Genomic DNA, 72,089 nt, shown 5'->3' on the forward strand with positions numbered 1-72,089 from the left:
GTGAACAACCAACTTGTTTCAATTCGTGAAGTCGCACGATTAACGCTTCCGAGTGGTTTGCAACAAAGTTGTTGTAGAGGGATGAGCATAACAACTAGCTTGTTGAAATTTATGACGCTCACGTGGGGAGATCTAACGGCGTGGGAGGTGGTCGATCTTTCCCGAACTGCAACCGACGAACGCGTAGCACGGCCTTTGTTTCTGCAACACCGCACTTGTTGCAGAAGAGAGGTGGGGAACGTGGGTGGTACATTGGACGGCCACCAGCGCGTCCATCCAACGACCAGCCAGGCGGCGGTTGTTTTTAACTAATCCACCGGCTGACGCGTAGATCTAGTGGTCAGCCGGCTGATCTCTTCTCTAACATCCGCTATGTTCTACGCTTGACACGTGTCTTGATGGGCCAACGCACCGCTTCTCTCCTTCATCCCTATCTCCACCGAAATGGCCGCATATATTTATCTCTTCTATCCATCCGTTGAAGCCAACCTTCATCTGCAACCTCTTTCTGAATTTCATCTCACCATACAGAGCGCTCCGTACTCCAGTTCTTGCAACTGGGCACCTGTTTCGGAAAGGCAGACCACAACAGCCATACATTCTCACGTTGACCCTCCCATCCCCTACCTCTATCTCCCCATGTCCTGCCTCTTTCCAAGGATCTCATCCCCACCTCTTCTCAAACAAGGACGTTACTGCAACCCCACCGCATCGACGGCGGCCATTGGCGTCCTTCCTCCTTCATAAAAATGCGGGGCTGCTGAGACCACGGGGTGCTCTCTCCGTTGCAGCGGTTCGCGTTCTCGCAAGTTTTCGCAACAATAGTCTTGTTGTAGGAATACATAGAAGAGGTTGGAGATGTTGAGTCCTATTGCAATGGAGGTTTTGCAACAAGGGTTTTGTTACAGAAAAACAAAGAATAAGAAGTTTTTCATCAAGGGCCTTGTTGGAGAAAAATAGAGAAGAAAAAGTTTTGCAACAGGGGTCTTTGTTGCAGAAAATTAAAAAAGAGAAGATTTTGCAACAGAGGTCTTGTTGCAGCAAATTAGAGAAGAAGAATTTTTGTAACATGACTCTATTTGTAGAAAGCTAGAGAAGAAGAGATTTTGCAACAAGAGCATTGTTGCAGGAAATTAAAGAAGCAGAAAGGACGACTCGCCTCGTACAATCGGACGGCTTGTGAGGCGGCGGATCTTTTAAAAATATTCGTCGGCGGATGCGTAGCACCTCCAGCTACGCGTCGGCCAGCGGATCTTTTTAAAAAGATCCGCCGGCTTGGCGGTCGTTAGATCTGGCACCATCCAGTGGCCCAGCCCCGTCCTCATCTTTGCAACAAAGGTAGTGTTGCAGAAGCCTTTGCAATAGAGTTCGTGTTGCGGAAATATTTGCAACAGAGATTGTGTTGCAGATCTTTGCAACAGAGCTCGTGTTGCAGAAACATTTGCAACAAAGATTGTGTTACAGATTTTTTTCGTAGTCTCATGGACTTCTGCAACATAGGCCATGTTTCAAAAACATCCCGCCACATCGGTTACCTTGTCTTGCAGCTCCGTCGTTCTTGTTGAAGCACGAGGGATTTTTTGAAGCAACTATGTTTTTGCAACACTGACTATGTTTCCGCAATACCGGTTATGTTGCAATAATCATAGTGAATGGATCGCCTGATGTATCTAAGGATTTACCAATGAAGCACGCAGGCCATGGCGGCGACACACATGGCGCTTGCCCCGCCCAACGCCTCCATTGCAACAACACAGGGCGTCCCCTGAAGCCTAGATGACCCTCGTATCCCCTTCAGCAGCGCCAATCGTGGTACGCCATGAGTGGCAGCGAAGAACTTGTCAATTGGGGGAAGATGTCAGTGAACGAGAAAGGTAGGAGACAGAATGAAGAGATAAAGTTGGAGGTGAGCGGCTCTCAGGCAGTGCGTGGTCCACACCAGGACGCGTGGCACCCGGTCGTGAAATCAGCCGCCTGAATCCAAGCGTTTTCTTATAGACACACCACTAAATATATGTAACGCCAACGATGCGGCTATATCTCCCACGTGTCGAGGCATGACTTAGAGGCATAACCGCATTGTGGTTTTGTCGCAAGAAGGGTCATCTTCACACAATACCATGTAATGAACAAGAAAGGGATAATAGAGTTGGCTTACAATCGCCACTTCACACAATGAACATAGAATTCATACATCATTCAGAGTACACACAAGTCCGGCTATGGACAAATCCAAATGAAAAGAGGACAACCCAAATGCTAGATCCCCGATTGTTGAGGATATAGACCTTAAGGTCACCCGCCAGGAGGGGCCGGGTTACTTTAATGGTCATTACCAGAAGCCCGGAGCCAAGCTTGAAGACGGTGGGCCAGAGATGGGCTTAAGACCCGGATATGGCTTAAGGCCCGTAGTTACAAACGTTATTATGGTAGAACTTGTAGTGCAAGGCAAGTATGATTGAGAGTCCGAGCCGGACACTCTTATGAGCCGGCCGGGACTCTAAGGGCTGCTGGGCGTCAGCCTCCCTATATAAAGGGACGACCCGGCAGCAGTTTAGGGACAAGAACAATCTCATCGAGAGCCGGGCATAGCAGTTTAGCTCCCCGGTGATCGTAACCCTAATCAATACCACCTCAACTGGACGTAGGCTTTACCTTCACCGTTAGGGGCCGAACCAGTATAAACCCTCGTGTTCCTTGTCCCACATTAACCCCTTCAAGCTTCCTGGTTGCGATGGCTCCACGACTAAGTTCTAGCTCGAGGACATCTGCCGTGACAATTCCATGACAGTTGGCGCCCACCGTGGGGCCAGCGCACGGTGGATTTGAGTTCTTGAAGGGCAGCTTCGAAGGGCTCAAGGGATACGCTGTGGGCCGGATGACCAAGAGTCGTCGCGGCAAGCTCTACATCGACGATGCAAACTGGGGCCCCGACGCCAGCTCAATTGAGTACCGGTACCAGGTCCCCTTCGGCGGAATTCATGTTTTCATTGGCAAGATTGGTGAACCGGGCCCTGAGCCGAGTCTCTGCACCGATCTCGTCGAGACGGCTCAGCTTGCGCGACCCGCCCGGGCCCGGCCTGCCTTAAGGCATACTTTTGTGGGGTGTATCCATGGAGGACTCTCTGATCGATCTGGATCTGGTGATGAGACGGCCGCCGGCTCTGACGGCGAGTCGGCCACCGATAAGTCAAACTCGTTGTACCAACTTCAGGATGGCAGGCTCATGGGTTGTTCCGATGGTGACAGTATTCCGGACCTATTTGAGCCGCCAAGTCAGGTTGGAGTTTTTATGGCTGGTGCGCAGCCTGTTCAGAACCCCGCTGCTGGAGCGGGAAACCCGGTGCCGTCTCCGGCTCAGGTGCTAATGGATCTCACAGACAAGATGACGGCCCTGTTAACCGCCACGGTTGACCCGGCGGATCAAGCTCGGCATGACGCGGAGGTGGCACAGTTAAAATTGGACCTAGTGAAGGCTAAAGAGGATCTTGCAGCGGAAGGGATCAGGCTGGCTGCGGAGAGGGCGGCTCTCGATGCCCAAACTCAGCTGATCCAGGCGCAGTCCTTCCAACTCACGATGGATCAAAACGCAGCCAATGAGGTCCTGAGAAGGAGGCATCAAAAGGCCCAATCTCGACTCCCTCTGGTCTACGATCCACGCAACCTCTTCAACATGCCAGGCGCAGGGTCTAGTAACCCGCCAGGGGTCATAGCGCCCGGGTCTGGACCCCTTATTCAGCCATGAGTGATGGGGCCTCCCCAGGTGCCCCCTGCCCCGCCTCAGCATGTGCCAATACCTCCGGGTCGTTATAATAACCCGCTGGAGAACATGGTCGCTGCGGCAGCACGGCTGGCGGCTCTACCGGTTGGCGGCGATTCCCCGACGGCTATTGAAACTCGCCGGGTCAGGGAACTCCTTCCGACAGCACTGGCGCAGCAAGAGGCGTACTCCTACAGCCGGGACAGGATCCACTCGACCCCTCGTCCAGGCCAGAGCCCGAGTTACAGCCGGCACATGGTCTCAGCAACCGGCTCAAGTAACGTCCGACGCCATGACCCGCCCCCTGGCCATGGCCCGGCTCATAATGGAGCTTTTTATGCAGCAGACCAAGCACGGCAAGAGGCGGAGCAAGTGCCTCAATTGACGGCTTACCAGACCCCCCCGGCTTATCCGACGACTTCCATTGATGTGGGTATCCCTACCAGGACCGGGGGTGCCCTTGTTTAGTGCCAACTATCCGTAATGAACGTCTACCTAAGGATTTCAAGGGCCCTAGGAAGGTGCCTAACTACACAGCTGACTTACAACCCGCAGCCTGGATCGAGAGTTATGAGATGGCTATGGAGCTGCTGGAGGTCAGTGAGGCGGCCATGGCCAAGTATTTTACCATGATGTTAGATGGGACTGCCCGCACTTGGTTGAAAGGGCTACCACCAAATTCCATTGGGTCTTGGGCTGAGCTGAAAGCCCGGTTCATCCAAAATTTCAAAGATACCTGTAGGCAGTCTATGTCAATTGTGGATTTGACTAACTGTAAGCAGCAGGAGGGTGAGTCTACGACACATTGGGTTCGCCGGGTTAAGGAGATCATACACTCGTCAGACAAGATGGATGCCGGCTCAGCGGTTTTAATGCTGGAGCAGAATTGTCGTTTTGTGCCCCTGAAGATGAAACTCGGGCGGCTTAAGCGCGACTGCAGTGATATGGGTACACTAATGGCAGCTCTTGTCAAGTACGCCGATTCTGATGGTACCAAGGATCCCCCTTCAGATGATGAAAGGACAGGGAAGGGAAAGAAGAACGGCAATGGCAAGGGTCCTCAGTTTAACCCGGGGAACCAAGTAGGAGGCAAGCGCAAGGCAAATGGCAGCCTAGAGTTTGTGGCCAACGCCAGCGCACAAGGCAATAACCAGCGACGCAAGGGGAGGCCCCCTCCCCGAGGCGGCGGGTCAAGACCTTCACTGGAGCAGCTGTTGAATGAGCCTTGTCCGAGGCACGGCTCTAGAGAGAAGCCAGCGACTCATCTATGGAAGGATTGTGCGATCATGAAGGCCTTTAAGAACTACAATGGCCCGGGCGGCGGCTCAGGCGCCGGCGGCTCAGGCGCCAGCGGCTTTCATGGCCCGGGTGGCGGCTCAAACTCCGGTCCTCAGAACGGTCAAGGGGGCTTTAATCAACAGGCTGGCCAGGGTCATCAACAGCAGCAGGGGGTTATCAGACCAATCCAAAGCAGCTTAGCGGTGGACAGTATCATGTGTTTACCACTAGTTTGTGCAAGCGAGATCAGAAGCTTCACAAGAGGGCTCTGAATGCTGTTGAGCCGGCAGTTCCACGCTACTTGCGGTGGTCTGAACAGCCTATAGTATGGAGCAGGGAGGATCACCCTCCCCGGGTGGATAACCCGGGCCACTTGGCATTAGTGGTGGCCCCTCAAGTGGGAGGATATAAGTTCACAAAGGTGCTCATGGATGGAGGCAGCAGCATCAACATCCTCTATTATGAGACTTCCCGCCGTATGGGGTTGGTTGATAAGAACCTCAGCCAGTCAAACACTATCTTTCATGGTGTAGTACCTGGTAAGTCGGCTTATCCAGTAGGCAAGATCGAATTGGAAGTAGCCTTTGGAGATGAGAACAACTACAGGGTGGAGAAATTGACCTTTGAGGTGGTCAAGATAAGAAGTCCATACCATGCTATATTTGGACGGCCGGCTTACGCCAAGTTCATGGCACGGCCGTGTTATGTGTATTTACAGCTCAAGATGCCGGGTCACAATGGGACCATTACGGTTCACGGCAGCCGGAAAGTGGCTCTGGAGTGTGAGGAAGGCGATGCGGCTTATGCAGAATCTGTGTGTGCTACAGAGGAGTTGAAGTTTTACAAGGACAATGTGGACCCGACAGATATGACCTCTCTGAAAAAGCCAACTACAGAACAAGAGCCGACAATGAAATTTAAATCAGCTGATGAGACTAAGCTTGTTTATTTTGTTCCAGGTGACTCATCTCAGCAGTTTAGCATCAGTGCAAATCTGGATCCAAAATAGGAAAGCGCGCTCATCGAGTTCATCCATGAGAATAGGGACATCTTCGCATGGAAACCTTCTGACATGCTAGGTGTACCTAGAGAACTCGTTGAGCATACTCTCAATGTTGATCCTAAATTTAAGCCGGTCAGACAGTTTCTTCGGCGGTTTATTGAAGAGAGGCGGAAAGCTATTGGTGAAGAGGTGGCCCGGCTCTTGGCGGCCAGGTTTATCGTTGAAGTCTTTCACCCAGAGTGGTTGGCTAACCCGGTGCTCGTACTCAAGAAGAACGGCACCTGGCGGATGTGTGTGGACTACACGGACTTGAACAAGGCGTGTCCGGCTGATCCTTTTGCCCTCCCCCGTATTGATCAAATCATTGATGCTACGGCAGGTTGTGCACGTTTAAGTTTCTTGGATGCTTATTCCGGTTATCATCAGATTAAGATGGCAGTTAAGGACCAGGAGAAGACGGCGTTCATCACTCCCTTTGGAGCCTTCTGCTATGTATCCATGCCCTTTGGACTCAAGTGTGCACAGGCGACTTACCAGCGTTGTGTACAGAACTGTCTTCATAAACAGATTGGGCGTAATGTTCACGCTTACGTGGACGATATTGTGGTTAAGTCCATAAAAGAGGAAACCTTGATAGATGATTTAAGGGAAACCATTGATAATCTCCGGGTCTATCAGATGATGCTTAACCCGGCCAAGTGTGTCTTCGGTGTTCCTGCAGGCAAACTCTTGGGCTTCTTGGTTTCTGACAGAGGCATTGAGGCTAACCCGGAGAAGATCAAGGCCATCACCTCCCTGGCTAAGCCGGCGTGTATAAATGACGTTCAGCGCTTGGCGGGTCGCATTGCTGCTTTAAGCCGGTTTATAAGCCGTTTGGGTGAGAAGGCCATGCCCTTATATCAGTTGATAAAGAAAACTGATAACTTTGTCTGGAATGATGCAGCTAATACTGCCTTTGAGGATTTGAAGAAGCAGCTGGCAGAGCCCCCAGTCCTTGCTGCTCCGGTTGATAAGGAGCCCTTGCTACTGTATGTGGTGGCAAACGCACGAGCCGTCAGTGTGGCCATTGTGGTAGAGCGCAAGGAGGAGGGTAAGGAACATCCGGTTCAGCGGCCGGTTTATTATGTCAGCGAGGTGCTCACTGAGTCCAAGCAGCGGTACCCGCATTGGCAGAAGCTTGTGTATGGTGTGTTCATGGCAAGCCGGAAACTTAAGCATTATTTTCAGGGTCATCCCATCACTGTGGTCAGCTCTGCCCCCCTTGGTGACATCATCCAAAACAGAGAGGCCACAGGGAGAATTGCTAAGTGGGCTATAGAACTTGGACCTCATGGTCTCAAATATGTGCCACGCACTGCTGTTAAATCTCAGGCCTTGGTGGATTTCATCAATGATTGGACAGAGTCACAAGTGCCTGAGCAAAAGCCGGATAAGACATATTGGACTATTCACTTTGATGGGTCCAGGCAGTTGGAGGGCTCGGGGGCTGGCGTTGTATTGGTTTCCCCTAAAGGTGACAAGTTCCATTATGTGCTACAATTGATGTTTCCTTGCACTAACAATGCGGCTGAGTACGAGGCCTTGCTCCACGGTCTTCGGATGGCTAAGGAAATGAGCTTGAGCCGGGTAAGATGCTTCGGTGACTCAGACTTGGTGGCTCAACAAGTATCAGGCAAGTGGGACTCTAAGGACCCTCTAATGGCGGCTTATCGCCGCGAAGTTGATGCCATTGCTGGGCACTTTCAGGGCTACCAAGTAGAGCACATTGATCGCAGGAAGAACGAGGCGGCGGATGCCCTAAGCCGGCTAGGTTCTCAGCGAAAGCCGGTGCCGCCTAACACTTTCCTGGATGTCCTGTATAGCCCTTCGGTTAAGTTGCTTACGGAGGAAGATTTGGCTGTCCCTGACCCGGAGGCACGACTGGTGGCGGCTCTCCATATCATACCAGACTGGACAATGCCATATCTGGCTTACATGACCCGCGGCGAGTTGCCTGAGGATGAAACTTTGGCCAGGCAAGTAACCCGGCGGGCTAAGTCCATGATTGTTATCGATGGAGAGTTGCATCATTGTAGTGTTTCAGGAGCATTTCAACGATGTATCTCCCCTGAGGAAGGTCAGGAGATCTTGCGGGAGATCCATGAAGGGGATTGTGGCCATCACGCCGGCTCAAAATCCCTTGTGGCCAAGGCTTTTCGTCATGGTTTTTATTGGTTGACGGCTCATGCTGATGCAGAGGACTTAGTCAGCAAATGTGATGGTTGCCAGAGGTTTTCACGACGGGTTTATGTACCGGCTCAGGAGCTGAGGATGATCCCGATCACTTGGCCCTTTGCGGTCTGGGGGCTTGATATGGTTGGGCCTTTCAAAAGGTCCAAGGATAAGAAGACCCACCTCTTGGTGGCAGTTGATAAGTTCACAAAGTGGGTGGAAGCTGAGCCAGTTAGCAAGTGCGATGCAGCCACGGCGGTTCAATTTATGAAAAAGTGATTTTCCGCTTTGGCTTTCCACACAGCATTATAACTGACAATGGCACCAATCTCTCCAAAGGCGCCATGGAAGAGTTTTGTCAACGAGAGCATATCCGACTTGATGTTTCCTCAGTGGCTCATCCTCAGTCCAATGGTCAAGCTGAGAGAGCTAATCAGGAGATTCTGAAGGGCATCAAGCCCCGGCTTTTGGTCCCTTTGCAACGGACGCCGGGTTGTTGGGTGGAGGAGTTGCCCTCCGTCTTATGGAGCATCAACACTACTCCTAACAGGTCTACAGGCTTCACGCCTTTCTTCATGGTTTATGGAGCAGAAGCAGTCCTCCCCAGCGACATCCGTCACGACTCACCTCGCGTAGCGGCTTATGTTGAGACGGATAATGAACAGGCGCGCCAAGATGCTCTCAACTTGTTGGACGAACAGCGTGATGTGGCAGCAGCCCGGTCAGCGATTTACCAACAAGACCTGCGCCGTTATCATACCCGCCGGGTCAAATCTCGGGTCTTCCAGGAAGGCGACCTTGTGCTCCGGCTGATCCAGGATCAAACAGATGCACACAAGCTATCCCCACCTTGGGAAGGGCCCTTTGTGGTCAGCAAGAACTTCCACAACGGGTCATATTATCTCATTGACATTCGGGAGCACAAAGATTCACGTAAGTCGGAGGAGGAGACCCGTCGGCCGTGGAACATAGCTCAGCTTCGGCCTTACTACACCTGAGCCACCGGCTCTCGTGGTGTACATGTTTCTCTCAGCCATGTATATATTATGCTAAGCAATAAAGCAGGACCTCTGTCCTTTTTTCTCCTTCAAATATGCACGTGTTGTTTTTATTACAAGATTACATGATGACTTAAAGGAGGATCCGGCTTATGATCGTATTCGAATCTAGCTATAAACAGTAAGGTCACTTGGGGGCTTCCTGTTCAAACATGGGTCGTATTCGAACCAAAGAGAACATAGCTGTCGATACCCATTTGATTGGCAAAAGTGCCGAGCTCATTGGGAGGTTGCCTTTGGTCATATTTGAATCATAGTTTAACCCCTCTGAGAACCGACGTGGATCGTATTCGAATCAGCGTCGTTGAACAATTATTGAAATCACTTGGGGGCTTCCTATTCAAACATGGGTCGTATTCGAACCAAAGAGAACATAGCTGTCGGTACCCTCTTGATTGGCATCGCCACACCCACTAGGGGCTATGTGATCGTATCTGAATCTTAGCTTAACCCCTTTGGGCCGGGTCTCTGGTCGTATTCGAACCGGAAGCCCCTAAGTTCCTATGCTCTATCACAAGTTTACTCTGATTATGTCAAGGTGTGTACGGCCGGGTCTCGCTTTGCCGGCTTAACTTTGGTTTACAGTGTTAGTTGAACACCATGGGTGTCATTAAGACAGGTAACTCGGAGTTAAGATACCAACCTTGTTACCCGGGTTATCTGAACCGGAAGTATGCTTACAGGCCGCTAAGGGTGTTATTACGATTGTGTTAAGGATATAATTGAGGACCAGTCTTTTTTGATTCATTTTCCGGGTTATCTATCCAAAACACCTGATTCTCAGGGCGGTAAGCCGCCTCGAGACTTGTGACTTGCCTTTCTATGCAGGATACTTAAAGGCACCTCTTTAAGGTTGAGAAAAACAAGGGGATGATTATGACCCGGAGAAACATCAAAGAGACAACTTCAAAAGACCTTGGCATTCAAAACGTGCACGATGGCACGGCAGAGATAGACTGTTGCACCTACTTTATTACAAAACTCATCAAATCTAACAAGGGTGGAGCATTGTTTGGTAAACCGACAGCCGAGTTACGATGCCCGCTGAGTGGAAGTCTCCGGCTCGTTCCTGTCCTCTCCTCCGGCTGATCCCAAGACCTGGAAGGTTGATGACTTCCAGTCGATGCCGCTGAGAGCCACGAACTGGGCTTCCTTGTCAATTAACCCGGCCGGGTCAATCTCCGGGGCGAAGGTGTGCTGACGAGCCGGCGGGATCAGGTTGAGGGCTTCATAGCGAGGGGTTGGAATCCTCTGATTCTCCGCGTCATAACCCGGCTGGTACTTGGTCAGATCTGTATCATTCCCGATGAGGGTGGCCACCGGGCGTACAGCCTTCACGCACGCCGCGAAGTACTTCTGATCGAAAGCTGAGCCGTCTTCCTTCAGGCTTGGATAGCCAAGGGCGATGTCCGCCGGATCTAACTCCAGCAGGAATGCCTTGGCCCGGCTCAGCGCGGCGATCGCTCCGGCTCTCGCAGAAGCCCGTCGCAGTTCTTGGATCCGCTGAGGCAGAACGGCGAGCCGGCGCAGGACTTCTGCCAGGTGAGTCGGCACCTCGTTGGATAGGGCCACCACAGCTAAGGCACGCTGTGACCCGGTGTAGAGCTGCTCCACCAGGGTATACACGGCCTTTAGCTTGGTGACCACGCTCTGGTCGAGGTTGGCACTTCTGGGACCTGTTTAACAGAATCAGGTAAGTCGGCGACAAGGATGAATCATGAGATATAAGTATTCTAACATTGATGAGAGCCGGTGAGGCGACTTACCGAAGATGGCGGCCACCATTTGGGAAACCTGGCGCTTTAGGCCGGAGAGCTCGGCGGTCTTCTCAGAGACAGCCTTCTCCGCCTGTTCTGCCCGGGTTACCAGTGCAGCCTTCTCTTCGGCCCAGGCTTTTCGCTCAGCATCAAATTCTGTCTTCAGCTTCTCTTGAGCGGCGATGCTGGTTATAAACTTGGCGTTTGCTTTCCGGGTCTCCATCTCCTGCGTCTTCAGCCGGCTCTTGAGATCCGCAAGGTCCGCCTCTAGCTTCTTGCCAACAGCCTGCATAAATTTCCGGGTTATTAACAGTCATTATATAAGTCCCAAGCGTTTTCCAAGCAAAGACACTTGGCACTTGGGGGCTAATGCATATTGAACGTATCTATTTACATACTGCCGGCTCAATGGAGTAAGCCGGAACCTAAGTCTACAACATATTTAATCATGAGTCGTCGACTTGGGGGCTAGCATGGCAAAGGTAACTATGCAGTAAGTAAAAAGATAGCAGAAGGATACCTCAGATTTTTGCTGGATCTGGTTTACCATGGCGACCTCGGCGTCCCGGCTCTTGTGTACTTGGCTGATGTAGCCAGAGACGAGCTCTCCAATGCTCAGGTTGGCGTAGTTGGAGAGGTCCAGACTCGCCCGGTGGGGCTGCAGCAACTCCCCCTTGGCGGAGCACTTGGCCAACACGGTCGGTCTCCCCGGCTCGACAAACTCCGTCCGGGTGATTACCACGTCCGGGTCGTCTGCTGGTGGCGCTGAGCCAGAGGCCTCCGGGTTAACCGAAGCTTCGGTCGTTGCCTTGGTAGTTGGGGCAGTGGCTTCAGGTGCCGTGTCCATTGGAGTGGTGGCTTCGGGGGCGGAGGCAGCTGGCGGTTCTTGAGCCGTCACCTCCGGTTCAGGCAAATCCGGCACTCCGGCTGATCTGGTCTTCTTTGCTCTTTTGGTGAGCTTTGCCTGAGCACTGAAAGGACAGAAGTGTTAAGCACACAAAGAGTAAGTACAGACAAATATAATGTAAGATGGTTGTCATTACCCGGGCGCGGTCTTGAAAGTCGGAAGACTCGACTGCATTGATTCGCCCGAAGAAGGGGAGGTCTCCTGATAATTGGAGTCAGAAGAATTGAGTGGCTGACGGATAACACCCGCCAACGGATGAAAAGGGTATAAGTGAGAAAAAACCTCAGTTCGACGCTTCCTTGTGGCGTCGGGTAACCCGGCGGAGAGGTCGGTGTCCTTGTTGGTCCGGGTGTGACGCCGGCTTTCGTGAACCTGTCACTTCAAAATAAATTGAGGGTCTTGGTAAGCTAAAGGATGTGAAAAGCTTACTTTCCGGGTTACCCTTCGGACTTTCAGCTGTGGCAAGGGCTCCGAGTCGGAGGAAAGTGACATTGCCTCTTCAACCACCGGGTTACTGGCGCCGGTGTCATCCTGTCAGTAAGCAAGTGTTGATAAGGCGGACAGCAACAGACAACAGACACAGCAAGAATTTAAAAGTTTAGGGGTTACCTCTGACTCGGAGCTGTCGCTTAATTGCCATCAGCTCCGAAGCGGTAGGCCTGCTTCCTTTTTTGCGAGGGGCGGCTTTCTTGGCGGCTTTCTTCGCCTTCCTGGCCTTCTTGGCCGCCTCATGGTCATATTTGACCTGCCAGAACTTATCATCAGCCTGAAAAATACAATGATGAATTCTTAAAACGGTTCAGATGAAGGTTATATGCAGACGAAGATAAAAATTTAAAGTCAGCGGCTTACCGCTGGGGCTGGATTGGTCTTGCAGAAGGGGGCTAACCCAGTCCTTCCGCAGTCTACCAGGCTCTCGTTTAAAAGAGCCTTGGTCTCTTCCTCTGCAACGTCTTCTGGAAGATCATTGCGGCTATGTCTCTGAGGGTCATCCTTTCGTCCTGTGTACTGACACATTAAGCCGGGGCGGCAGCTCAATGGGATCACCCGCCATGAGATCCAGACCCGGACCAGGTCGATTCCGTCCAGACCGTTGCCCAGGAGAGCCTTGATTTTGTTGATAGTGGGAAGCAGAGGCTGGCGCTCCGCTTGAGTCAGTTTGTCCGACAGTGGGTGAGTCGGCTCCAGACGTGTTGGGCGAAAGCCGGGCAGCGGGCTTTCATCAGCCGGGGACGTGTCTTGGCAGTAGAACCAAGTCATTCCAGTCCTTGGGGTGGCTCGGCGGCTCTGCGTAAGGGAAAAGACAGTCCCTACGCCGTTGGATGGAAATGCCACCTAACTCCAGACTTGGCCCGTTGGCGCACTCATTCTGGCGGTTTAAGTAAAAAAGCTCTCTGAAGAGCAGCAGACTAGGTTCTTCTCCAAGGTAAACCTCGCAGAAGACTTGAAAATTGCAGATGTTGGATACGGAGTTGGGTCCTATATCTTGAGGCCGCAAGTCGAAGAAGTTGAGCACGTCCCTAAAAATTTTTGAGCCGGGTGGTGCGAAGCCCCGGCTCATATGATATGCGAAAATCACTACCTCCCCGTCCTTTGGCTGTGGTCTCTCTTCTGACGGGTCAGGGGCACGGTAGGACATGATTTCCTTCTTAGGCAGATATCCGGACTTAACAAAATTGGCTAGGGTCTCGTTGGTGACGTTGGACCTCATCCAGTTGCAAGTGATGGGAGCCTTAGGAGGCATGGTGAAAGTTGGCAGTCTATGACAAAAAGGAAAAATGTCCGGGTTAATTATAAGCCGGAGATCTACAGTTCAAAACTAAGGTGGCGGCTTATGAAGGGGACTAATGATATATACTCAGGTACAGTGGGTTATTTAAGCCGCAGGGGCATTCAGAGTAAGTTGGTTATCTACGGCCTTACCACAGTTAAGCCGGAGGATTCTATGAAGCATGGTTTTCTTTAAAGCCGGAGGATTCTACGGCGCGTGGTTTCTTTAAACCGGAATTGTAAGCTGCCAAGATTCAATGGTTGCAGTTTTTACTAAGTGTGGTAAAACAGGTTTCACACATTGCAGTAACTTTTTTGGATCAAAATGGTCGGGCAAAGGAAAAAATTTCTAGACCTAGAAACCGAAGTGAGGGAGTTCTTGGGTTCGAACAAGTTCTATGCAGGCCTAAGATCAAGCAAGAGCAGTAACTAGGAGAACTACCGAACTTGCGGGCAATGGTGACGAACACGAAGAACGTGGATGAACCCTACTGCAGATCTACTCTACGGGGTAGTGAGAACTTACCGGAGCTGAAGAGGTGCGGGAGTCGCCGCCGTTTATCTGGTCCGAGTCAGGGTGATGCAGCGGCCAAGGTTGACGAAGACCGGAGGCGAGACGACGGCGGCGGAGTGCGAGCTCAGTGAGAGAGGCAGCGGCGCGAGGAGGAAGAAGAGTGGCAGAGAAGCCCGTCGGGCCGGCCTATTTATAAGGCGAGCTCATAAAGTGGGCACGAGAATCAAGGAGACCGTGGCGTGGTTATCTCCCCCCCACGACGCCTCGTTTTTCGGGATGACAGTAAAAGCAAAGATCCGTTGCGGATCCGGTGGAGTAAAAAACGGGCTTAATGGAAGATGACGTCACGGCAGATTATCCGGAGTCCAGAGGATGATGTCACGCCGGGTTATGGCCTCACATGAAAGGTAAGCCGGAGATTTTTTCTGTCGGAAGAGTTGAAGATTGACATGAGCCGGCTCAAATCAATCTGGGGCCTAATGTTGAGGATATAGACCTTAAGGTCACCCGCCAGGAGGGGCCGGGTTACTTTAATGGTCATTACCAGAAGCCCGGAGCCAAGCTTGAAGACGGTGGGCCAGAGATGGGCTTAAGACCCGGATATGGCTTAAGGCCCGTAGTTACAAACATTATTATGGTAGAACTTGTAGTGCAAGGCAAGTATGATTGAGAGTCCGAGCCGGACACTCTTATTAGCCGGTCGGGACTCTAAGGGCTGCTGGGCGTCAGCCTCCCTATATAAAGGGACGACCCGGCAGCGGTTTAGGGACAAGAACAATCTCATCGAGAGCCGGGCATAGCAGTTTAGCTCCCCGGTGATCGTAACCCTAATCAATACCACCTCAACTGGATGTAGGCTTTACCTTCACCGTAAGGGGCCGAACCAGTATAAACCCTCGTGTTCCTTGTCCCACATTAACCCCTTCAAGCTTCCTGGTTGCGATGGCTCCACGACTAAGTTCTAGCTCGAGGACATCTGCCGTGACAATTCCACGACACCGATCGTACCAACTGGGCTCCACTACTGATCATCAGGAAACAAAACATGGTAACGGCCAAGGTCCTTGTCAAACTCCCACTTGAGTTCGGTAGCATCGCCTGCATTGGCATCATCGGCACCTGCAACTCTTTTGGTAGTATCTGTGAGTCACGAGGACTCAGCAATCTCAAAACCTGCAAGACCAAGACTATTTAAGCTTATGGGTAGGATGTGTTAATGAGGTGGAGCTGCGGCAAGCGATAAGAAAAATATGGTGGCTAACATACACAAATGAGAGTAAGATGAGAAACTACGCAACGGTCATGAAGCTAGAAGTGATTAAGAAGTGATCCTGAAACTATTTACATTCAAACATAACACCAAAACCGTGTTCACTTCCCGCACTCCGCCGAAAAGAGACCATCGCGGCTACACACGCGGTTGATGCATTTTAATTAAGTCAAGTGTCAAGTTCTCTACAACCGGATATTAACAAATTCCCATCTGCCACATAACCGCGGGCATGGCTCTCGAAAGTTTATACCCTGCAGGGGTGTCCTAACTTAGCCCATCACAAGCTCTCATGGTCAACGAAGGATATTCCTTCTCCCGAGAAGACCCGATCAGACTCGGAATCCCGGTTACAAGACTTTTCAACAATGGTAAAAAACAGACCAGCAAGACCACCCGAATGTGCCGACAAATCCCGACAGGAGCTGCACATATCTCGTTCTCAGGGCACACCGGATAAGCGAAGCGTACATGTATATACCAGATACCCCAAGTTGCCAAGGGGCGGCCCCGCACGGTGCTCTAGTTTGGACCAACACTCAGAGGAGCACTGGCCCGGGAGGGTAAAATAAAGATGACCCTCGGGGCTGCAGACCCCAAGGGAGGGTTATAGGTTGTTAGGCAAATGGAAAACCAACATTGGGCCTTGCTGGAGGAGTTTTATTCAAAGCGAACTGTCAAGGGGGTCCCATAACCCCAACCGCGTAAGGAACGCAAAATCAAGGAACATAACACCTGTATGACGGAAACTAGGGCGGCAAGAGTGGAACAAAACACCAGGCATAAGGCCGAGCCTTCCACCCTTTACCAAGTATATAGATGCATTAATTAAAATAAGAGATATTGTGATATCCCAACATAATCATGTTCCAACATGGAGCAATCTTCAACTTCACCTGCAACTAACAACGCTATAAGCGGGGCTGAGCAAAAGCGGTAACATAGCCAAACAACGGTTTGCTAGGAAGTTGGGTTAGAGGCTTGCCATGGCAATATGGGAGGCATGATAAACAAGTGGTAGGCAGCAGGACATAGCGATAGAACGAACAACTAGCAAGCAAAGATAGAAGTGATATCGAGGGTAATGGTCATCTTGCCTGAGATCCCGCAAGGAAGAAGAACGAGTCCATGAAGAAGACAAACGGACGTAGTCGAACGGATCCTCACAATCGCAACGTAACCGGAACTACAAGGAGAAGCGCAACCGGAAAGAGGTAAACATCATGGTAAACAACCATCACATAAGCATGGTATGATGCAAAAACAAGTATGATGCATGTCCGGTTTAATGAGGCATGGCATGGCAAAGTGCACAAACAATACTACAAATTAAGTGGAGCTAAATATGCAACGAGTTGCATATTGATGAAATATCACATCAATTATTTAGTTCTCTCCCGTTTATCTACCCAACAATATTAAATGTTATTAAACATGGCAAGGGGTGAAGCATATGAAAGCTACCTATCTAGGCAAGTTTAAATGAGGCCGGAAGAACGAACAACAATTCCGGAAAATCTTCATGTCCACATTTTGAATTAGCTACTGTTCTGCCCTAAACCATATTTTAATGTTTTTAAATAGTAAAACAAAGTGCACCAAGTTAATCTATGCATTATTCCACCCCATTTACATATAAAGTTTATTAAATTCGGAGCTACAGTTAATTAGTTATGAAATAAATCATTTTAACATGGCATTTATGCAAAATTAAACAAACAGCGAGTTTAAACATTTTAAATAGGGATGAAAGTTGGATATTGTTAAACTACACAAATTTCTGAGCATTTTACATATATGAAGTTATTACATATGATGCATAGTTATTAAGTTATTATATGCATGATCAACAGGGGTTTTTCTACAAAACTGGCGGTCTCTGGGTAATGCTAAAATCGCAGAACTGGGAAAAACATGATATGGGCCGCATCTGAGCAGGAAGCCCAACAGAGGAAAGGCCAAGGGGCTGCTCACCAAAGGCTTCGGGCCAGATCGGTGAGGTGGGGACTGGGCCATGGTCAACGGGCGAAGAGGAGGCGGCCCAGGCGCGGTAAACAGCGTGCGCTCGTTCCTTGCTCGAACGAGGGGGCGATGCAGAAGGCAGGGGGCGATGCAGGGGAAGCAGAGGCGCGGCGGCAGCTTGGCGAGGCGGCCTTGGTGGGGAACCGGTCGGAACGGGACTGGGACGGCGGACGAAGGCGAGATGGTGGGGTCCGGGAACGACAGGATCGAGCCGGGTCCTGGGCGAGGACGGCGGCTGCTTGCGGTTCAGTGGAGGCCCAGGGTGGCTGCGTTCGTCTTCCTGAAGCTCCTGCAGGTTGCGGCGGTCAGCGAGGCAACAAGGTCCAGTGGAGGAAGAGTGAAAGAAGCAGGAGGGACGCGAGGGGCTTGCCTGGTGGCGGTGCTCGTCTGCGGCGGCCGGAGCTGCTGATGGGCGAGGTTAGAGCGGGAGGCGGACGCGGCAACGCAGGGGATCGAGGGGATCCACAGGAGGACGAGCTCGGGAGGCAGCTCGCGTCCCTGGCGTCAGGAGGCTTGGCGCGGGGATGCTAGTGCCTGCGGTGGTCGCCGACGGCAGGGAGATGGTGGTTCCCTGTCCAGGTAAGAGAGAGATGTGAGCGAGAGACAGGGGAAAGAAGAAGCAGAAGAAGAATCAAAGGAGAGGGACGCGACGGTCCTGCTAGTCGCCGGCGAGGAGCGGCTCGGAGGCCTCGGGCACGAGGAGATCGGCGAGTGGTGCTGGTTGGTTGGGTGCAGAAAACGAGGTGGATCGGATCGGAAGGGATCCCGAGAGAACAGGGAGTTGGTCGGGTGGCGGCGGAAGGAATGGGATGGATGGGATGGCTGGGCTAGGGTTTTGACGGCTATTTATAGCTACGTGGAAGTTTAGGGGCTAGATGGACCCTCCGATTTTAATCGGACGATCCTGGATAAACAGGTTAGGAAGACCAAATAAGAAAACGGAGATGTTTTATAGATGTTTGGGGATGATCCGGATCCAACGGTAGCGACTACTCGGGTCGGGTCCGCGGAAGTTTCGGACGCGCACGCGAGGGGTCGGTGCACTGTACAGAGAGACTCCGGTTTAGGCAAGAGGGAAAACGAAGAACAAGGTTGGTCTTGAAACGGTCAACAAAAGCAAGGGGGATGCGTCAACTACAAGCAGATGCAAGTTTTAAAAACAATGACGGCAACGATGTGCCGATGCAATGCAAATCATGACATGATGAATGCAACAAATAAATAAAACACACAGCGAAACTCGAAAAACATGGAAGGCGTCTGGAGCGTCGGTCTCGGGTCGTCACAATATACCTACCTAGATAAATTACGGAATAGATAACTGCCAAACGTCTGGATTTTAGGATCCCATCCTGAACGTGATTTGTACCATTGGATCATTTGCACGAATCTTAGAGCAAGGTGATTAGCCACTTCAGATTATTTTGTCCGGGAAAAAGGCACATCGCCACGAACGCCTTCCCCTCCCCCCTACTCCTCTGTCTTTTCTCCCTTCTCCCCCCACTCCTCCTACATTTTATCCCCCACTGTCTCACACACAACCAACAATTCCTTCATCATCCCCTTCCCTTTTCTCCGGCTAGGCACTGCCGGCGATTCCCACAGGTGGCGTAATGACGCAGCGCGGAGGAAGAGGCTCACGCGTGGCAAGTGGCAAGCGGATCTTGGACAGCGACCATGTCGACGACGACGGAGGAGAGGGACACCGCGTGTGGTGGTATGGTGATTCCGGCGGGCCGGAGTTGCCGGAGAGATGGAAGGGAGGCGTGTTGGGGAACGTAGTAATTTCAAAATTTTCCTACGCACACGCAAGATCATGGTGATGCATAGCAACGAGAGGGGAGAGTGTTGTCCACGTACCCTCGTAGACCGACAGCGGAAGCGTTATCACAACGCGGTTGATGTAGTCGTACGTCTTCACGATCCGACCGATCAAGTACCGAACGCACGACACCTCCGAAGTTCTACACACGTTCAGCTCGATGACGTCCCTCGAACTCCGATCCAGCCGAGTGTTGAGGGAGAGTTTCATCAGCACGACGGCGTGGTGACGATGATGATGTTCCACCGACGCAGGGCTTCGCCTAAGCTCCGCGACGGTATTATCGAGGTGTAATCTGGTGGAGAGGGGGACCGCGCACGGCTAAAATATCGTATATCAAGTGTGTCCATGGGGTGCCCCCTGCCCCCGTATATAAAGGAGCAAGGGGGAGGCAGCTGGCCAAGGGGAGAGGCGCGCCATAGGGAGGAGTCCTACTCCCTCCTCCTTTCCTTGTGGAAGTAGGAGAAGGGAAGGGGGAAGGAGAAAGAAGGAAGGGTGCGCCCCCCTTCCCTAGTCCAATTCGGACCACACCATGGGGAGGGGTGCGGCCACCTTTTGAGGCCTTTCTCTCCTTTCCCGTATGGCCCATTAAGGCCCAATACGAATTCCCGTAACTCTCCGGTACTCCGAAAAATACCCGAATCACTCGGAACCTTTCCGAAGTCCGAATATAGTCGTCCAATATATCGATCTTTACGTCTCGACCATTTCGAGACTCCTCGTCATATCCCCGATCTCATCCGGGACTCCGAACTCCTTCGGTACATCAAAACTCAATAAAACTGTCATCGTAACGTTAAGCGTGCGGACCCTACGCGTTCGAGAACTATGTAGACATGACCGAGACACGTCTCCGGTCAATAACCAATAGCGGGACCTGGATGCCCATATTGGCTCCCACATATTCTACGAAGATCTTTATCGGTCAGACCGCATAACAACATACGTTGTTCCCTTTGTCACCGGTATGTTACTTGCCCGAGATTTGATCGTCGGTATCTCGATACCTAGTTCAATCTCGTTACCGGCAAGTCTCTTTCCTCGTTCCGTAATACATCATCCCGCAACTAACTCATTAGTCACAATGCTTGCAAGGCTTACAGTGATGTGCATTACTGAGTGGGCCCAGAGATACCTCTCCGACAATCGGAGTGACAAATCCTAATCTCGAAATACGCCAACCCAAAAAGTACCTTTGGAGACACCTGTAGAGCACCTTTATAATCACCCATTTACGTTGTGACGTTTGGTAGCACACAAAGTGTTCCTCCGGTAAACGGGAGTTGCATAATCTCATAGTCATAGGAACATGTATAAGTCATGAAGAAAGCAATAGCAACATACTAAACGATCGGGTGCTAAGCTAACGGAATGGGTCAAGTCAATCACGTCATTCTCCTAATGAGGTGATCTCGTTAATCAAATGACAACTTATGTCTATGGATAGGAAACATAACCATCTTTGATTAACGAGCTAGTCAAGTAGAGGCATACTAGTGACACTCTGTTTGTCTATGTATTCACACATGTATTATGTTTCCGATTAATACAATTCTAGCATGAATAATAAACATTTATCATGATATAAGGAAATATATAATACTTTATTATTGCCTCTAGGGCATATTTCCTTCAAGGCGGCGGCGCTTCTTGAGGAGGCTGGACTCGGATGGGGGAGGGGCGGACTTGTCCCCGATGCAGCGCTACTCCAGGAGGCGGACACGGAAGGGGATAGCAGCAGTGGAGACGATGCGTTCCACAAGAGTGGCGATCCCTGCAACCGTAGGTCTGGGGCGGGCGTAGCGGATCTGTTGGGGAACGTAGCATGCAATTTCAAAAAATCCTATGATCACGCAAGATCTATCTAGGAGATGCATAGCAACGAGAGAGGAGAGTATGTCCACGTACCCTCGTAGACCGAAAGCGGAAGCGTTAGCTTAACGTGGTAGATGTAGTCGAACGTCTTCGCGATCTAACCGATCAAGCACCGAACGTATGACGCCTCCGAGTTCAGCACACGTTCAACTCGATGACGTCCCTCGAACTCTTGATCCAGTAGAGGGTCGAGGGAGAGTTCCGTCAGCACAACGGCGTGGCGACGGTGTTGGTGATGTGATCCGCGTAGGGTTTCACCTAAGCACTACGACGCTATGACCGGAGGAGTAAACTATGGAGGGGGGCACCGCACACGGCTAAGAAACAACTGTTGTGCTTTGGGGTGCCCCCCTGCTCCCATATATAAAGGAGGAGAGGAGGGGGCGTCCGGCCTAGAGGGTGGCGCGCCAAGGGGGAGTCCTACTAGGACTCCTAGTCCTAGTAGTATTCCCCTTTCCTTTCCGTAGAAGGGGGGAAGGGGAAAGAGGTGGAGGAGAAGAAGGAAAGGGGGGCCACGCCCCCCACCCCTAGTCCAATTCGGTTTGGGCTTGGTGGGGGCGTGCGCCTCTACCTGGCTGCCTGCCTCCTCTCTCCACTAGGGCCCATGAAGGCCCAATAGTCCCCCGGGGGTTCCGGTAACCTCCCGGTGCTCCGGAACTTATCCGATACTTCCTGAAACCATTCTGGTGTCCGAATGTAACCTTCCAATATATCAATCTTTACCTCTCGACCATTTCGTGACTCCTCGTCATATCCGTGATCTCATTCGGGACTCCGAACAAACTTCGGTCACCAAAACACATAACTCATAATACAAATCGTCATCGAATGTTAAGCGTGCGGACCCTACGAAATTGTATAGGTGCGCCATTACTAAGTTGACATAGTAAAGGCACACTTTGTATAGGTGCGCCATTACTAAGTTGACATAGTAATGGTGCACCTTTACAAAGTGCGCCATTACTATGTGTATGACTGGGTCAAACCTTGGTCAAACTTAGTAATGGCGCACTTTGCATAGGTGTGCCATTACTATGTCAAACTTAGTAATGGCGCACCTATAGAAAGTGCGCCATTACTAAGTTTGACCAAGGTTTGACCAAGTCATACACATAGTAATGGCGCACTTTGTGAAGGTGCGCCATTACTAACTTTCAAATGCACCCCCTGGACCGCCTTTTCAGTTTTAAAAAAATAAAAGAAAATGATAGAAATGTCAAAAAAATAAAAGAAAATAAGTTTCCCATGTGATATGTGGTCTAGTTGTTGGGAAAATTTACAAATATGAATTTCGACTTTATTTGCAAAATATGTCTGGAATTTGTAAAATGGGCATAACTTTTGCATACGAACTCGGATTAAAAAGTTTTTTATATGAAAAATCATCTACTCGAAAAGTTACATCCGAATTCAACGGGGGAAACCCCGTTAAAGATTTTTAGAATCCCCAAAAACCTAGGACAACGCTAACGCCCACACGTGTGGTGGGAGCCAAACCCGTCCACACGCCCTATAACATACAGACTACGCCATGTCACCGCATGCATGCCTGTGGAAATCTGTTTGGATTTTCAGTTTTTAAAATGTTTTATCTCTTAAATGAGAAATCCGATTGAAGATCCGTTTTCACCATTAAATCTCTCGCGACGAGATCTTCGAAACTAGATCTCATATCAATATATTTTGACAAAAAAAATTTGGTTAAAAGTTGCCATGTCTATTGCACATGAATTGCCATGATGTTTACACTAAAGTTGCCATGTTATGTTTCAGCTATTTTCATCTATATTAAAAAATAAATTTTGACATATTATAAAACAGAGAATTAAGAAACTAGACTTGCCATGCACCATAAACTAAAATTGCCATGATACATGCACCTAAAATTGCCATGGTTCATGCAAAAAATTATTTTCATTGTCAAAATACTGGAATTGCTATCATCAAAAACTAAAATTGTCATGATCTACAAACTAAAATTGCCACATGGCAACTTTAGTTTAAGCACCATGGCAACTACAGTGTAAACATCATGGCAACTTTTGGGGAAAAAAAGATTTCGTCGAAACATATCAACATGGGGTCTAGTTTGGAAGATCTCATCGAGACGGATTTAATGGTGAAAACGGATTTTTAATTCGCTTTCTCAATTAGGAGATAAAATATTTTTAAGCCGAAAACCAAAAAGATTTCTGCTGATGTCATCTGTTCATACGTGGCAGAATGAGTGGTGATGGAGGTGTGTGAGCGATGTGCAAACGCTCACACATGTGGGCGTTAGTTTTTCCGAAAACCTAACAGAATAAAAGATACGGGGCTTTTAAGATCTAGAGGGGGAGAAACATGAAAATTTTCAAACTTAGTAATGGCGCACCATTTGCTAGGTGCGCCACTAGTAACAGAAAAAAAATTGGTTTTGATTTTTTTTTGGAAAAAATGTTCAAAATATGATACGCAATATGACGGGGAAGTTTGAAATATTTTTTCAAAATTTCATAACACTCATGAACATGAACAAAGTCCTAGACATCAAAAAGGTTTAATAGGATTGATATGATAGATATATCAACAAGTGCCTGTTAAGTGAGCTGGTGCTGGGGTTGGATAGAACTGCGAAGTTAAGCATGCTCGGGCTGGAGTAGTGTGAGGATGGGTGACCTTTCGGGATGTGGTGCGCCATTACTAAGTCAGATAGTAATGGCGCACTTCTAGGCATAGTAATGGTGCACTATAGGTGCGCCATTACTATCTGTGATAGTAATGGCGCACCAAATATGCGCCATTAGTATTTGTTAATAGTGGCGTGGTAATAGTGGCGCACCTATAGTGCGCCATTAAGGGCAAAAATAGGTGCGCCACTAACAGGCCTTTTTCTAGTAGTGAATGAACAGGAAAGGGATAAATAGAGTTGGCTTACAATCGCCACTTCACAAAATGAACATATAATTCGTACATCATCAGAGTACACTCATAGGTCCGACTACACAACCAAAAGAAAAGAAGACAACCCCAAATGCTAGAACCCTGATCGTCCCAACTGGGCTCCACTACTGATCATCAGGAAAACGAAACATTAAAACGACCAAGGTCTTCGTTGAACTCCCACTTGAGCTCGGTGGCATCACCTGCACTGGTATCATCGGCACCTGCAACTGTTTTGGTAGTAATCTGTGAGTCACGAGGACTCAGCAATCTTAAAACCCGTGAGATCAAGACTATTTAAGCTTATGGGTAGGATGTGGTAATGAGGTGGAGCTGCAGCAAGCGATAAGCAAAAAATATGGTGGCTAACATACGCAAATAAGAGTAAGATGAGAAACTACGCAACGGTCGTAAGCTAGAAGTGATCAAGAAGTGATCCTGAGCTACTTACGTTCAAACATAACCCAAAACCGTGTTCACTTCCCGGACTCCGCCGAAAAGAGACCATCATGGCTACACACGTGGTTGATTCATTTTAATTAAGTCAAGTTCAAGTCTTCTACAACCGGATATTAACAAATTCCCATCTGCCACATAACCGCGGGCACGGCTCTCGAAAGTTTATACCCTGCAGGGGTGTCCCAACTTAGCCCATCACAAGCTCTCATGATCAACGAAGGATATTCCTTCTCCCGGGAAGACCCGATCAGACTTGAAATCCCGGTTACAAGACATTTCAACGATGGTAAAACAAGACCAGCAAGACCGCCCGAATGTGCCAACAAATCCCGATAGGAGCTGCACATATCTCGTTCTCAGGGCACACCGGATGAGACATCCTACGAGTAAAACCAGCCCTCAAGTTTCCCCGAGGTGGCCCCGCAGTCTGCTCATTTCGGACCAACACTCAGAGGAGCACTGGCCCGGGGCGGTTAAAATAAAGATGACCCTCGAGGCTGCAGACCCCAAGGGAAGGTTATAAGTTGTTAGGCAAATGGAAAACCAATGTTGGGCCTTGCTGGAGGAGTTTTATTCAAGGCGAACTGTCAAGGGGCTCCCATAACCCCAACCGCGTAAGGAATGCAAAATCAATGAACATAACACCAGTATGAAGGAAACTAGGGCGGAAAGAGTGGAACAAAACACCAGGCATAAGGCCGAGCCTTCCACCCTTTACCAAGTATATAGATGCATTAATTAAAATAAGAGATATTGTGATATCCCAACATAAACATGTTCCAACATGGAGCAATCTTCTTCTTCACCTGCAACTAACAACGCTATAAGAGGGGCTGAGCAAAAGCGGTAACATAGCCAAACAACGGTTTGCTAGGAAGGTGGGTTAGAGGCTTGACATGGCAATATGGGAGGCATGTATGACAAGGTAGGTAGCGCGACATAGCGATAGAATGAACAACTAGCAAGCAAAGATAGAAATGATATCGAGGGTAATGGTCATCTTGCCTGAGATCCCGCAAGGAAGAAGAACGAGTCCATGAAGAAGACAAACGGACGTAGTCGAACGAATCCTCACAACTCTGGAACGAAACCGAAGCTAACGAGAGAAGCAAACCGGAAAGAAGGAAACATCATGGTAAACACACAAGCATAAACATGGCATGATGCACAAACAAGTATGATGCATGTCTGGTTTAATGAGGCATGGCATGGCAAAGTGCAACAAACAATACTACAAATTAAGTGGAGCTCAATATGCAACGAGTTGCATATTGATGAAACACCACATCAATTATTTAGTTCTCTCTCATTTATGTACCCAACAATATTAAATGTTATTAAACATGGCAAGGGGTGAAGCATATGAAAACTACCTATCTAGGCAAGTTTAAATGAGGCCGGAACAACAAACAACAATTCCAGAAAATCCCCATATGCATATTTTGGATTTGGTACTGTTCTGATCTAAACACAATTTTATTGTTGTTAAACAGGAAAATAAAGTGCACCATGATAATCTATGCATTTTTTAACTCCAATTACATATAAAGTTTATTAAATTTGGAGCTACAGGTATTTAGTTATGAAATAAATCATTTTAACATGGCATGTATGCAAAATTAAACAAACAGCAAGTTAAACATTTTAAACATAGATGAAAGTGGCATATTATGAAACTAGACAAAATTCTAAGCATTTTACATATTAGAATCATTTTAACATGATGCATGATTTGTGAGTAATTAAATGCATGAACTAGAGGGACTTGACTGCAAAACTGGTTTTTCCTGGATATTTAGCAAATCGCAGAACCTAACAAAACACTATTGGGCTGGCAGAACTGCTCACATTGGGCCTCACGGCCTAAAGTGGAGAAGCAGAGGCAGGCTGGGGCAAGCAGAGGCCCATGAGCGAGCGAGGCACTCATTTCAGGACGCAGCAGAGGAGCGACCTAGGCTGGTCAACGCGAGGCAGGGCGCGGGGTCAACGCGGGGTTGTCCCGCTCGATGCAGGTGGCACTGCGATGCAGGGGACTTGGCGCGGCGGCGCAGATGGTCTCCGGCGAGGGCACCGGTGGCTGGGGACGGGGCCCAGCCGGCGGGATCCGGCCGGAACGGGCAAGGGCGACGAAGGCCGGCCGGGTCTGGTGGTGGAGACGAGGTTCAGCGGGAGCCGCGGCGAGGCAGCAGCTTGGAGCTCCTGCAAAATGGCGGCGGCGCGGCTGATTAGGTGACGGGTGAGGAAGCAAAGAGAAAAGAAGAGCAGGAGGAAGGAGGGAGGCGGGAGGCGGGGCGTGGCAAGGACCTGGTCCGGCAAGGTCGCCGTCGAGGGCTCCAGACGCAGCAACAGGCCCGCGGAGCTCGGAAGCGGCGGGGTCCCCGTAGCATCGGTGCTGTGGAGAACAGGCACAGAGAGAGAAACATGCATGAGAGAATAGAGAGAGCTGAAGGGGAAGGAGAAGAAGGGAAAGGAGAGGGGCACTGAGGGGGTCCTGGTGGCTGCTGTTGCTCGCCGGCATCAGCCGGATCGGCGATGGGGTCGAGGTGGACCTTGAGCGCCTTGGCTGCTGCGGGAGATGGACAAGCCAAGCGAGTGGGGCTCGGGCATGAGGTGGGAGGCGGCAGCGAGGTGAGGAAGGGGAAGGCTTGGACGGCTGCTGGATCGAGCGAGGGGATTGGCTCGAGGATGAAAACGAGGAGGGAGATGGCTGCGCGTGGTTGGCTGGATCGGATCTGGGAGGATCCCGAGAGCGAAGGGAGTTGGTCGGGTGGTGGCGGAGGGAATGGAAGGATGGGACAAGGCGCCTAGGATCTAGGGTTGGATTGGTATATATAGTAGGTGGTAGGTATGAGGGGTATTTGGACCCTCCGACTTAGATCCGACGGTCGAGAAAAATAGGCTAGGACAGTCCAATTAGGAAAACGGAGATGTTTTAGGGATATTAGGGGATGACCCGGATCCATCGGTCTGGACAGCCCGGGTCGGGTTCGGGACGGCTTTCGGACGCACACGTGAGGGTCGATGCACTGTGCAAAGAGGGGTTAGGCAGACATGGTCAAGTGTGTGGTTGGACTGAGAATGGTCAACGAAGACAAAGCGGTCTGACAACATTGCCACGGAGAAGACAAGAGAGAAGAGAACGGTCTGGCAGAGACAAGGAAGAAGCGGCAACCACGAATGGATGCAAGCTTTATGAAAACATGCAGATGCAATGCGCATGATGCTATGATGAAATGCAACAAACAAATAAATACATATGACGAAACTCAAAAAACATAGAAGGCATCTGAAGCGTCGGTCTTGGGGCGTTACAGTAACTTACATAAAATGGATCATTAGAGCTAACTTAGCATATTATAGCTAACTTAGAGCTAACTTAGGTCATTTTGGAGCTAACTTAGGATCATGCGAAAACTTACCCTCATCACGGAGGTGAAGCACCGGGGTTGGTCGTGCCGGTAATACCTGGAGAAGGATCGTGCGATGCTTGTCTGGAGTTATGTTACACCAAAGATCATTTGAAATGTCTCATTAGCATGATGACACTCAAATGTTAAGGCTAGTAACTAATGATAATTCAAATGAAACTCACCATGGTCCCCAGAGCAATGACTGGCATCGGCGGAGCGGTCTGACCGCTCTTCTCGCACACGGACTACACATTTCGTTTGACGAGTCAGTCATACTAGTTAATAATGAAACAAACATTAAGTGCATGATTTGGCTAATATGCAGAAAAACTTACCACGAGGAGCTCGTACATGGCCCGGTTCTGCATGTTTCATGCCTTGTCCTCCTCCAACATCCGAGCAGTCCTCTCCTCCAAATCCCGCTCCTTCTCCGCCGCCTGCCGATCCCTCCACCAGAAGCGACTGCATTCTATCTCTCTCTCTCTCTCTCTCTCTCTCTCTGAAGAGCAGCCTGCAACACCACTCCTTGTTAGCATTGTAATCATCGATGGCCGCACACACAATGTAATGGAGGAAAGAAAGTTGAGTCCGTATAACTAACCTCTAAGGCAAGCTCGTGAGGCTGTTGACGAGGCCTCATCTCAGGAGCGGAGCTCGACTGGCGCGCCTTGATCTTCGGGAGAGTGCTAGGACAACGGATAAGTCCATCTCCAATGGCTATCAAGCCATGGGGCCTCCTGCCACCAGAGATCATCACCAACTCGGGATCAATAGGACCTTGGCTCGGGTTGAAGTCCTCGCCCTCCCCTCATCTCTGTACTTCACCAACTTGTTGTGGGAGGAGATGTTGGTGAAGTTCTCTGGATGATCAAGGTCGGACTCAGAGAATGCCTTGACCTTCTTGTACGAGGCGGTATGGGCCATGGCATAGAGGTCGTACACCTCTGGCACCTCCGCCTTATTGTGTCACGCCTGAAAGAGAGGAACAGGGTAAATTAGTAATTAAAGGGATCAAGCGAGCATGAAGAATGAATTGCATGAATCATGAAGCTAAAACATACCCAGTTCCGCCCGAACTGATATAAGTTGGCGCTGCCTTGATGGTGTGGCACACCTTCCATTTGTGCACGTCCGTCCTTGGCATTGTTGTGGAGGGCTAGCCATTGCTCTGAGCACCACTCATCCACCAACACCTCCCAACAACCCATCTGATCGGCACACCATCTCGGGGGCACCTAAGTTAGTAAAGAGAAACTTGAGCGCTACGCCTACCAATCAAATCAAGGAAACTAAGTACAAGGCCTTAAGATAGGTAATTACCATCATGTACTGCTCCTCCTTCAGAAACTTTACGCGGCACGCCGACCTGGTCTTCTTAATACCACGCGAGGCGTAGCAGTATTGAACAGCCTACATCCCGAGCCTCGTGTCGTAAGTTCTGTAGTAGGCGCTTGCGCTCGGTATCGATAACCTCTGCCGCGGCCTCCTCGTATCCCTCCTCACACCTATAGAAGGTCTGCAATCAAACGAGACAACACTGATTAGTACAATAACTAGCTATTTGAAGATTTTAATTGTGTAAAGGAGAAATTACCCAAAACTTTCTAATCGACATCTCTGCCCTTGTGTGCTACAACTCACTGTCGATCCTCTCCTTCAGCGGGGCCGGCGCAGCCAAGTAGTGCTCCCAGCTCAATCCTAGCTGTGGAAGTTGTTGGGCCTGCGGACATATGAAGCGTGCTTCCAACCCCTGCAGTATGACCACGCCAATCCATTAGATATTTGAAGAAACGTGAAGGCAAAAGGTTAAAACGGAGTAAATGCACTTACTTCTCCCCATCAGGCCTAATCAACCACCTCTGCTCACGGGTCGCCGCCATGGGCAGGAGCCATGTAAAACCACGCTGGTAGACGGTGGCCCCCTCAACCACCTCGTCCTCGCTATCAACGGGATCACCGCCACCATCTGCATGGCCACTCAGCCCCTCAGGCGCATCCGGACAGGTACCCCATCCACACGTCTCCTGGGACGTACCCTGGTCCGGAGTCTTGTGGGTAGAAGTCTCGTGGCCCGAAGGCCCGTCGACCCGAGACTCATGGACCGGAGTCCGCGTAGCCTCCTCCTCAGACGTGTCCACCCTAGCAGTCCTATGCTCGGGTGAATCAGCTAGGGATGGCGGCGAGGAAGGCGTAGGAGCATCCCTACCTTTCTGACCTCCCCGACCTCCTCTCTTCCTCCCTCCCCAACCTCCTCTCCTGGTGGGCAACGACGCCGACGAAGAAGCGCCCACCAGTGAAGCCATACCCTTCTACAACGCTCTCCAGAGAGGTACGGGTGGAATGGAAGTACCACTCCCACCACGTGCCGACGAAGAAGGAGCCTCGGAGCGCTCCTTACCCACGCCCACGATCTTTCAACACCTGCCATGACAAAGAGTAAACGAAATTAGTACAACATAAAAAATATAATACCGACATGAATAATAATATGTATATAACTTAAGTGCATCATCATCAAGTACAACATAAAAAAAATTGAATACCTAACATGAACTAACAATATATATACATCATCATCATCACTATCATGAATGACGTTAGGGGTGCGTCGGCACCGATGGAACCGGGTCGAGGTTAGGGGTGCGTCGGCGCCGATGGAACCGGGTCGATGTTAGGGGTGCGTCGGTGAAAGCACAAGTGCTCCCTGGGTGATTTTGGTAATTAGTGTCAACATATCTCTTGTTGGACTAATAGTTTCATCTAGTATATTTCAGATAAGTTCAACATTGGAGTGGCATGGACAAGAGGATGTGGAACCCCTTCAAGATGCTAAGGACAAACATTGGCAAAAGCTCAAGACTCTACACTTTCATTTTTGTGGTCCAAGATCACATTGAGTCCATAGGAAAGCCAACACTATTAAAAGGGGATGAGGTGTTGCTTAATGAGTTACTTGCTCAAACTGCTTTGTGATATGCTCCAAAGCCCTCAACCACTTTCTCATTTCCACATATGTCCTAAACCTAAAAGTCAAACTCGGCCCCACCGATTTGATTTATCCGGCGCCACCGAGTTCATTTGATATAGCCACTGCCAGAAACCCTAATCAGTTCGGTCTCACTGATGGGATCTCCGTCTCACCGAGATGGGCTTGCAAACTCTCTATTGCCTGTTGCAATTATTTCGGTCCTACCTGAAGGAAATATGCCCTAGAGGCAATAATAAAGTTATTATTTATTTCCTTATATCATGATAAATGTTTATTATTCATGCTAGAATTGTATTAACCGGAAACTTGATACATGTGTGAATACATAGACAAACAGAGTGTCACTAGTATGCCTCTACTTGACTAGCTCGTTGATCAAAGATGGTTATGTTTCCTAGCCATAGACATAAGTTGTCATTTGATTAACGAGATCACCTCATTAGGAGAATGACGTGATTGACTTGACCCATTCCGTTAGCTCAGCACTCGATCGTTTAGTATGTTGCTATTGCTTTCTTCATGACTTATACATGTTCTTATGACTATGAGATTATGCAACTCCCGTTTACCGGAGGAACACTTTGTGTGCTACCAAACGTCACAACGTAAATGGGTGATTATAAAGGTGCTCTACAGGTGTCTCCAAAGGTACTTGTTGGGTTGGCGTATTTCGAGATTAGGATTTGTCACTCCAATTGTCGGAGAGGTATCTCTGGGCCCACTCGGTAATGCACATCACTATAAGCCTTGCAAGCATTGTGACTAATGAGTTAGTTGCGGGATGATGTGTTACGGAACGAGTAAAGAGACTTGCCGGTAACGAGACTGAACTAGGTATCGAGATACCGACGATCAAATCTCGGGCAAGTAACATACCGGTGACAAAGGGAACAACGTATGTTGTTATGCGGTCTGACCGATAAAGATCTTCGTAGAATATGTGGGAGCCAATATGGGCATCCAGGTCCCGCTATTGGTTATTGACCGGAGACGTGTCTCGGTCATGTCTACATAGTTCTCGAACCCGTAGGGTCCGCACGCTTAACGTTACGATGACGGTTTTATTGAGTTTTGATGTACCGAAGGAGTTCGGAGTCCCGGATGAGATCGGGGATATGACGAGGAGTCTCGAAATGGTCGAGACGTAAAGATCGATATATTGGACGACTATATTCGGACTTCGGAAAGGTTCCGAGTGATTCGGGTATTTTTCGGAGTACCGGAGAGTTACGGGAATTCGTATTGGGCCTTAATGGGCCATACAGGAAAGGAGAGAAAGGCCTCAAAAGGTGGCCGCACCCCTCCCCATGGTCTGGTCCGAATTGGACTAGGGAAGGGGGGCGCACCCTTCCTTCTTTCTCCTTCCCCCTTCCCTTCTCCTACTCCCACAAGGAAAGGAGGAGTCCTACTCCCGGTGGGAGTAGGACTCCCCCCTATGGCGCGCCTCTCCCCTTGGCCGGCTGCCTCCCCCTTGCTCCTTTATATACGGGGGCAGGGGGGCACCCCAGAGACACAACAATTGATCCTTGAGATCTCTTAGCCGTGTGCGGTGCCCCCCTCCACCATATTACACCATGATAATACCGTTGCGGAGCTTAGGCGAAGCCCTGCGTCGGTGAAACATCATCATCATCACCACGCCGTCGTGCTGACGAAACTCTCCCTCAACACTCGGCTGGATCGGAGTTCGAGGGACGTCATCGAGCTGAACGTGTGTAGAACTCGGAGGTGACGTACGTTCGGTACTTGATCGGTCGGATCGTGAAGACGTACGACTACATCAACCGCGTTGTGATAACGCTTTCGCTGTCGGTCTACGAGGGTACGTGGACAACACTTTCCCCTCTCATTGCTATGCATCACCATGATCTTGCGTGTGCGTAGGAATTTTTTTGAAATTACTACGTTCCCCAACACTACCGATATAAGCAATCGTTCTCACCGAGTTTGCTTGACCAACTCTTTGTTTTGCTTATTACCAAAATCGGTCTCACCGAGTTTGTGTAATCGGTCAAACCGAGTTGAGGTTTTACACTAACCCTAGCACATCGGTCCCACCGAGTTGATGTTGTCGGTCCCACCGAAAAGCCTAACGTTCACATTTTGAACTGAATCGGTCTGACCGAGTTTCACTATTCGGTCGCACCGAGTTTGGGAATCTGTGTGTAACGGTTAAATTTTGTGTGGAGGCTATATATACCCCTCCACCCATTCTCCATTCGTGGGGAAAGCCATCAGAACGTGCCTACACTTCCACTACTCATTTTCTGAGAGAGAACCACCTACTCATGTGTTGAGATCAAGACATTCCAATCCAACCACGAGAATCTTGATCTCTAGCCTTTCCCAAGTTGCTTTCCACTCAAATCATCTTTCCACCATATCCAAATCTGTGAGAGAGAGATGAGTGTTAGGGAGACTATCATTTGAAGCACAAGAGCAAGGAGTTCATCATCAACACACCATCTATTACCTTTTGGAGAGTGGTGTCTCCTAGATTGGTTAGGTGTCACTTGGGAGCCTCCGTCAAGATTGTGGAGTTGAACCAAGGAGTTTGTAAGGGCAAGGAGATCGCCTACTTCATGAAGATCTACCCAAGTGAGGCAAGTCCTTCGTGGGCGATGGCCATGGTGGGATAGACAAGGTTGCTTCTCTGTGGACCCTTCGTGGGTGGAGCCCTCTGTGGACTCGCGCAGCCGTTACCCTTCGTGGGTTGAAGTCTCCACCAAAGTGGATGTACGATAGTACCACCTATCAGAACCACGCCAAAAATCTCTGTGTCTCCAATTGCTTTTGCACACTCCAATCCCATCCCTTTACTTTCTTGCAAGTTGCATGCTTTGCTTTCCACTGCTCATATACTCTTTGCATGCTTTCTTGAATTGTATTGTGAATGCTTGAAATTGTGCTAATTTCCAACCTCAACTTGAAAATCTTAAAAACTTCTATCTTTACTTGTTGAGGGTCTAATCACCCCCCCTCTAGACACCTCTTCTCGATCCTTTCAATTAATATCAGAGCATTGGTCTCCATTGCTTTGGTTTAATCACCATTGGAGGAAGATGGATGAGTCTACGATGGGGAGTTTTAGACATAGAGTGCCCATATTTGATGGAGAGTTCTTTCATGAATGGAAAAATGAGATGCTTGAGATTTCCAATGAATATCACTTGAACAAGTACATTACTAGCCCTTGTGCGTCCCTTGTTGATCCTTTGCATCCTACCCCCGATGAGTCTATTGACATGATTCGCAATCTTAGAACTATCAATCTCATTATTAGAGGATTGCCTAGAAATTTGATATCATGCTTGCCTACTCTTGATTGTGCTTCCACCATATGGAGATTTCTTGAGGAACGATTTCCAAACTATTCCCTGAAAAATCTAGATGAGATTCTTCACAAGTCGATTGCTTTAAGCAAGATGAATTCCAATGATCCTAAGTTTGGTGGTTGTTTATTTGAGCTTCGTGACCTTATGCGTGCCAAAGGAGATGTTGGAATCATTAGTAACATCATCTCGGAAGTCATTAGAATTCATAAAGATGAACATTGTCATGATCATATATCTAATGAATCACTCTCTCTAGAAAATGATCAATCACAAGACGGTGTTGAACGTGGATACTATGATGAGGATGATGATAGTGACTTTGATCTCGATGAGTCTATGAGGCACTTTGGTCTTATGGCTAGTCTTCGCGGCTACATGGCTGGAGGAAAGGAATGGGTTCTTGATAGTGGATGTACCGACAATACTTGTAGGATGCTGCTAACGCAACACTACGATCAGAGACCCTTCGAAGAAACTGTGTGCGATGCAACAATCGCAAACGGTGGTGTAAAAAACCATCAAAAGGGTGCAAAACATTTGCTATGACGGATGCATCAAACACAGTTCGGATTTTAGTTGCGTGTGCGATGCAGGGCATACGGTTCAGTTCAATTAACTGTTTGCGATGAGGAGGAACAAAAGAAACGGGTAGCCAGATGGTGGTGTGTGCGATATACAGCATACGGTTCACTCGGATGAACTGTTTGTGATTAGGCAACACAAAAGAAACGGTCAGCCAGATCAAGGTGTGTGCGATATACGGCATGCGGTTCACTCAGATGAACTGTTTGCGTTGAGACAAGAGAACAGAAACGGTCAGCCAGATTAAGGTGTGTGTGATATACAACATACGGTTCACTCGGATGAACTGTTTGTGATTAGGCAACACAAAAGAAACGGTCAGCCAGATCAAGGTGTGTGCGATATACGGCATGCGGTTCACTCGGCCTTGTCGTCAGTATGTGAACTCTGTGGCAACTGTTCGCTCCCCACTAGCCTCTTCTTGTACCGTGGCAACCGTCCACCGCCTCTTCACCTTTCCCTATCGATTTGGAACTGCTGTCGCACGCTCTTCCTCCCTCCATTTGCCTTCACCCTTCCTTCTGCCATTGTTCAATCATCTTCTCCATGGAGGAACAGGCCAGAAACGACCCCGTTATTCTTGCCCCGATCTGAAAGATGACGTGGTGGAGGAACTCATTGATCGGTGCGACGTCATCACCTCAGCTAGCATGGCAGGTTCGTTCAAGACCATTCTCGACTCAACTAATAACATCATTACAAGGAACCCAAGGGTCCAGGAGCGGTTTGATCTCCCCTATCTTGTTCTCCATGACCCTGCTGACTGGCGCGGGGACGACGGAAGCCTCGCCTTGTGCAAGTTGATGGCGCTTGATAATGATACGTGTGATGTTAAGATGCCATCGCTTGAGGGCAAGGCTTGGGCAGGCGCAAATGGAGATTGGGTTGTTTATATTGGGTACAACTGCGAGTGGGAACTTGTGAACGTGTACACTCGTCACTGGGTTCCACTTCCAAAAATCTCAGACTACCCAGAGGTTGAGTACACCGGTATTATAGGTGAGTTCAAATACGATCATGGTGACTGTCGTCTATGGAAGATAGCAATATGTCGAGTTCCCAACCGCTCTTAGGATTACACGAACTATGAAGTTGTTGCTATCTTCGACAAGCTTGTTGCCTTCCTTACTTCCATGCCTCGATGGATATTGCTCAAAAATCAATTTCTGTACACGGATGAGTGTTGTGATGCAATTCAATACGAGGGTCTTGTGTTTGCTGCCACCACTCGTGGCACTGTTTTTGCATGGCATCCTGATGCTTTCGGTACGTTTGTCTTCTACCATAATTATAATTGTTTCATCCACAAGCATGCGGGTTAGCTAGTTTCCCTTTACTAATAACCTTCTTGTGTTTCCAAGGTCCTGTGAACATTTCACCGCCTATACTTGAAAAAATTTATAACCAAGGGGGAGATGACGATGCTGATGATCACGAGCATGAGGACCCATATACTCAGTGGCGCCTGGCAACTTATTCCGATGGATCACCTCTTCTTGTCTGTATACAGGTCACTGCTGATGTTACTAAGGAAGCAGGTGTTGTCTCGCATGGTCGCACTCTCCAGACCTATTCCAACATCCATTGCAGGGTATTCGGGATGGATACTAGTGTACTAGCGCCAACACCTTCTCCTTGGTTCAGTATTGAAAGTTTTGGAGAAAACTCGCTCTTCCTTGGACAAAACTATCCAATGATGGTGGAAAGCGATCCAGCTGCTGTTGACACAACGTTAATACCATTTATGAGAAGCAACTGTATCTATACCTCGGACATTGCTATGCTTCCCTACCATCCCAATATGGGTCCTGACATAGGCCGCTTCAGCCTGGATGATTAGTCATGCGTTAGTCTCGAGATTGACAGTAGCCGGCCCTTCCCAGAGAATCACTTCTGGTTCAAAGCAGGCGTTTCCAACGCCGACAAGTGGTTGAGCTGAATTTCATTTCATCACTTTGTTATTTGTTGTGTGAGAAAAACTTCACTTTACTAGAATGTTTTGTTGGAAATGATCTATAATCCAACGTGTATCCTCTTTGTCGTTGTGGGTTGATGACTTGTTGTACGTAATCAATGGTACATTTGCATATGTGTCCATCAACTCACGCCTACTAGTGGTGTCCATATGAAAAGTGCTAGTGATTTTAGTTGCAAAAATTAGATAGTGCTAGTGATTTTTAGCTGCATATTGTGACATATCGCAGTGTTACAAGGTTGACAAATGGCAATGTTACTAGGTAAACAAATGTCAATATTTCCAGTTTGACAAATGGCAACATACCCAAAATGACATATGCAAATTTTACCCAATTGTTTCTACGTGGTTGCACACGGGTCATGCAAAACAACCGTTTGCGTTGAAGGGACGCAGAAATCCTGCTCAGCACATTTTCCCTTGGCTTCCTGGGGAGGCTGTCGGTTTGCGTACGGGTGTTCTAACTAAAACGTTTGTGATGAGTGTTTTATTTTAAAAAACCATTGACGTGTTTTTAAAAAAAAATCGTTCGATAAGTCTATACATCTATTATATATAAAAAAGTAATTAACGGGCTATCAGAAAAAAGAGATTAAGCTAGAAAATCCCACAAAAATTAGAAACAACTGGTCATTAATTAATCTAACTGGCTAATTACAACCAATGGATCTCCTAAATAGTCTACTTACATAATAGTTCAAACTAACTACCCACCAATGCCCTTAATTATTTTTTATCGTACCCCTTCAATTTACCTAGCTAGTGTTGGCGCAGCTCTAGACTAGCTCTCTCAACTGAACGGGGGTGGAAGAAGAAGAAGACAACACTAGTTTCCGGCGAAGAACGCCCCCGCTGCCATACAGCGTTTTTCTTTTCTCCTGCTCCAACTGGCTCCACAGCCTTTACATCTCTTAAGTAGTGGGCACATCAGCCGGCCACACCGGCCACTAAGTCACGCACGCACGACTTGGCCATACATCCAGCTAACAACTTATGCATGCATGCCTGGTAGCACTAACAAACCCACCCATGCAAACTGGACGCACGACCCCGGCAACAACCTACAATTTTCAGCCGATTTTGTAGCTGATGAGGACGTAGCGCCCACGCACGCCACGGTCGCCACACGTTCTCAAGCCCAGCCACAGTTCGACTCAACCTAGACGCCTACACGCACACGCTAGTGACCACGCGCACACGTACACACACGTCACGCTGCTGCGTCCCACACGTCCCATCAATCCCGCGCGCCACCGACATGCCCGACGAACCCGACGAGCCCGACGGCACCAGTTGTCCCGCCCGTCCCGCGCGCACCCGACGCGCCCGACGAACCCGACCACACACGTCGTGGCTTATTCCAACACACACCCCTAAGCCACGGCCTAGAGGAGTCCGTCGTCGTCGACGTTAGCACCGGCCAAGAGAGCCTGCTCCGCCGCCGGTCCTTTCCGCAGCTGCGGGCACTCGCGCTGGAAGTGCCCGTGCTCCCCGCACTTGTAGCAGCGCCTGCGCCTGTTGCCGCCGCTCCCCGACGCCACGCTGCGCCCGTCATCGTCGTCCCGTGCTCCGCCTTGCTGCCGCTCCCACGCCCGCCACTTCGTCGCCGTGAACAGGAGCTGTCCATTCGCCCGCTCGCCGTTGTCCTCCTGTCGACGCCGAACTCGCTCGTCGAACGCGCGCAGCCGCCCGAGCGCTTCATCGAACGCCATTGTCGTCACGTCGTGGAACTGCTCGATGCCGGCGACGACGGGGAAGAGCCGGCCGATCCGGCACCATATCCAGCAGCTTCTTGACGAGCGCCGCGTCGCCCAGCGTCTCCCCGAGGTTGGCATACCTCGACGTCATCGCCGCGAGCCTCCCGCCGTACACGTCGAGCTCCTCGCCGTCCGCCATCTTCAGGCGGTCAAATTCACCGCGCAGTGTCGCCAGCCTCGCCGCGCGGACCCGATCGGCGCCGACGAACCTCACCTTCAGGGAGTCCCATACCTCCCTGGCGGTGATCTTCGTCGACACCTGCAGCAGCACATCCTCCGGCAACGCCCCAAGAAGCAACGCGCGCGCTATCTTGTCCTTCCGCGCGTTCACCGCCGCGTCGCCCGGTGCCACCGCCTCCCATACGGTGTGGATGTCGAGGATCGCCTGCGCCTTGATGGCCCAGACCGTGTAGTTGTCCGCGGTCAGCATCGGCATCGCCATCGTCGCTGATCCGCCCGCGCCGCCGCCGTGTGGGACGAGCGCCATGGTCGCCGGTGATCGCCCGGACTGAAGCTCTGTATACCAATTGTTGGCGCAGCTCTAGACTAGCTCTCTCAGCTGGACGGGGGTGGAAGAAGAAGAAGACAACACTAGTTTCCGGCGACGAACGCCCCCGCTGCCATACAGCGTTTTTCTTTTCTCCTGCTCAACTGGTTCCACAGCCTTTACATCTCTTAAGTAGTGGGCACATCAGCCGGCCACACCGGCCACTAAGCCACGCACGCACGACTTGGCCATACATCCAGCTAACAACTTATGCATGCATGCCTGGTAGCACTAACTAACCCACACATGCAAACTGGACGCACGACGCCGGCAACAACCTACGATTTTCAGCCGATTTTGTAGCTGACGAGGACGTAGCGCCCACGCACGCCACGGTCGCCACACGTTCTCAAGCCCAGCCACAGTTCGACTCAACCTAGACGCCTACACGCACGCGCTAGTGACCACGCGCACACGTACACACACGCCACGCTGCTGCGTCCCACACGTCCCGTCCGTCCCGCGCGCCACTGACACGCCTGACAAACCCGACGAGCCCGACGGCACCAGTTATCCTGCCCGTCCCGCGCGCACCCGACGCGCCCGACGAGTCTGACCACACACGCCGTGGCTTATTCCAACAGCTAGAAAAAGTTAGGTTATTAGGTTACGGAGCTTCTATCCAAGATGTTGTCGCCGTCGCCAAGTTCCAATCGCTGCACTCGGCCGGCCGTCCAGACGTCAACCCCATGTATGTACACTGCAGCATCCAGCTCTATACTTGCTTTGGCCGTGCATCCACGTCCCAAAAAGCTACGTAGAGATCCAGAGAATACTTGACTAGCGCCAATGCATATATGGGCGAGCGTACGCGGACGACGAGGCACCATGAGGCGCGGATCTTTTGAAGACCCTGGCCGCTGATATATAGCGGTCGAAGCAAGGAAAGAATGGCCGGAGTAATTATGGATGGTTTGACTAGAGCCAATGCTTTGTATGATGTGTGTTGCATGGGTCGCTGGCCGCTCACGAGTACAGCAATACTGGAACAATAGGAGCGGCCAGAACGATGCAATTATGGTCCAGACATTGATACAAGATCCATTGTAAAATTTTCTACAGGCAGCTCACAGCTCGGTGCAGTCACGTACGTGAGGTATTTTTCTTCTAATGATCTGTCTATGCACGCGTGTATACACACTCTGTTCCAAAATAAGTGTCTCAATTTTATATTAGGTATTTTTTTTTCTACTGTCTGTCTATGCGCGCGTGTATAATACTCACGCTGTCCTAAAATAAGTGTCTCAACTTTGTACTTGTATTAAGGTTGAGACACTTATTTTGAGACGAAGGGAGTACAACATAAATTCTCCAAATTTTTATTAGCATAAATTACGTAAAACAAGAGCTTTACATTATTCATGGCTGTGTGTATATGTCAATATACAAGAAACAATATTGTATAACATGCAAAATAAGATGGGTGCATCATCATTTTGTTATGTTGAGCAAAAATTATGAAAAAAGGACACACTGCTGTAGCATCTAAAATTATTAGGCTAATCGGTATGTAATAGTCTACAACAATTTTTCTTGACAACAATTTTCCTTTAAACTTTACCATCAATTTTTGTTATATATTTCACGCCCTCCTTGGCGATCTCAAAACCCAGCGTCATATTGTTACATGGCAGTCCGAGTAAAATATTAGAGTACAATCCCATAAACAGGTTCACTTACAATTTTTTATTCAAATAAAATAATGATCCTCCCCCTTTTAATAATTCATTTCTAACATTCAGTGATGTGACGAGGACACCTACAGCTTATGTGCAGCATGTGCTTCCACATGCTCACGTATCAAATTGTGTACTAATGGCTGAATTAAATATTATAGGTAAGTGAAAACACCTTTTTCTCGATGAAATTGAACACACCTTGAATCCTTGATGCATTATGTTTTTTTATGATTGTGTAGTTGTTAACACCTGTACATAAAAATGCTTCTGAAATTATTATTATTTTCACTTCTGCACTGTACTATTGCTATTGGCTTCATATGTACTTTTTAAAGAACAACATTCTATGCTTCTAACTTTGGGTATTAAAAGTAGAAAAGTTATTTGATTAGAAAGGCGGAAATATGATAAACTGATTTTTGACAAAAATAATTCCCTATAGTAGAGCGATATAAGAAATTTATGAGTGATGTAAAGGTTCACGTACAAGCTGGTCCATTGTTCTGGACACTTCAGGTTTTGAGTTAGGAAAAGGACAGGGTCTACAAGCTCATGGCTATCATGTTAGATTCAGGGGCATCATGAGTATCGAATCAAGAAGCAATATAGATGTTCATCAGAAATAAGCTTGCGTACTCACAAAAGGTTCTAAAGTATGTGTACATTAGTTGGGTAAATGATTCATTCTACTGATTAATCCGTTGTGCAAATTATAAGACGTTTTTGGTAGGTTACCAAAAATGTCTTATAATTTGGGACATAGGAAAGACGTTTAATAACACTCACTTATAATCGTTTTCTCAGAAAACTAGGTTGCACCACATGATCTTAGCAGATACGTATGGAGTAAGCCACACTATAGTCAGTAGACACGCCTTCAATTAGCAAGAACTACACGATTTTATTCCAAACATCTTAAAATTAAGAATTTCTCTTTTCACAAAAGGCATCATCATTGTTTCGATACCAAAGAGGCCAATAGCAAAAGTATAATTTGGTATGTTCTCTATAGACCATAATGTGCAGGTTTCGAAATATAGCTAACTTTAATTCCAAAAAATTGTAATTTACTGAATCAAGTACGTGTATATTTGTGTTTAAGAAAAAACTTGACTGCACGTCCACGTGCATGTGTAATTTAATAGTTTTAGTTCGGAATTTCCAATCAGTCCGATCTTAAACTTTAACCTACTCGGGTATCTATAGTGAAGAGCGTCTCATTAATGATTTTCTATAAAAGCTTATATGTAAAATCACTTGGTGTACCCAAAACATATGGGAACCAATATGCAAAAACAAATTGATCGACACACTACTTTGAGTGTCAGTTTTCCATTTCTCAGCTTTATCTGGCCAAATATTTTTATGAGCATAATTTCAGTTCATATTGTTTTTATTAGAGTGTGATACCATCTTTAATGATCTATTTTTACACAATCCTTCTGGACAAAGTATTAATACACATTTGATAACTTTGTGGTTTCTCTGAACTTTTTTTTCTTCTGAAACCAATGGATTGTTCCGAGTTTATTAGTAGAAAAACAAGTGAATGACAATACATATGGGGCCAAGCCCACTTGAACATCGGTATAACATGGGTTATGTCCCTTGATGACATAGTGAACACAAAAAAAATGACAACCATACAAGCACAAACCAACGAGAAGCTTGCTCCTATGGGAGGAGCAAACACATGAAAGTTCCACGGCGGTGAAGGAACACCCACTCCAAAGAAGCCGCAACTGCTATTGGACTAACTTTTGTTAAGTCACTATCTTTATATAGTGAGGCGTAACAATTAATATTCTGGAAAGAATTGCATGGTTCACTTTGTGTATTTCGGGACTATTAATTATTGTTCTAAAAAAAATTAACCTGCAACTATTCCATAGAGCTTATGAAATTTATATAGCAAAAATAGTTTATAGAGTACTTCTCAGTATGCATTACCATCAAGCAAAATGTCAAGAAGGGGCACGAGCAAAGTGGGATTTTTTTTATAAGTTCAGTCTCATTCTTATTGATTTTAGTCCTTCAAAACGCCCTGAACACATACTTCTGAAGGAACAACCTTTGCTTAGCGAATAGATATGATGGTACTTATTTAATCATTATGTTGCACTATAAAGTATACGCATTTTCCGTATTTCAACAATAATATATCAATGACTCGCTATGGTAAAAAAATATTTGTTCATATTAAGAGATATAGTATATATAACATTTACAATGATTAAAAACTAAACCTACTAATCCCAGATAGCTTGACCATGTATTTCAAAAATATAAATAAATACAAGACGAGTGGTCATAAAGAATACAGTTACTATAGCATGCATAATCAGAAGATAAATGGAAAATGGATAACATATATATTAATATATAAATAAATAACCAAAAATACCTAAGACAAAAGTATATGCGCAAGAGTCATATATTTGTAAATGTCATCACATGTGGTTCCAATTTTTCTTTAGACAAACAGTATATTATGTTCTCATTATTAAACTTTATAAATTCTAGCCCGCGCATCGAGCGGGCCACTCTGCTAGTTAAGAGAGAAAAACACAAGTTCGTTCAAACCCTCTCTTTCATTCAATCACACTGCGAATTTATATTCATATGATCGAGAATTCGAGATACAGTATTAAACCCCCAAAAGAACTATTTCCGACGGCGGCGGAGGCGGCGTTCCGCGCCGTCATTGTCGTTGTCGTCCTCGGGACGCCGTTGTTGAAGTCTTCAAGGCAACATAAAATGTTCTTCACTTGTAAATCAAACATCATGTCGACGCGCGATCGACGGGCGGGACGCGGGAGGACGGCAACAAGCACCGCTAAGAGGTAGCGGTCGATAGTAGCGTCCCATGCCGCTGAGGGGGGCGCGCGCACAGGCACGGGCATGGGCGCGGCGGGTGCAGCCAAACGCACGGGGACCGGCGCCGCGGTGGGTGGAGGGGCGCGCACGGGCAGGGGCATGGGCGCGGCGGGTGCATCCAAACGCACGGGGGGCGGCTCCACGGTGGGTGGAGGGGCGCGCACGGGCACGGGCACGGGCGCTGGCGCTGGCGCTGGCACTGGCATGTACACGAGCTCGCGTGGGTCCGCGGGGACCTCGCTGACGCCTGTGATGATGTTTGCTAAGACTACGTCGGTGTTTCCCCCAAGAGGAGAGGATGATGTAGCACAGCAATGGTAGGTATTTCCCTCAGTAATGAAACCAAGGTATCGAACCAGTAGGAGAACCAAGCAACACAACGTAAACAGCCCCTGCACACAAATAACAACACCTCGCAACCCGACGTCTTAAAGGGGTTGTCAGTCCCATCCGGGTAACGGCGCCAGAAATTGCGTGTGACGGGAGATAAAATTATAATAGATTGATAATTGGATCACAAATAGAATAAATTGCAGCAAAGTATTTTTGTATTTTTGGATTAATAGGTCTGAAAATAAAAGAGCAAATAAAGTAGATCGCAAAGCAAATAATATGAGAAAGAGACCCGGGGGCGTAGGTTTCACTAGTGGCTTCTCTCGAGAAAATAGCAAACGGTGGGTAAACAAATTACTGTTGGGCAATTCAAAGAATTTCAAATACTCATGACGATATCCAGGCAATGACCATTACATAGGCATCACGTCCAAGATTAGTAGACCGACTCCTGCCTGCATCTACTACTATTACTCCACATCGACCGCTATCCAGCATGCATCTAGTGTATTAAGTTCATGGAAAAATGGAGTAGTGCAATAAGAACAATGACATGATGTAGACAAGATCTGTTTATATATATGGCGGTAGATATAGATCTCGTCTTTTTTTCCTTAGTAGCAACGATACATACGTGTCGGTTCCCTTTCTGTCACTGGGATCAAGCATCGTAAGATCGAACCCACTACCAGGCACCTCTTCCCATTGGATAAATAGATCAAGTTGGCCAAAAAAACCAAATATCGGAGAAGAAATACAAGCCTATAAGAGATCATGCATATAAGAGATCAAAGAAACTCAAATAACTTTCATGGATATAAAAAGATATGACTGGTCATAAACTCGAAGTTCATCAGATCCCAACAAACACACCGCAAAAAGACTTACATCATATGGATCTCCAAGAGACCATTCTATTGAGAATCTAGAGAGAGAGAGAGGAAGCCATCTAGCTACTAACTATGGACCCGAAGGTCTACAAAGAACTACTCCCGCATCATTGGAGAGGCACCACTGGAGGTGGTGAACCCCATCCGAGATGGTGTCTAGATTGGATCTGGTGGTTCTGGACTCTGCGGCGGCTGGATGAATATTTCGTCGACTCCCCTAGGGTTTCTGGAATATTTGGATATTTATAGAGCAAAGAGGCGGTCCGGGGGGCACCCAAGGTGGGCATAACCCACCAGGGCACGCTTGGGCCTCCTGGCGCGCCCTAGTGGGTTGTGCACCCCTCGGGGAACCCCCCAGGTGCAACCAGGCCCCATCTGCTTCCTTTTGGACCATAAAAAAATCATCGTAAAGTTTCGTGGCATTTGGACTCCGTTTGATATTGATTTCCTGCGATGTAAAAAACATGGAAAAAACAAGAACTGGCATTGGGCACTATGTCAATAGGTTAGTACCAAAAATGATATAAAATGACTAGGAAATGATTATAAAACATCCAAGATTGATAATAAAACAGCATGGAACAATCAAAACTTATAGATACATTGGAGACGTATCAGCATCCCCAAGCTTAACTCCTACTCGTCCTCGAGTTGGTAAGTGATAAAAATAGAATTTTGGATGTGGAGTGTTGTTCGTCAAGTCATAACATATTCTTTTCTTTATAGCATGGACAATTGGACTTTTATGTGATTCAAAGCAATAGTCTAGTTTTGACATAATAATTTAGATACTCAAGCATATCAACAAGCAACCATGTCTTTCAAAATATCAACGCTAAAGTAAGTTATCCCTAGCCCATCATGCTCAAACATTGATCCATTCATGAAACACACTCGAATATTAACCACACCCAATACTTGAGCACGATCATATTGCCTCCTAGTTGGTGCTTTTTATAAGAGAAGATGGAGACTCAAAATAAAAATTGCATAAAGTAAAAGATAGGCCCTTCGCGGAGGGAAGTAGGGATTTGTAGAGGTGCCAGAGCTCAAAGCGAAAAAATTTGAGATAAAAGCATTTTGGGAGGTGTATCCATCCCACGAACGAAAACGACGTAGAGCTACGAACACTTTCCATGATAGATATGCTATAGGCGGTTCCCAAATAGAAAATAAAGTTTATTCCTTTTTCCACCATTTCTTTCACTTTCCATGGCTAGTCGTATCCATAGGTGCCCTCCATACCAACACTTTCCAAGGAATTTATTATTTGACAACATAAAGTAAATTCATTTTTGCATTTCGGGACTGGGAATCCCTAAAACCTTTGCCTTACTCTCGTGCAATGACAAGTGAATAAACACTCATCTTGAGAATAACACATCCAACATGGAAACTATCAGCCACCCATTACCGTTCCGCGAGTGAAACAAACACACAAAAGAGAAGTTTATTTCGAAAATTAGAGATGGCACATGCAAATTTTCTTAGAACGGCAAAAGAATACCGCATATAGGTAGATATAGTGGACTCATGTGGCAAAGCTGGTTTAAAGGATTTTGGATGCGCAAGTAGAGGTCATACTTAGTGCAAAATGGAGGCTAGCAAAAAGATTGAGAAGCGACCAACTAAGAAATGAATAATCTGGTAAGCACGCATTAAGCAAAATTAACACCGAATAATGCACGACAAGTAGAATATAATTTTCATTGCATGATTATTGACTTTCGTGCATGCGTAGGGAATCACAAACCTTAACACCAATATTCTTACTAGAGCATAATTACTCATCAAGATAACTCACATATCACATCATCATATCTCAAAATTATTACTAAGAATCAAGTTTATTTTGTCCAATGATCTTCATGACATTTTTTACTTTATCCTTCTTGGATATCTATCACTTTGGGACTAATTTTCATGTGTTACTTTTCATAAGCTCAACAAAATATAAGTGAAGATCAAGAGCATAACAATTTTTTTCTTTCTCTCAAAATAATCTAAGTGAAGCAAGAGAGAATTTCTTCAAAATTTTACTAACTCTCAAACAAATCTAAGTGAAGCAAGAGAGCATTTCTTCAAAAATACTAAAGCACACCGTGCTCAAAAAGTTATAAGTGAAGCACTAGAGCAAGTCCTAGCTCATAAAAGATTTAAGTGAAGCATAGACAACAATTCTAACAAGTCATGACATAATTTTGGCTCTCTCAAATAGGTGTGTCCAACAAGGATTGATGACTTAAAACACAAAATAAAATAAGCAAAGACACATATCATACAAGATGCTCCAAGCAAAACACATATCATGTGACGAATAAAAATATAGTCTCGAGTAAAATACCGATAGTTGTTGGAAGAAAGCGGGGATGCCACTCGGGGGAATCCCCAAGCTTAGTTGGTTGCTCATCTTTGGATAATAGCTTGGGATGCAAGGGCATCCCCAAGCTTAGGCTCTTGCATCCTTCCTTCAACCATCGTAAGATAACCCAAAACTTGAAAACTTCAATCACACGAAACTCAACAAAACCTTCGTGAGATCCGTTAGTATAAGAATAATAAATCACTACTATAAGTGTTGTATCAAACAAGTTCATATTTTGTTTTTATATTATGTCAACTGTATTCCAACTTTTTGATGGCAAAAACTCATCAAAAAAACCATAGAGCCATCAAAATAAGCACACAACACAAAGAAAACAGAATCTGTCAAAACAGAACAGTTTGTAGCAATCTGACTATTTCGAATACTTCTGTAACTCCAAAAATTCTGAAACATTAGGACGACCAGGATAAAAAGTATATTGATCTACTGCAGTTGGAATTGGTATTTTATCGCTCTCTTGTAAAAAATGATAATTATTTTTGTGAGCGCATACTTTCTGTTTTTATCAGCAAGATCAAACAACAATTGCCCAAGAAGATCCTAAAGGCTTTACTTGGCACAAACACTAATTAAAACATAAAAAACACAATCATAACAGTAGCATAATTGTGCTATCACTCAAAAACAGGAAGCAAAAGGCAAAAAAATATATTCATTGGGTTGCCTCCCAACAAGCGCTAGTTTAACGCCTTTAGCTAGGCATAAATCAAGGATCTAAGTTTTGTCATGCTCCGAAGTTTTGGCAACTTTAGTAAGGGTTTTCTCAAACCTGGGAGGCTCCTTACGCTTCCCTAAATTCTCCGAAAAAGAAACCATCTTAAGATCCAAAATATCCAATCGCTTGTTGCAAAGAGTAATCAGAGTATTCATGCGATTGGTACTACCATTGAGGTGTTTGAGGGGTTCATTATATTTCTGTATTTCAACCATATGTTTATGCAAATCACCAAGTTTGTCTAACATTTGAGCTCCCTCGGGGGTAAAATGAAACCCCTTCTTTTGAGGTGGAATTCCCAAGATTCCCTCTAAGATTTCATAGGCAGCATTGGCATCAAGTTCAATAAAATTTCCTTTAGCGGCAAAATCAAGAAGTTGTCTATGATGCAAAGCCAATCCTATGTAAAAATTACGAAGCAAAACCTTGGCGTCTCCCTTTAAGTTGGAAATACGATAAGATTCCATAAGCCTATACCAGGCATCTTTCAAATTTTCTCCTTGTCTTTGTTTGAAGTACAAGACTTCAAAATCTAGTGACAAAGGAGGAGTAGGGACGCTAGCCATTGAGACTAGAAAGCAAGAGAACGGAGAACGGAAAAAGAGAGGCGAATAAAACAACAAATTTTTGTGAAGTGGGGGAGAGAAAACGAGAGGCAAATGTCAAATAATGTAAATTGCGAGGAGATGAGATTTGTGATTAGGAACCTAGTTATGTTGAAGATGCTCCCTGGCAACGGCGTCAGAAATTCCCTTGATGATGTTTGCTAAGACTACGTCGGTGTTTCCCCCAAGAGGAGGGGATGATCTAGCACAACAATGGTAGGTATTTCCCTCAGTAATGAAACCAAGGTATCGAACCAGTAGGAGAACCAAGCAACACAACGTAAACAGCCCCTGCACACAAATAACAACACCTCGCAACCCGACGTGTTAAAGGGGTTGTCAATCCCTTCCGGGTAATGGCGCCAGAAAATTGGGTGTGATGGGATATAAAATTATAATAGATTGATAATTGGATCACAAATAGAATAAATTGCAGCAAAGTATTTTTGTATTTTTGGATTAATAGATCTGAAAATAAAAGAGAAATAAAGTAGATCGCAAAGCAAATAATGTGAGAAAGAGACCCGGGGGCCGTAGGTTTCACTAGTGGCTTCTCTCTAGAAAAATAGCAAATGGTGGATAAACAAATTACTGTTGGGCAATTGAAAGAACTTCAAATACTCATGACGATATCCAGGCAATGATCATTAGATAGGCATCACGTCCAAGATTAGTAGACCGACTCCTACCTGCATCTACTACTATTACTCCACATATCGACCGCTATCCAGCATGCATCTAGTGTATTAAGTTCATGGAAAAGCGAAGTAATGCAATAAGAACGATGACGTGATGTAGACAAGATCCGTTTATCTTTATGGCGGTAGATATAGATCTCGTCTTTTTATCCTCAGTAGCAACGATACATACGTGTCGGTTGCCTTTCTGTCACTGGGATCAAGCACCCTAAGATCGAACCCACTACCGGGCACCTCTTCCCATTGCAAGATAAATAGATCAAGTTGGCTAAACAGAACCCAAATATCGGAGAAGAAATACGAGGCTATAAGAGATCATGCATATAAGAGATCAAAGAAACTCAAATAACTTTCATGGATATAAAAAGATATGACTGATCATAAACTCGAAGTTCATATGATCCCAACAAACACACCGCAAAAAGACTTACATCATATGGATCTCAAGAGACCATTCTATTGAGAATCAAGAGAGAGAGGAAGCCATCTAGCTACTAACTACGGACCCGAAGGTCTACAAAGAACTACTCATGCATCACCGGAGCACTACAAGAAATATGTCAACTTGCGACCATCACTATTGGTCGCTGAAAGGTCATGTTTTTCATTTGTGACCTTTTTGTGACAAAAAACAGATGGTCAAAAGCTGACGGTCGTAAACTGAAATTCACGACCTTCTTTGTGATATGTAAAAGGTCGTTGACCAATTTTTTGGTCACTAGCAGCCTCCCCAGGCCACGTAGGATCCAGTGTGGCAAGCTGACGTGGATAAGAATCAGCCCGGTCCGATTAGGTGTCTATATGGGCCGAGCCCATTAATTCAGCCCATTTATATATTTTTTCCTGCTAATTTTGGTGAACTACACGGGCCAAACCCTACAATTCGGCCTTTTTATTTTTGGGCCATGGCCTTTTGGGCTCAACAATTCCAGATTTTTTTATTATTACATTTTCTTTTTTTTACGATGGGTCAATTAGTCAGATGGGTCCCAACTGTAAGTTCTGATAATTGGTCCCAGTTGTCAGGTTTTAGTAAGTGAGTCCTAATTGTCAATGTCATATTCTTCGGATTTCAATTTCATAGTAAATAAATAACCAATATTTATATTGGCCAGACAAAAAAATACAAGTAGTACTTCGAATAATAGCAACCAAAATCAGTATGGAGTTGCTACTCTATAAATAACACATAATAAATTTTCAATCACGGTTTTACAAGCTCTATGTGTAATAACTAGAGAATATACAAGCTCTACATGTGCCTTCAATCTTCTTGAACATGGAGCTCCTTCGGTAGCGAGCACAAACTGGGCACCTGCATCATCATAGGAAGGCAATTTTAGATCATAAAAATGAATGTTCCAAGCATAGTTTGGAGAAAAGAACGAAGTAAATTTGCCCTCAATCATACAAACAAATTTTAGAGAAAACCAAACATGAACAAGCACTATGCAGGACACATACGTACACATCTCAGGAAAAGCTCGGAAAGAGCAAGGTGTCAGAGCATGATGTTATCGAAAGCATGATTTACAAGTTTGTCTCTGAGACATACGATAGGTGCTTTTCATAGAAGACAGAATAAGTAAAACTATTCATGTTTGCCAACCCAGACTCTAAACGAGACTCTAACCATGACCATCCAGAAGTGACCCAAAGAGCGACCCAATATAGTGACTGCTACAGTTCATATTTTGATAGTAACACTGATGTGTAATCATATAGATAATAAAATACATGGCACAATATCAGTACATCTCCAAACAGCCAATAAATCTCATAGTACCACAAGGACATGCACCTGCAGTACATCCTGCATTGCAGGTTCACATCAACAGCTCATAGCAAGGCTATCAGTTCAACAACACTAATACCATGTCAAGCATCATCAGTTTAAAAAGAGAGCACCAAAACAAAAGGGCAGCAGATACCTCTTCAAACTTTTTTTCAAAAATCAGCTCATCCTGTTGACCGCTCCAGATATCGTCCTTGTGCATTGATCAGGAAATTATAAATTCTGGTATAGCACACAAGAAAATATCAGAGTAGAAAAGTGGCATAGAAACTACCAAAAAATTCTCATGCTTATTGTTATTGCAAGAAGGCATCGATCAGATTTTGAAGCTAATAATAATTAACATGTACTAATCACTTGTTGGAGTTGGTTCTCTTCAGTTAATAAATTCTTGAAGTAGAACAAGACATGTTCATTCACGGTACAGTCAAACAGAACTAATCTTTGCTGAGTAGGGCTACACACGGTACAGTCAAGCAGATAAATTATTCAACATGACAACATATTCCCCAATTGTAAAAAGACATGGCAATTATGTACTCGAGATCATACCAGTCATACTGCAATAAAGAACACACCATCCTGAACTACATAGCTAAACAATTGTGCGTTGATTGTTTCAAACAGAACAAATGAGGCGGCTCCACCAAACAACAAACACCACATGACTACCGCCGAGAAGCAAATGAGGCAAGGAAGAACAAAACAAACACTCGGCAAAATAATGAGAGCTTGGATCTTCCACAAGACAGGGATAGGCAACAAGACCAGGCTAAACAGAGGCATGTGCATGTTCATTCTAATTTAAGGGAAACAATGGCAGGCCAGCAAGAAAGTTTAGTCAATGCACTAATGCAGCAAGATGTTGTTACAGCGTTGAAAGTAGGAAGCTTAGGCAGAGAGCCTAAATTCACAGCATGATGATTTTCTAGCGCAGATTGTCACTACTGTCAGCACAAATACTTGGCAAAACACTAAATTAATCATAATTAACTAATGGAGCTGAACAGGGTCTCACTATGAATCCCGACGAGTGTTAGAGAACGGAGCAGATCAGAGAGAGAGAGAGAGGACCTTAAGAGTATGCAAAATCATGAGTGTTGTAAGATTTTTTAGATTCACTAAAGTAGAACTCTAAACGCTCTTATATTAGTTCACAGAGGGAGTAGTAATTTATATGGTGGCATTTAAAGTGACTAGAAATATCAAGTTTTACTTGCATCCATGTAGCAGCTGCGGCTGCTGACCTTGAAGATGCAGCTCCTCGTTCTGCTGCTGTACCAAACGAGCCTTGCCGCTGCTGCACGCATAATAACAAATAAGAAGTGGTTTGTCAGATCAAACCGGAACCTTCCATGAGAGAGAGGGAGATTTCAAACCTTCCATGAGCAGTAGCTAGGAGGAGTAGGCAGAGCAGAGGAGGGAGCAGCAGCTAGGAGGAGGCAGAGCAGAGGAGGGAGCAGCAGCTAGGAGGAGGACGCAGAGCAAAGGAGGGAGCAGCAGCAGCATCGGAGCAACCTGCACACAAAACAAACAAACAAACAAACGCATGAATTAGAAGTGAGGAGAAGACGAAACACACAAGAGAACAAATTCATGCCTTACGCACCCACCATGGTCGGAGATCCGTGGTCGCTGTGGTCGGGCTCGCCGGAGATGGTCGGATGCCGGCTCGCGTTCGCCATGGACGTCTCTGCCATCGCACCATCGTCGCCCTTCCCCATCCATCCATTGGTGGGTGGGTGAAGGGATAGGGTTTCGGACCTCATCCGCCCATGGGTCGGACGGACCTGCGGGAGGGAGAGCTAGGGAGTGAGGGAGGGAGGTCGCTGTGGTGATGGGATTGGGGGAGACGGCCGCCGGTGGGGGTGGGGGTGAGTGTCGGCGACGGGATTGGAGATGAATCGGGGGTGGGTGAGAGGAGCTTGAGTGGATCTAAAGCCATGGGGGCGAGGGGAGAGGTGGGTGGCGGGGGCAGGAGCGAAAGGAAGGGGAGGACGGGGCGGCGGGGGAGGGATCTGGATCGGGGAGTGGAGCGGAGGCGGGGAGGGGTCTGGGTCGGCTAGGGTTCACGTGCGCGTGAGAGAGAGGGGGCTGCAGTGGGTTGGATGGACGAACGGATGTTTGCCATGTCATCAATCCATGCCACAACGGATTCCACTAATCAGAATTTTGTTTCTCTTATAGTTTTTTGCCCTCTTACTTAGGGCAAACATTCAACATATTAACCATTTATAGTTTGTTAAAATGAATGAATATTGTGCACATGTGTGTATCTTGGGATGACAAACGGTGTTGATCTGGGGAGTTTTCATTTTCATAGCACAAAAGAGCCGTTTTCTATTTTTCGAGTGCCCGAAATTGTTTTCTTTTGAAGAACCTACCTAATCTTTGTTTCAAATGATCACATATTGTGCACAAGGGTGCATATTGGAATGCCAAACAATGTTGCCTAAGTAAGTTTTCATTTTCTTTCGACGAAAAAACCATTTTCCATTTTTTGAATGCCCAAAATGAGTTTTTTTGTGAAGGACCTACCATATATTTGTTGCAAAATTGGACCACGCCATTTTGCTAAAATACTAGGCCATATTTAATGCACAATTGACCAAATGGTTGGGTGTCAAAAGGTTTTATACACCTCTGGTGAAAAAGACAAGTTTCCGCCGATTCGGTAGGAAACGGGTCAAATTTGAACTGCAGTTGCCTTATAGTTTGCTCTTTATTTTTTTCAAAAATCATTTCTAGTTACATAAGTATCTATTTAATCAGAGAAACACCAAAAGTTTTCCAAGATTCAACCACTAGCTAGGAACGGTCATGCCTGCTGTTTTGACGGCATTTTGAAACGGGCATGAAAAATTCAAAAAAAATCAAAAAATTGTAAAACCTTCGCATTGTATCATTATATGTGGCCAAGTTATCAGGAAAAATAATAAACTTGTAATACGATAATTATTTTAAAAAAATGTTCTCAGAAACGAGCTATCATGTGTGGAGATCAATGGCTTTCAAGCCAAATGATCAATCTTATGGCCACATTCATGGCATAGTTTGTTCAAATGATATCATATTGTGCACAAGGGTGCATATTGGAATGGCGAACAATGTTGCCTAAGGAAAGTTTCATTTTCTTTGGACGAAAAATCAATTTCCCATTTTTCGAGTGCCCAAAATGAGTTTTTTTTGTGAAGGACCTACCATATATTTGTTGCAAAATTGGACCAAATCAATTTTCTAAAATACTAGGCCATATTTAATGCATAATTGACCAAATGGTTGGGTGTCAAAAGATTTGATCCACCTCTCGTGAAAAAGACAAATTTCCACCGATTCAGCTGGAAGTGGGTCAAATTTGAATTGTAGCTACCTCGTAGTTTGCTATTTATTTTTTTAAAAATCATTTGTAGGTACATAAGTATCTATTTAATTAGAGAAACATCAAAAGTTTTCCAAAATTCAACATCTTGCTAGGAAAGGTCATTCCCGCCGTTTTGACCGCATTTTGAAACGGGCATAAAAATTCAACAAAAACAAAAAATTGGAAAACCTTCGCATTGTGTCATTATATGTGACCAAGTTACCAGGAAAAATAATAAACTTGTAATATGACAATTCTTTTTCAAAAGTGTTCTCAGAAATTAGCTAACATGTGTGAAGATTCATGGCTTTCAAGCCAAATGATCAATCTTATGGCCACATTCATGGCATAGTTTGTTCAAATGATCTCATATTGTGCATCAGGGTGCATCTTGGAATGGCAAACAATGTTGCCTAAGGGAGTTTTCATTTTCTTTGGATGAAAAGTCAGTTTTCCATTTTCCGAGTGCCCAAAATGAGTTTTTTTGTGAAGGACCTACCATATATTTGTTGCAAAATTGGATCAAATCAATTTTCTAAAATATTAGGCCATACTTAATGCACAATTGACAAAATGGTTGGGTGTAAAAAGGTTTGATCCACCTCTCATGAAAAAGACAAATTTCCCCTGATTCAATAGGAAATGGGTCAAATTTGAACTGCAGCTGCCTTATAGTTTGCTCTTTATTTTTTCCAGAAATCATTTGTAGTTACATAAGTATCTATTTAATCAGAAATACATGGGTTGGTGGTGATACATATAGGTTTGGACGGTGGCCGAGGGCCCCAACTCCAGAGCGCGTAAACTTGCATGCCCGCCGCGTGGTCACCGCATGACCGTGGCATTGTCATGCGTTCTGGGCGGCCTAGGCATGTCTAGTGGGTTGGGCACTCCCCAGGTAGGTGCTAGGAAGAAAATTACAAAATAAGATTCTCACGAGGAGACCGAACTACGCTCAAACATGAATTAGCAGCCAAGTGTTTGATCAGCGGTACGGGAAATGCACATGGCCAATGGGCGTGAGTTTTGGCTGAGGATGATCATCTACTAAGAAGACTGTCTTCACAAATTTTTAGCTCAAAAGGAGGATCATGTGGTACTTGCTTTGCAAAGTACCACACTCGACAGAAATATGAATGTTGAAGCTGGGCTCAAAATAATGAATGGATTGAGCTGAAATTTGGTGGAGGATGGTTATTTGGGCATAGGAAAGCACTGTAGAAAATTGATATCATTTGGACATGCCAAAGTGGTACTTCCGTCACACTTCTATTCTCTGGACAGAAACATGGGAAAATTAGCGAGAGAAATTGGATAAATGAAATGAGCTCAAATTTGGTGTAGGTAAGTTACATAGGTATGGTCATGCCCTGGTAAATTTTGAGATCATTTGGGTGAGCCTAGCTAGTACTTACTTCACAAAGCTTATCTCGAGATAGAAACTTTGGAAATTTTCTGAGAAAAATTTACTAGGAAAATGGAGCTGAATATCATCATGTGGCAATGATTTGGGTATGGAAGAGTGCCCAAAAAGATTGAGGGTAATAGGAGGGGTCTAGATAACACTTGCTTTGCAATGTGCCAATCTGGCCATAAAATATAAATTGAACCAGGGCTCACATAGATGATTTGACTGAGCTGCAATTTGGAGGAGGGTGATAATTTGGGCATATGAAGGAACTGTATAAATTTCATGTCATTTGGATATATAAAATGGTACTTCCTTCACAGTGCTTCTAGGTGGACAAAAACTTTGGAAATTTGCCGAGGAAGATTTACTGGGCAAATGGAGCTGAATTTTATCATGTAGCAATGACTTGGATATGAAAGAGTGCCCAAAATTTTTGAGGAAAATAGAGAATATATAAATAGCACTTCCTTCACAAAGTGTTGTTCTGAACAGAATAGGAAAATGAATATTTTTTAATTATATTTGAACAAGGCAAGGAAGGATTTTTACACATTTGACAAACATATGACCCAAAGAATTTATGAGATTTTCTGGGGAATTTTGGGAATGGCAGAAATATAGGTTGCTTCACAACCTCGGGCAAAAATTGACACATGGACATGACACATAGGCAAAACTGATGAGGTGGTGCCTAGTCATAGCAATAAGTACCAATGCATCCACGTTCACAACCTCATGACCATTTATATTGGTCGTAATCAGGTAGAAATAATGTCATCAACCACTCTTGTCTGCTTTATGACCATTTGGTGTAAGGCAATTTCAGGGTTTGAGTCCATCCAAGCGAAATGGCCATGGATTTACAACCAATTCAGCTGGGGTCACTAAGAGAAGGTCACAAGTTGACATATTTCTTGTAGTGGAGAGGCACCACTGGAGGTGGCGAACCCCATCCGAGATAGTGTCTAGATTGGATCTGGTGGTTCTGGACTCTGCGGTGGCTGCATGAATATTTCGTCGACTCCCCTAGGGTTTCTGGAATATTTGGGTATTTATAGAGCAAAGAGGCGGTCCGGGGGGCACCTGATACGTCTCCAATGTATCTACTTTTCCAAACACTTTTGCCCTTGTTTTGTACTCTAACTTGCATGATTTGAATGGAACTAACCTGGACTGACGTTGTACGCTGTTTTCAGCAGAATTGCCATGGTGTTATTTTTGTGAAGAAACAAAAGTTCTCGGAATGACCTGAAACTTCACGGAGATTATTTTTGGAAATAATAAAAAATACTGGCGAAAGAATCAAGGCTAGGGGGCCCACACCCTGTCCACGAGGGTGGGAGGCGCGCCTCCCCCCCCCCCCGGCGTGCCCCCTGCCTCGTGGGCCCCCTGGAGCTCCACTGACCTCAACTCCAACTCTATATATTCACGTTCGGGGAGAAAAAAATCAGAGAGAAGGATTCATCGCGTTTTATGATACGGAGCTGCCGCCAAGCCCTAATCTCTCTCGGGAGGGCTGATCTGGAGTCCGCTCGGGGCTCCGGAGAGGGGAATCTGTCACCGTCGTCATCATCAACCATCCTCCATCACCAATTTCATGATGCTCACCGCCGTGCGTGAGTAATTTCATTGTAGGCTTGCTGGATTGGAGCTAGTTCTGTGTCACCCTATGTTATAACTGTTACATGAATAATCGCATCCGGCATAATTCTCTATCACCGATCCAATGCCTACGAGCTTTTCACATGTTGTTCTTTGCTTATTTATTTTCCTGCTGCTACTGTTACAATCACTACAAAACACAAAAATATCACTTTTGCTACCGTTATCACTACTATCATATTACTTTGCTACTAAATACTTTGCTACAGATATTAAGTTATCCAGGTGTGGTTGAGTTGACAACTCAACTGCTAATACTTGAGAATATTCTTTGGCTCCCCTTGTGTCGAATCAATAAATTTGGGTTGAATACTCTACCCTCGAAAACTGTTGCGATCCCCTATACTTGTGTGTTATCAAGACTATTTTCTGGCGCTGTTGCCGGGGAGCATAGCTCTATTCTTTGAGTCACTTGGGATTTATTTCTGCTGACCACTATGAGGAGCTTGAAGGACGAGAAAACTAAAATTTATCCCTCAACTACGAGGGGAGGTAAGGAACTGCCATCTAGCTCTGCACTTGATTCACCTTCTGTTTTGAGTAAGCTTGCGACACCTAAACCTGCTTCTGCTATTAATTCTGATATGTCGCATGTTATTGATGATGCCACTTCTTCTATCCATAATACTTATGATGAAACTACTTCTATGCTTGATACTACTGTGCCACTTGGTGAATTTCTTGATGAACAACTTGCTAGGGCTAGAGAGAATGAAATTATTGAAACTGATAATATTGATGAAAGTGATGATGAAGATTCTCCCCCTAGATATGAATTGCCTGTTGTGCCTGAGGGTTATGTTATGGATGAAGAAACTGCTAGAGACTTTCTTGCTTGCAATGATAGAAGTGAGCTTAAGAAATTATTAGCTAAGCTGAAACAAAAATCTCTGAATGCTAGAATGAAATATGATCCTACTTATGCTACTTCACCTATCTTTGTTACTGATAAGGATTATGAATTCTCTATCGACCCTGATATAATTACTTTGGTTGAATCTGATCCTTTTTATGGCTATGAATCTGAAACTGTTGTGGCACATCTTACTAAATTAAATGATATAGCCACCCTGTTCACCAATGATGAGAAAACTCGCTACTATTATATCCTTAAAATATTTCCGTTCTCACTAAAGGGTGATGCTAAGATATGGTTTAACTCTCTTGATCCTGGTTGCGTGCGTAGTCCCTAGGATATGATTTATTACTTCTCTGCTAAATATTTCCCTGCTCACAAGAAACAAGCTGCTTTAAGGGATATATATAATTTTGTGCAAATTGAAGAAGAGAGTCTCCCACAAGCTTGGGGGAGGCTTCTCCAATTACTTAATGCTTTGCCTGATCATCCTCTCAAGAAAAATGAAATACTTGATATCTTTTATAATGGACTAACCGATGCTTCCAGAGACCACCTGGATAGTTGTGCTGGTTGTGTTTTCAGGGAAAGAACTGTTGATCAAGCTGAAATTCTATTGAATAATATGTTGACTAATGAAAATAATTGGACACTTCCTGAACCAACTCCTAAGCCAACTCCTAAGAAAAGGGGTATTCTGTTTCTCAGTCCTGAAGATATGCAAGAGGCAAAGAAATCTATGAAAGAAAAAGGTATAAAAGCTAAAGATGTTAAAATTTTACCTCCTGTTGAAGAAATACATGGTCTTAATTTACCGCCTGTTGAAGAAACACATGGTCTTGATAACCCGACACAGGTAGTAAAGGTAAATTCTCTCTATAGATATGATAAAGCTGAAATCCCTCCTACTAAGTTTGTTAGCCAATGTTTGGATGAATTTGATAACTTTGTGGTTAAGCAAGAGGATTTTAATGCTTATTTTGGTAGAGAATTAAAACGCAATGCTTATATGATTGAACACTTGAGTGATTATATGTCTAGAGTTAAAGGTGAACTTAAACTCATTAGTAAACATGCTTCTATGGTTACCACTCAAGTTGAACAAGTACTTAAAACTCGGAATGATTTGCTCAATGAATTAAATAGTAAGAATAATGACTTTGCTGTTAGAGTTGCCACTAGGGGAGGTAAAGTGACTCGGGAACCTTTGTATCCTGAGGGCCATCCTAAGAGAATTGAGTAGGATTCTCAGAGAAATAATTTAGATGCACCTAGTCCTTCTAAAAAAAGAAAAAGAAGAATGATAGGACTTTGCATGCTTCTAGTGAACCTGTTGTTGACACACCTGAGAATCCCAATGATATTTCTATTTCTGATGCTGAAACACAATCTGGTAATGAACAAGAACCTAGTGATAATGTTAATGATGATGTTCATGTTGATGCTCAACCTAGCAATAACAATGATATTGAACCTGTTGTTGATCTTGATAACTCACAATCAAAGAATCAACGTTATGATAAGAGAGACATTGTTGCTAGGAAGCACGGTAAGGAAAGAGAGCCATGGGTTCAGAAACCTATGCCTTTTCCTCCCAAACCATCCAAGAAAAAGGATGATGAGGATTTTGAGCGCTTTGCTGAAATGATTAGACCTATCTTTTTGCGTACGTGTTTGACTGATATGCTCAAAATGAATCCTTATGCTAAGTATATGAAAGAAATTGTTACAAATAAAAGAAAGATACCGGAAGCTGAAATTTCCACCATGCTTGCTAATTATACTTTCAAAGGTGGAATACCAAAGAAACTTGGAGATCCAGGAGTACCAACTATACCATGCTCCATTAAAAGAAACTATGTTAGAACTGCTTTATGTGATCTTGGAGCCGGTGTTAGTGTTATGCCTCTCTCTTTATATCGTAGACTTGATTTGAATAAGTTGACACCTACTGAAATATCTTTGCAAATGGCCGATAAATCAACTACTATACCTGTCGGTATTTGTGAGGATGTGCCTGTTGTGGTTGCAAACGTTACTATTTTAACGGACTTTGTTATTCTTGATATTCCCGAGGACGATAGTATGTCTATTATTCTTGGAAGACCCTTTTTGAATACTGCAGGTGCTGTTATTGATTGCAACAAAGGCAATGTCACTTTTCATGTTAATGGTAATGAGCATACGGTACACTTTCCGAGGAAACAACCTCAAGCCCACAGTATCAATTCTATCAGAAAAATTCCATCGATTACTTTTGGGGGTTTTGAATTTCCTCTACCTACTGTAAAGAAGATTTATGATATTCTTATTATTGGGGACGTGCATATCCCCGTTGAGGTAACCTAGTGTTATTCGAAATTTCTCCGGTTCCATGTTATTCGGAATGAGTTCGTTAACAAGACTTGATCAACCTTGTTAGTGGATTCCTTTTGATGAGCATGGGATGGATGAAGTTAGAAAGCACAACCTTCTGTACCCTCCTTTTACTTTCTGTTATTTAGTTGAAATAAAGCAAAAATAGTATTTTTCTGTCTGTTTTCTCATTTATCCGTGCAATAAAAAATACCCCGAAAATAAAAGTTATCCAAATGCCCCGAAATTGAAATATGATTTTTTCTAGAATATTTGAGAATAGCTGGCACTGAGAACACAGCAGGGGGAGCAAGCACCTGGCCACGAGGGTCCAGGGCACGCCCACCCCCCTGGGCGCGCCCCCCTGCCTCGTGGGCCCATGGTGGCTCCCCTCCACTTATTCCTGCACCCACACACTCCTTCTTCCTCCCAAAAAAACCACCAACCAGCTCAAGCACGAGTTCTTGCTCATCTTGCTGCCATTTTCGATCTCCTTGCTCAAAGCACCTCTCAGAAAACTGCTTTGGGGGATTGTTCCTTGGTATGTGACTCCTCCAATGGTCCAATTAGTTTTTGTTCTAGTGCTTTATTCATTGCAAACTGTTGTTGCTTAGGTGACCTTGTTCTTGAGCTTGCATGTCAAATTTATATGGTTCCAAGTAGTTCTAATGCGTGATATAGTCTCTAGGCACTTGTAGGAGTAGTTGCTATCAATTTTGTTGAGTTTGGTTCACTTTCATTTTGAGTTACTAAAATTTTCAGAAATTTTTCAGAGGAAGAAATATGTTTAGGAAAATGTACCAAGGTGGTCCTTCAAGGAAGCAAGGGCCCAGGCTTGCAATCTGCGATGCGGACGATGAACCACCGAGGAAGGCTCAAGTGCGGGCTTGTGAATGGCCGTCAGAGGACTTTATGGATCGAGCAGAAATCAAGGAAGAATTTAACGCACATGTGCGTAACGCTGACCTCGTGAGCTTCGACGCAGATAAGTGCCGTCAGTACCACTATCTCACTTATTCCTTTGTGAGAAGGTTTGAATTTTCATCATCACGCAATTCTCAAACTGTCACGTTTGATCTTTATGAAAATTCTTATACTATGGACTTAGAGGATTTTAATACTGCTTGCAAACTTCCACAATGGGGTAGCACTAGTGAGCCCCGCAAGTCTGAGTTTAGAGATTTTCTTGCTAGTATAACTGTGGGGGAGTCTAGAAATATAACACAAGCTACCATAGGGAGCATCCATTTTCCTGCTATACATTATTTTGCTCTCTTCATAGGTAGGTGCATAAATGGTAAGGATGAAGCATGTCACATGAGTGTCCCTGACCTCAGTGTTCTCAGAGTGCTGTATTAGGAGATAAACATTATAATTTGGGAGCCATTGTTGCACGTAGGTTGCATGATAATAGAATTAATGGAGATTTCTTTGGTGGAATTTATGCAACCCGTCTAGCTAATTTTCTTGATATACCCATACATCAGTATGATATTGAGTTGCCTCCTGTTTATTTAGATTATGAGGCTATGGTTCGCCATCAGTTTGTTGAGAGGAACGATCAGTTCCTCCAGTACCGACTAAGCTTTGACAGACGACGCACCTGTCACGTCGCTCTCCCTGCTCCTACTTTCTTTGACTTTCAGGCAAAGGGGAGATATATCATAACCAGGGAGGAGGCGAACGAGTACGAGAGGAGGACTGAGGCAGCTCGCCTCCAAGCTGCAGCCCATGATGCAATAGCCGCTGCATCTCAGTACGACCCAGTTACTACTTTGGATATCCGCCAGGCCAGCCGTGGCAATAGACCAACTTAGGCCAAAAGCCTAAGCTTGGGGGAGTACGTATTTCTCACCGACATTACATTTATATTCACACACTCATGCCAGTTGTCGGTGCTCATACTTTTTCACTGTAATATCCATGCTAGTTTATTTCCCTTTTTATGCTTTCTTCTTGTGTGTTTGAAAATCCTTAAGAAAAACCAAAAAAATTAGTTGTAGCTTTTAGCTAGTTTACTTTCCATGCTGTAGTAGTAACTAAAAGAAAACCCTAAAAGATTTCTCGTTCTTCTTTTGCTTGTTGGGAGCTTTCCCGTGTCAATAGTTTTATTTCTTTTCTTTGGGGGTCGATAGGAGAAGACCTTGGTGAAATTGTTGAAGTGGCTCTTATATGCATTATTGTTGATTTAACCAAGAGCCCATATTGCCTTGTCTTCTCCTGTTTGTTGAATGCTTGCAGATTCCAGCTTAGTCCAATGCACGTGCCTATTATTATTATTCACATCGTTCGGTCGTGCAAGTGAAAGGCAATTATGACGATATATGATGAAATGATTGATATGAGAGAAGCTGGTATGAACTCGACCTCTCTTGTTTTTGTAAATATGATTAGTTCATCGTTCCTGATTCAGCCTATTATGAATAAACATGTTTGCAATGACGATTAGAGATCATAGTTGCTTGTGCCATGCTTGATTAGCTATGAGTTTATAATGGTTCACCTTGCGTGCCAACATGTTATTAAAATGATTGTGATGTGGTATAGTAGGGTGGTATCCTCCTTTGAATGATTCAAGTGACTTGACTTGGCACATGTTCACACATGTAGTTGGAACAAATCAACATTGCCTTCACGATATTTATGTTCATGGTGGATTATATCCTACTCATGCTTGCACTCAATGTTCATTAATTTTAATGCATGTTCGTGACTGTTTTCACTCTCTAGTTGGTCGCTTCCCAGTCTTTTGCTAGCCTTCACTTGTACTAAGCGGGAATACTGCTTGTGCATCCAATTCCACAAACCCCAAAGTTATTCCATATGAGTCCACCATACCTTCCTATGTGCGGTATCTACCTGCCGTTCCAAGTAAATTTGTATGTGCCAAACTCTAAACCTTCAAATGAAATTATGTTTTGTATGCTCGAATAGCTCATGTGTCAACTAGGGTTGTCTGTATCTTTCATGCTAGGTGGGTTATTCTTAAGAGGAGTGGACTCCGCTCCTCACTCACGAGAAAATGGCTGGTCACCGGGATGCCCAGTCCCATGCTTTATGCAAACCAAATCAAAATAATTGCAAACAAAACTCCCCCAATATTGTTGCTAGTTGGACGGTACCCTGTTGTTTTAGATGCCCGTGGAGTGTGCTCGTTGGTGGAGGGGGAGTATAAACTTTACCATTCTGTTTGGGAACCGCCTATAATGTGTATAGCATGGAAGATATCGCCATCTCTTGGTTGTTATGTTGACAATGAAAGTATACCGCTCAAAATATTATTTATCTCTATTTCAAAAATCGAGCTCTGGCAGCTCTACAAATCCCTCCTTCCCTCTGCGAATGGCCTATCCATTTACTTTTATGTTGAGTCATCACCCTCTTATTAAAAAGCACCAGCTGGAGAGCACTGCTATCATTTGCATCCATTACTATTAATTTATATTGGGTATGACTATGACTGGATCTCTTTTACCATGAATTACAATGTCTAGTCAGTCCTTGATCTTTAAAGGTGCTCTGCATTTATGTTTTGCGGTCTCAGAAAGGGCTAGCGAGATACCATCTTGTTATATCATATTACGATTGTTTTGAGAAAGTGTTGTCATCCGAGATTTATTATTATTGCTCGCTAGCTGATTATGCCATTGATATGAGTAAGCATGAGACCTAAGTGTTATTGTGAATATGTTTAGTCATAATCTTTGCTGAAAACTTGAATGCTGGCTTTACATATTTACAACAACAAGAGCGAACAGAGTTTGTAAAAGTTTTTCTTTATCACTTTCAGTTTATCAACTGAATTGCTTGAGGACAAGCAAAGGTTTAAGCTTGGGGGAGTTGATACGTCTCCAACCTATCTACTTTTCCAAACACTTTTGCCCTTGTTTTGGACTCTAACTTGCATGATTTGAATGGAACTAACCCGGACTGACGCTGTTTTCAGCAGAATTGCCATGGTGTTATTTTTGTGCACAAACAAAAGTTCTCGGAATGACCTGAAACTTCACGGAGATTATTTTTGGAAATAATAAAAAATATTGGCGAAAGAATCAAGGCTAGGGGGCCCACACCCTGTCCACGAGGGTGGGAGGCGTGCCTGCCCCCCTGGGCGCGCCCCCTGCTTCGTGGGCCCCCTGGAGCTCCACCGACCTCAACTCCAACTCTATATATTCACGTTCGGGGAGAAAAAAATCAGAGAGAAGGATTCATCATGTTTTACGATACGGAGCCGCCGCCAAGCCCTAATCTCTCTCGGGAGGGCTGATCTGGAGTCCGTTCGGGGCTCCGGAGAGGGGAATCCGTCGCCGTCGTCATCATCAACCATCCTCCATCACCAATTTCATGATGGTCACCGCCGTGCGTGAGTAATTTCATCGTAGGCTTGCTGGACGGTGATGGGTTGGATGAGATTTATCATGTAATCGAGTTAGTTTTGTTAGGGTTTGATCCCTAGTATTCACTATGTTCTGAGATTGATGTTGCTATGACTCTGCTATGCTTAATGCTTGTCACTAGGGCCTGAGTGCCATGATTCCAAATCTGAACCTATTATGTTTTCATGAATATATGTGAGTTCTTGATCCTATCTTGCAAGTCTATAGTCACCTACTATGTGTTATGATCCGGCAACCCCGAAGTGACAATAATCGGGACCACTCCCGATGATGACCATAGTTTGAGGAGTTCATGTATTCACTATGTGTTAATGCTTTGATCCGGTACTCTATTAAAAGGAGGCCTTAATATCCCTTAGTTTCTGCTAGGACCCCGCTGCCACGGGAGGGTAGGACAAAAGATGTCATGCAAGTTCTTTTCCATAAGCACGTATGAGTATATTCGGAATACATGCCTACATTTGATGAATTGGAGCTAGTTCCGTGTCACCCTATGTTATAATTGTTACATGAATAATCGCATCCGGCATAATTCTCTATCACCGATCCAATGCCTACGAGCTTTTCACATATTGTTCTTTGCTTATTTATTTTCCCGCTGCTACTGTTACAATCACTACAAAACCCAAAAATATTACTTTTGCTACCGTTATCACTACTATCATATTACTTTGCTACTAAATACTTTGCTGCAGATATTAAGTTATCCAGGTGTGGTTGAATTGACAACTCAACTCCTAATACTCGAGAATATTCTTTGGCTCCCCTTGTGTCGAATCAATAAATTTGGGTTGAATACTCTACCCTCGAAAACTGTTGCGATCCCCTATACTTGTGGGTTATCAGCACCCAAGGTGGGCACAACCCACCAGGGCGCGCCTGGGCCTCCTGGCGCGCCCTGGTGGGTTGTGCCCCCCTCGGGGCACCCCCCAGGTGCAACCAAGGCCCATCTGCTTCTTTTTGGCCCATAAAAAATCATCGTAAATTTTCGTGGCATTTGGACTCCGTTTGATATTAATTTCCTGCGATGTAAAAAACATGTAAAAAACAGGAACTGGCACTGGGCACTATGTCAACTAGGTGATACCCCGCGCGTTGCTGCGGAGATTTTGTATAGGAGATTTGGTGTGATGATAAATATTAAAAATGATGAAAGGAATTTATTTATTGGAACCTTGTATGGACTGATGCATATTGCTTAAATATTTGAGCTAGTGTTGCTATCTGCTTGTTCGATACATGCTTTGTTCTGTTGTTATTTAGTTGGCGATATGTTGTAGCCATTGGATTGCTGTAGCATTATGGAAGCATGTTGCATCTTTTGTTAATATAGATGACATATGAGTTATCAATGAATTTGACCCCCAAAAATGACATTGCATACCCTTAATTTTCTAGTATTGCACATGTCACGGGAAGATACTATATATTTTAGAACAATTGGAATCCAAATTATTGAGACCAATTGGAAGCAAAATCCACATAATCAGCTCATCAGACTTTGCATGGAATTTGATTAAATTTTTTGATATGACCTTCCCTTAAATTTCTAGCATTTGAACATGTCACAGGAAGATATTATATATAGACAGCAGTTGGAAGGAACATCATTGAGACCAATTGGAAGCAAATCTGATGTAACCAGCTCAATAAAAGTGCATATGAATCCATAGGTTTCACAATTCAGGCTTATTGCATAAACTTAGTTAATATCTGACGACATGCTTAGGGTGATCATGAAGTAGTACTAATGAGAGTTTGGAAGTAACTATAAATAGAAGGTGGTGCAGTCCGTAGGTGCCTTTCATGCGTCTTGAAGATGCCCTAGTGCTTGCATGGGTGTCGACGATGCCCTACATGTTAAAAAACAGCATTATTTCTAAGGTTATTCTTGTAGTAAAGGGCCACAAAACTGTATAATTTTGTTTGGATATGGAAACTGACAGTACGTATCTGTTTTTATTACTGTTATCCTCTTCTCCTTCATAGTTGTTCATTTTCACATTGTTATCTGAAATGATGTTTGATGATAGAAAGTGAGAACTGTGGATCTCATATTTCTATGTTATATGAGAAGCACGTACTCTTTTTTATGCTTTTCACAACCTGAAGATGCACTTATGTACCCTGAAGATCTATATGTTGTTGACAGTTTAGAGAAATTCAATGGTAAACAGGAAATATTATTACCAATGCGTACCTCTCCTTGTTGGTGGCTGCATCTTCTTTAAATTCAATGCTTCTTTTCGCCGAAGAGTACCTGCAAGCAAAAAATCGCAATTTGAATTGCCTACTGAATCTAAGATGAATGTTCTTTAGTAGAAATTCAAAAGTATTACATATTTAAGTTTTTGTCCGTGTCGATGGTTGCAGATTGGAGAGAGGGATCTGTAGTATTGTCCATTTGGTCTTGTGTTAGGCGATCCGAGCAGCAAGCGGCCTATTAAGAAGAAGGTGAAGCACCTTTCGATTCAGAACGCAATCTACACTGTCATATATAGCCGTGGGAGCCTCTCCTGCTGTTTTGATTGCTCAAAAAAATTGCACTGTCATACTATGACAAAGATTAAGTGATTGCTTGAGAACATGTCGTCAATAGAATATTGCTGATAAGAACACAATATGTGTGCAACAATAAACTCCAAAGCTTGTGCATAAAACAGAGCACTAACTATCACATCTGTATATGAACCACTGGATGTTGTTCTCTCTAGGTCCCTGAAGGTGAGGTTTTCAATGAAAAAAGTCAAGCACTGTAGTTAGTACTTGACGAAACCTCCAAAGAAGGAAAAAACTTACAACAACGACAAGGGTATGTGTCGGTTGCAACTCGCCATCTCAAAGAACTCAAATAATCAAAATAATTAGGATGCATGTACTCAGTAATAGTTATGTGATTCTGAATGACATTATCAATATCTACTAAAAGAACTTGGTGGCCAAAATGTGTGCATGATGACAGGGTGAGAGTAAATTAGAATTTGAAAGAAATGCAAGGAGTAACGACCTGTGAAGTAATGCAGCCAATCTCTTCAAATATTATAACCTGTAATCAAATGTGTAAAGTTAGGCTGAGTTGAACAAATCAGAAGCAGCAATAACACGGATCACTATCTTGCAGGCATGGATCAGTAGACTTGTGAATAAAGCACCAGCAGAAATACACCTCACAATGGCATGTGATCAACGCCATTGAGACCTGCCAGGAAGGCGACAAACAAATTAATCCCACATAAGCAAATCCATGGTAGCATGCCATGCCACGTCTTGGAATTTTGCTTTTTCATCCAGGGGCTCTGGGAGGGAGCCACTCGATTGGGACCACGATTACCTGCTTGAGCTAAGAAGATGCACTACAGTACAAAGCATCTATAGACCTCCATTGTTCTGGACATTGGCCTAGCTTTGCAGGAAGCCATGGCGGAGGGAGGATGTCGAGGAGCCCAGGTATTTGAAGTAGGAAAGGAGAAGAACGTCACGGAAGTAGATTTACATGGTTGAGGCCATTAAGAAAAGAACCTCAAGGGATGAACCACATGGAAACCAACCGATGGAAACGGATGCTGCATCGGTCAGTTTCACGTGCATTTGTGGCTGCAGTTTTTCCTGGGAGAATGTGGGTCATGATGGTGGAAGAGAAAACTATGAGACAGTAATGCACACGTAGTAATGGAGCGTGTGCTAGCTTGGTTCATGGTAACGTGGTACATTGAGGCTGCCTTGAATCTGATGGCTCTCGACAATGCAGGTCTTGAATCGATGGCTAGAACTAATTGAGGTGATGTGGCGTAAGGAGAAGATAGAGAAATTCTAATAGTGGGGAGCTCCTATTTAGATATAGTAGATAGGTTAGTATCAAAAAATATATAAAATAACGAGGAAATGATTATAAAACGTCCAAAATTTATAATAAAACAGCATGGAACAATCAAAAATTATAGATACGTTGGAGACGTATCAGCCTGCGGCTTCCAACTCTGCGATAGTGCTCGGCGACCAGCCCGTCAATGCTATGGGGATAGTCCCTGGCGCGGGCACGGGGATGGGAGCTAGGACGGGAGCGGGGGCAGCAACCGCCGCGGCCAGCTCGTTCTGGGCCATGTCCATGAGGCCCCATTCCTCCTTATTTTCTATCTCCTCCGTCTCGGAGTCAACTTAACCAAACTTGAAGACTAGTGGCAGATGATCATTCTACGCCATGGCGTTGGTGGAGGTCTACGGGAGGGAGGGGAATGGGAGGTGAACAGTAAGGCCGCCCATATTAAACAGCGGCTCGGGCGCCATTAATGGAGAGGAAGGCGGGCGGCCATGGAATCAAAGGGCTCGCTTCCCAGTGAGCCTGCGCAGCGTACAACTCGCACGCTTCCCTATGAGCATGCGCATTGGAGGACACCTTGTACGCCTCTCGGTGAGCCTGCGCATCGGACTCCGCTCGCACGCCTCCCGTTCAGTCAAGGTCAAGCAGCTGTCCGCACGGCACCTCCTATAGCCATTAAAAAGAAGACACGTGGCGTCACGTAAATGGTTAACAGAACGCACACAATTTGAATTATACAACCGTTTGAGATATTAAAGTGGCAGCTATTTTTTTTAAATGCCTTTGTTGGTTGTTATTCGAGTGTGCCTTCTCTCAAACTGGACACGAAAAATACCACAGCATGTCAGGTGCCATTCCATGATAGCATGCCAAGTTTCATGAATTTCAGACGAGTTTTATATTTACTAGAATTTAAAAACAAAGTATCTCAACGTTTTGCGGGCAATCAACGGTGCCCTGGTGTTTGAAATTCATTCTCATTTCTTGCATGGGACCTAAGCATGCACCCAAGGACGCATATTTTATTTTTCAACCAATTTATATGCACTGGAGCATGTGCATGTAGTTCAAATTTGAATTATTCCCATAAATGCATTGAAAACTCAGTTAATGCATAAAAATGTCCAAACGAACCCCGAAAAATCGCAAAAATTGACACAACACTCCTGTTGTTCTATGTGGACACAAGAAAAAATTTGAAAGCAATAAGAGGCAATGGATATCGTTTCGTCCCCAAAGATGGGACGTTCCCTATCAAAACCATCATGCTTGTTGTGAGAAGCTCTATTCTGTGAGAAGCATATACCCAAACCTGCCCCAAATGGGACAAATTTTTTACCAAGGCATGTTGATGCCGCTCCATGATAGCATGCCAAGTTTCATGAATTTCAGACGAGTTTTGGGTTTACTAGAATTTAATTAAAAACCAGGCATCTCAACGTTAATTTTGCCGGCAATCAACGGTGCCCTGGTGTTTGAAATTCATTCTCATTTTTGCATGTGACCTAATCATGCACCCAAGGACACAAATTTGATTTTTCAACCAATTTATATGCACTGGAGCATGTGCATGTAGTTCAAATTTGAATTATGCACACAAATGCATTGAAAACTCAGTTAATGCATAAAAATGTCCAAACGAACCTCGAAAAATCACAAAAATTGACACAACACTCCTGTTGTTCTATGTTGACACGAGAAAAAATTTGAAAGCAATAAGAGGCAATGGATATCGTTTCGTCCCCAAAGGTGGGACGTTCCCTCTCGAAACCATCATGCTTGTTGTGAGAAGCTCTGATTTGTGAGAAGCATTGAGCAACAGTTCGTTCCCTGAAAACACAACCAGCACAACTATCTAAGAAGTCCCTAGAAGCATCGGTTAGTCCATTATAGAAGATATCAAGTATTTCATTTTTCTTAAGAGGATAATCAGGCAAAGCATTAAGTAACTCGCAAAGCCTCCCCCAAGCTTGTGGGAGACTCTCTTCTTTAGTTTGCACAAAGTTAAATATTTCCTGTAAGGCAGCACCTAAGTTTTCATCTTTTCCGCCTCAAAGAAGCACTCCGACCATGTCCGGATCCGGAGCTCAAGGCAAGTGGATGGCCTCCTCTGTCAAGGAGAAGGACATCATCAAGCTCTGGGAGGCCGGGTATCTGGCCGAGGAAATCGCCCACCGGCTTCCGACCAAGGGGCAAATCGTCCCCACCCCAGAGCCCAACGAGAGGGTGGTATTCATCCAACACTTCGTCCGCGGGTTAGGGTTTCCACTCCACCCTTTCGTCCGCGGACTCATGTTCTATTACGGGCTTGATTTCCATGATCTGGCCCCGAATTCTTTCCTCAACATCTCAACATTTATTGTCGTGTGCGAGGCCTTCCTCCGCATCCCACCCCACTTTGGATTGTGGCTAAAGATCTTCAATGTGAAGCCAAAGGTGGTGGGTGGCGAGCATGTAGAGTGCGGAGGCGCCATGGTGAGCAAAATGCCCAACGTCACCTGGCCCGAAGGCTCCTTCATGGAGACCGTCAAAGGGTGGCAACAATCGTGGTTCTACATCACAGAGCATCGCGACGCCACTTGGGCCGCGGCTCCCGAATTCCAGTCCGGCGCCCCGATGCGGCTCACCTCCTGGCTAGAGAAGGGCCTGGACTGGTCTTCGTCGGATGAGCTAACAGCGCTCCAGACGTGCATTAAAAGCATGGTCGACAAGAACATCAAGCTTGTCGATGTGATCCAGGTGATGCTAGTCCGCCGGATCCTTCCATGCCAAAGCTGGACTTGCCATTTATGGGAGTTCGATCCGGCCGAGCACCAGACCTTGCAACGATTCTTCGGAACCACACACAAAGATATCTGGAAGGTGCTCTTTAATGCGAACCAGACGTGGCCGAGAAGACAACCGACGACCGTGGGCACGACCTAGCCCATCCCGCCAATCCGGTAAGTCCTTCGCATTTCAAGGTGTATCCTTTACTCGCTAGCTCAGGGAAAATGCCTAAGCCTCCCTATTTAATTATTTTTCAGGTC

The 72,089-nt window shown here is 45.7% G+C and overlaps 1 protein-coding gene, 3 long non-coding RNA genes and 1 pseudogene across 6 annotated transcripts; all 5 read right to left on the reverse strand.

Annotated features, from left to right (window-relative positions):
* Positions 1-10,264: 10,264 nt before the first annotated feature.
* LOC141022157 (uncharacterized) lies at positions 10,265-15,377 on the reverse strand. 2 transcript variants are annotated; one of them, XM_073498236.1, is made up of 7 exons: positions 12,827-15,377; positions 12,584-12,740; positions 12,470-12,505; positions 12,257-12,346; positions 12,111-12,175; positions 11,588-12,038; positions 10,265-11,353 (listed from the first exon to the last, which is right to left on the reverse strand). In XM_073498236.1, exons 5-7 carry the CDS (start codon positions 12,146-12,148, stop codon positions 11,000-11,002), a joined length of 843 nt encoding a protein of 280 aa, XP_073354337.1. In that variant the 5' UTR covers positions 12,149-12,175; positions 12,257-12,346; positions 12,470-12,505; positions 12,584-12,740; positions 12,827-15,377; the 3' UTR covers positions 10,265-10,999. The 2 variants fall into 2 exon arrangements, with proteins under 2 accessions (XP_073354337.1, XP_073354338.1); XM_073498237.1 differs by having other exon boundaries at positions 10,980-11,353; positions 12,257-12,352; positions 12,827-13,601.
* Positions 15,378-16,597: 1,220 nt separating this feature from the next.
* On the reverse strand, positions 16,598-18,220 carry LOC141022158 (uncharacterized). Its single transcript, XR_012183178.1, has 3 exons — positions 17,921-18,220; positions 17,503-17,839; positions 16,598-16,714 (listed from the first exon to the last, which is right to left on the reverse strand). It is a non-coding gene; the product is annotated as an uncharacterized lncRNA (long non-coding RNA).
* Positions 18,221-25,341: 7,121 nt separating this feature from the next.
* LOC120964105 (uncharacterized) lies at positions 25,342-27,415 on the reverse strand. The gene is made up of 3 exons (XR_005755758.2): positions 26,933-27,415; positions 26,477-26,827; positions 25,342-25,724 (listed from the first exon to the last, which is right to left on the reverse strand). It is a non-coding gene; the product is annotated as an uncharacterized lncRNA (long non-coding RNA).
* Positions 27,416-37,535: 10,120 nt separating this feature from the next.
* Positions 37,536-39,628, reverse strand: LOC141022159 (uncharacterized; annotated as a pseudogene).
* A 10,645-nt stretch (positions 39,629-50,273) lies between these two features.
* LOC120965330 (uncharacterized) lies at positions 50,274-53,097 on the reverse strand. 2 transcript variants are annotated; one of them, XR_012183748.1, is made up of 5 exons: positions 52,815-53,097; positions 52,581-52,719; positions 52,449-52,501; positions 51,338-51,423; positions 50,274-50,721 (listed from the first exon to the last, which is right to left on the reverse strand). It is a non-coding gene; the product is annotated as an uncharacterized lncRNA (long non-coding RNA). The 2 variants fall into 2 exon arrangements; XR_006663317.2 differs by having other exon boundaries at positions 51,338-52,501.
* Between the last annotated feature and the right edge of the window lie 18,992 nt (positions 53,098-72,089).

The sequence above is a fragment of the Aegilops tauschii genome, chromosome 5 (genome assembly GCF_002575655.3).
Source record: "Aegilops tauschii subsp. strangulata cultivar AL8/78 chromosome 5, Aet v6.0, whole genome shotgun sequence".
Classification (NCBI taxonomy): Eukaryota; Viridiplantae; Streptophyta; class Magnoliopsida; order Poales; family Poaceae; genus Aegilops; species Aegilops tauschii.

What these genes read in the sequence shown, in the direction of transcription:
- LOC141022157 (XM_073498236.1), bottom strand. Translation starts at nt 12,148, where the DNA reads ATGCAGTCGAGTCTTCCGACTTTCAAGACCGCGCCCGG. An exon ending in ACTTTCAAGACCGCGCCCGG is followed by an intron (nt 12,039 to 12,110) that starts GTAATGACAACC and finishes CTGTCCTTTCAG; the next exon opens with TGCTCAGGCAAAGCTCACCA. An exon ending in AGATCCAGCAAAAATCTGAG is followed by an intron (nt 11,354 to 11,587) that starts GTATCCTTCTGC and finishes AAATTTATGCAG; the next exon opens with GCTGTTGGCAAGAAGCTAGA.